This window comes from Callospermophilus lateralis, chromosome 12, assembly GCF_048772815.1.
Source record: "Callospermophilus lateralis isolate mCalLat2 chromosome 12, mCalLat2.hap1, whole genome shotgun sequence".
Classification (NCBI taxonomy): domain Eukaryota; kingdom Metazoa; phylum Chordata; class Mammalia; order Rodentia; family Sciuridae; genus Callospermophilus; species Callospermophilus lateralis.
The window spans coordinates 37,989,647-38,061,735 of record NC_135316.1 but is presented as its reverse complement, the minus strand read 5'-3'; the positions used below and the strand labels follow the sequence as shown (position 1 = coordinate 38,061,735).

At 32.9% G+C, this 72,089-nt stretch overlaps 1 protein-coding gene and 1 pseudogene across 1 annotated transcript; one reads left to right on the top strand and one right to left on the bottom strand.

Moving 5' to 3' along the window:
• The first annotated feature begins 42,521 nt into the window (after window positions 1-42,521).
• Window positions 42,522-42,731, top strand: LOC143411880 (U2 spliceosomal RNA; annotated as a pseudogene).
• Window positions 42,732-47,303: 4,572 nt separating this feature from the next.
• Slitrk1 (SLIT and NTRK like family member 1) lies at window positions 47,304-49,394 on the bottom strand. Its single transcript, XM_076872631.2, has one exon. The coding sequence runs from the start codon at window positions 49,392-49,394 to the stop codon at window positions 47,304-47,306; it is 2,091 nt and encodes a 696-aa protein (XP_076728746.1).
• Between the last annotated feature and the right edge of the window lie 22,695 nt (window positions 49,395-72,089).

The window sequence follows — 72,089 nt, the reverse complement described above, 5'->3', positions numbered from 1 at the left end:
AGACCTAGAATAGATAGTCACATCAGCTTTTTCTTGAAAGAGGAAGTTTGCTTTAAACTGTGAGTGCAAATGTCCATATATTTGAAAGCCAATGGAAAGTACACTCTAATTTATTACAAAAATAAGTATCAGACATGGATTTGAGGTAAATGATCCCTTCTACTATTGCCCATTGGAAAATATTCATTCAACCATTCATCAAACATACATTGGATATCTACTTTTTTTCCATCCCAGTATTAACGCCCAAGATTGAAAAGATAATAGAATAAAGTATGATTAGAATGGTAGATAATCATCCCTTTATAATTAAATTTTAAAAATTAAAATTATTAAAAACATTATGAATGAGATAGGAAAAAAATTATTATTATCTATTTTCTGTGTTCTTAGAATTAGAGAAAACACTGCTCATCTTTCATGTAATGATCAATAGAACTCAACCACATTCATATTATTTCAAGAAGAAATTTAGGGTTATATAACTCATCTTGAAATACAATTCTTGACCATCCAGTTGTAGATTCCAAACTAAGTTACTCCAAAGCTCATGTTGTTTTCATCATACTTGATACCTAAGCAGCCCTGGAGTATTCATGAAGGATTTGGCAGAAAAGACGATGTGTGATCCAGGTGTTGAGGAAAACCAAGTTTTTGCCAGCTGGTTAAGGTGTTGAAAGATATTCCAGGCCAGGCAAACAGCTTATACAACAAAAGCAAGTGCTATATTTGAGCATCCGTGTAATTGTAGCTGTGTCCACAGTGAATTTATGAAGAGAATGGTAGTCTAAGGAGTTGACAGAGGAAGACAGAGGTAGTTGAGGTGGTTTTGTTTTATTGTAAGCATGAAAGTGAAAGGATAAGAATGAAAAAGACTAAGGTTCAGAAAGGCAAGAAGCAGGATTGTCTGTATAATATTATGTGACTCATAAAAAAGGCTAGAATTAGGCAGCAACAGAAACAACGGAGTGGCACAGAGACAATAAAACATGTTTCTTTTAACACCAGTAGTTTGAGAAGCACTCATCAGAATGATTTAGACCCTGATTTGGTATGAGAACTGAAGGGAAGCGAAGATTGAAGACACTGAGACTTCTACCTGTGAGGCTGCATAAATCTTGTCAGTATTATAATGTGAATTTGAGAAAGATGTGAAAGGAGGTTACATTTATTAAATCATTTTGAGCCATGCTTTGTGTAAGATTATCATAAAGCATATGGCAATATAAAAAGAGAAGTGGCAGAATAAGAGACCCTGAAGGATGCTAATGTTTAAGCTATAATCAAAGGAGGAGAAAAAACTGATGCTATTACAGAAAAAAAGAAGAAGAAATTTCCTAAAAGTAAAGCATGAAAATAGTTTTCAAAATTGTCAACAATATCACATACTATTAAGAAATAAGAATCAACATAGGCCACCCAAGTTAGCAAAACATAGCAAAAGTTTAGATAAAAAAGGGAAGATGATAAGTTTAGTGGACATGGTTGGAAAACAGGGTGAAGGCAGAACAAGCCTTTATACTATATGCTGAAAGATGAATCACAGTTGTGAAAATAATCTATCAGAGCGAAAGGGCTGCACATTAAAAGGGTTGAGCAAGCAGGAGAGCAGTAGCCCAAGGAATATAAAGTAGAAAAATTTCACTATTCATGGTGTTTTATGCTGGGAAATATTTAAATACATTTGTAATCTCTGAGAAGGAAACTGAGCAAGAAGGGAAGAAGGAAAGAAAATGGAGGTGGGGAGAGAGATTGATGATATACAAGAAACATTATGTTAAGAATTTATTTCTTGTATAAGACATTGAGGGATGGGATTCAAAATTTAGGTGGAGATGATGATGGAAAAGAAAGGAAAGGCTGGAAATTTCTTTCTCCAAGGAGAGAAAGAACATAAATAATACAGTGATTCTAAAGGGAGACGGGAAAGTGAATTGAAGAAATACTGGCTGATGGAAAGCTGTTCATTTGTAAACATGACGTGAGAATAGAAGTCTGATGAGAAAAAAAAAAACTTAATGAAATAATCATTAAGAAGAATGAGACAGTAAGTGGACCAGGGACAAATAATATGGCATTCCCTTAAAACAATTCAAGTAGATTTAGAGAGAATTTGTCCCTCTGGTGTTCACCTTTAAACACAGACTGAGTGGTTTCTCCATGTTGGCTCAGGGAGAATTATCTCAAATGTGAAATATGACTTGAACATTAACCAAATAAAGACAATGCCAAAGGGAAAAGTCACATCTCTTTTGCTTCCTACTTAATTAGTAATAAAGATGAATCCACAGATATTAGTTGTCCATCTCCATATGGTTTTAATGACATTCTTTAATGCACTCATTAAGAATTTAGTTTGTATCAATTGCATTGTAGATGAAAGAGTGTCCCTTTATATGCATCTTGTACAATTGCTCACTATAGCCTTCAGGACCCTCTGCCTCTCTGACCTCATCTGGTTGAACACGCTACTTTCCTGACCAGCCACACCGGAGTTCTCAATTTTTCACTTTTCTTTCTTAGGAGCTTGCCTAAATTCCTCCTCACATAGTCTGCTAGATGGGCCCCTTCTCTTCACCTTTCAAATTTCTGACTGAAGGACAGGTCCACCGAGAAGCCTTCCCTAAGAATCCTGGCTAAAATTGCTCACCATTCTTGAATACAATCAGACCTCACCTGTACCTCATCCTATCCAGTTTTAGTCAGCTTTTTGTTTTGTTTTTGCTGCTGTGACTAAAGGATCTGGCCAGAACAACTATAGAGGAGGAAAAGGTTATTCGAAGGCTCATGGTTTAGGAAGTCTTAGTCCATAGAAGGCTGGACCCATTCCTCTGGGCATAAGATAAGGCTGAACATCATGGTAGAGTGCATGGCAGAGGGAAGCAGCTCACATCATAGCATTCCCTTAAAACAATGAAAGTATATTTAGAGAGAATTTGGAGAGAATTTAGGAGCCCATCATGATCATGGTGATCAGAAAGCAGAGAGAAAGTCTCCACTCTGAAGATACAAAATATATGCCTCATAGCCATGCCCCCAATGAACCGTTTCCTTCTGTCACACCTACCTGCCTCCAGTTACTACCTACTTAATCCTATCAGGGATTGATTCTCTAATTAGGTCAAGGCTACAAATTATTTCTCCTCTGAACCTTCTTGCAATGTCTTATATGTGAGTTTTAGGGGACACCTTACATCCAAACAATAACATAGGCTTTTACTCAATTTGATTTTCTTTCTATTGTTCTCTGAAATCATGTTATATTATACCAAATTCGTTATTTTCCTTTTTTGAGTGGCTTAAAATATAATTTCATGAAGGCCTAGATTTGAAGAATTGTTTTTCTCTAATTTTTATAGTCTCTAGATACTGTTTGAAAAATATTATGGCTCAATGAACTGTCAATAAATAATTGAATTGATTTGAAAATAGCAATCACCTCAGAATAAGCCTCTGGCATGACTGAGATCACCTCCATCACAAAATTAATCATGGAAGAAGAAGAAGGAAAGGGAAGAGGAGACAGAGGCAGGAGAGGAATAACATTTGTTTACAAATGCTATTTCAGTCATGTAATTTGGAAGATTTCTAAAAATATACTGAGAATAATGACATCCAATATGGTTTTATAAAGGTTTTGAAACTGAGATATGTTCCTCAAAAAAGGATGTATATTTGGAGGAATAGATCAATTTGCATTTTATAAGTTTTAATAATTGTTACTCATCCTGCAGATTATGGAAAATTTTTGAAATAAAAAAATAATTTATACAATGTGAAATTTGATATAAATATTAATTTTGATTTGACTTTTTTGACTACTAATTTTCTAGAAGAACAAATTTAACTAACTATAGGGAATTTTAATTTTACTAAATTTCACCAACAACTCTTTGGACAAAATGCTATAGAAATTCCAAATTATCTTCATCTAAAGAAATCTCATGTCTTCATTATCACAAATTGTTTCTCAAATATTATCATTCTATTAACTCAAAAGTAACTTATTTATGGCAAGAATGAATACATACTTTGGCATAGTATACTAATGTAAAATGTAAAGGCTTCCTAATTTGTCACCATAATGATATTGAATGAATTCACTTTCTTTTACACTTTACTACTCCATAAGACATATATTCTACATAAGAAATAGTAATGCAAAAATTTCCCCTTTAAAAAACTTGAGTCTTCTGTAGCAATGATAGAAGTTAAGCACACACATTTGAGTTCTTCCAATGTACAAGGAGTTTGCAATCTTGCAGTTTTTCCTAGAAATGTGATAAGAAGACTTTAGCCAAAATAAGACTGCATTGACCTTGGCTGTTAAAATTATAGAACAGAGCCCTTGAAAATATTTATATTGTATTTTCTATGAACTGTGTATTTCACTCAATTAACAGTTTTGTACATACTACAAAATATTTTAAAATATTTCCCAATATTTTAAAACCAGTTTAGATAAGTGGGGCAATATACTGACCAATAGGGCAATGTGAAATATCCTGCACTTTCTAATTTTCTTGTTACTTTTGTTTTTAATTCTTGTTACTTTTGTTTTTAATTGTTTTAACTTTTTTTTATAAATCACACTGTTTCTTCTAAAAAAAAGTCTCCCCTTATCTTCAGACAATATGTTCCAAGATTCCCATGGATGCCTAAAACCTCAGATAGCTCCTAACCTTACATATGCTATGATTTTTCTTAATCCAAATATTTATGATAAATTGTAATTTATAAATTAAAGATGGTAAGAGATCAATAATAATTAATAACAAAATAGAATAATTAAAACAGTATACTTATTAAAAGTTATGTGAATATACACTCTCTCTTGCTTTCTTTCCTTCAACATCTTACTGTATTAGGCTCACTCTTTTTTTGTATGAGATGATACTTAAAAGAAGCACTCTGCTAAGTAACTTTGTCATAACCAAATTGCTACAATCACTACTCTTGCACTTCATGACCATAATAATTAATAAAATAAGAGTTACTTGAACATAAGCAGTGTGATACTGTTATTGTCAATCTAATAACCCATATGGTTACTCACTCTTTGGCAGATAGTATATACAGCTTGGATACATTTGATAAGGGAATGATTCCATGCCAGGTAGGACAGAGGGAAATGGCATGAGCTTTCATCATGCTATGCTAAATGATATAAAATTTAAAATTAATTATTTCAAGAATTTTCCATATAATATTTTGTGTAACAGAAAACTAAAAATCAAAATTGTGGATATGAGGGAAACCACAATAAAGCTCTTCTTATGTACATATGCCAACCAGCAAACCAAAAACACACCAAACAATATAAAAAAAAAGATTCTGATATAAATCACAGTTCTAACAGATGTTGTTTAAATAGGACAATGGGCACTACATGTATTCTACAGGCATTCTAATATATGTCAAGGAAATACTCATTGATATTATCTAGTTGAAGTCTATGTGAAAGGAAGCATGCCATCTTATACAAAGAAATTTATATTAAATTAAGGGATTAATTTGAATTTTTAAAATAATATATTTAATACTACAGAAACACAGAGTAGAGGTCGAGTGCAGTGGCACGCACCTGTAATCCCACTGGCTCAGGAGCATGAGGCAGAAGGATAATGAGTTCAAAGTCAGCCTCAACAATGGCAAGGGGCTAAGCAATTCATTGAGACCCTATCTCTAAAGAAAAAATGCAAAATAGGGCTAGGTATGTGGCGCAGTGGTCAAGCGCCCCAGTACCAAAAAAGAAGTAAATAAATAGATAAATAAATAAAAGAAACACAGAGTAGAAAGTTTTAAGAAAAAGAAAAATATATATATATATATATATATATATATATATATATATATATATATAGCTTAAAAGTACAACCACAGAAAACCCACATAGACCAATATAAATTTTTAAATTAAAAAATACACGTAAATATTCCTTTTTAAAATCATACTATGAACATGGCCAATTATTGGCATTTGAATAAAATTGAGAAGGTCAAATAATTTCAAAGATTTCTTAATGCATATAACATAACCTAAAATTTATTTGATTTTTTTTCAACATTTTTAGTTGAGGCATGATTTTAAATAGTGAAGGAAAGTGTTATAGAAGTCTATTGTTCAAATATAGAAAATAATTTGAATTGAGGTTTCAGACAGTCAATTTTCTATTCACCATTTCATTTGTATATTCATTCATACATGTATTAACAGTAATATATGAGTACTTGTTATGTATCAGATGCACTATGTTGAAATGGTAGATAATACATTTAACTCTTGGTCTTATACAAATTAATTCTCCATTTTTCAAATTAAGCTTGTGATGGTGTGCTATAAAACAAAACAAAAATCCCTAAGTTTTTATAATGAGGAAACCCAGAATAACTGAAGTCAATGAAACCAGGGCAAAGGATAGATAGCTGATTAATTTTTAAAGAAAAGGAAATGGGTCAATAACACTCCCGTCACCTGGTTGCTAACAGCCTCTGGGGGACGGGAAGGATCCCAATTTCTAATACAAGAAATCAACCCCAGCCACTCTTTTACTGCATTTTTGGTCACTTTTGGTCACATAGGTAGGATGGGAGAAGGGGGCATGAGAAGAAAGGAAATATGAAATCTATAAAAGGTGCAGGACACCCTCACTCATCAACTTTGGACGTCCCCCCCCCCCCCGCCCCGGCACCGAGTTCTGTTCTAACCTTTAAATGAAACTTTTTGCTACTGCCTTGGTATTTCTTGGGTGTTCTGTCTTCAATACCAGGAGAACAAGGACCCAGATCCTTATTTTCAACACTGGTATCATCTCTAGTCTTATCAACAAGAGCTACCTTGAGGAAAAGATAGTGTTGATTCTATGCATGATGTTTTGAGTTTTCCACAGCTTTCCTAATTTTGGGTATTGTATTTCATTGAAAGATTTTCAAATCATGGGCTTAAATTTTGGCTTCAGGAAATGATAAAGTTCTTGCAATTATGTAAAAAAAAATGTGTGTAGGACTATCTCAGGGCATATCTTTTTTGGATATAAGACCCTCCTTAATAAATTATCCTTCAAATGAAAGGATAATTCAAGAATCATGATTTTAAAGTAAGGTACTGTAGTTGCAGGGAGGCAAAATATTTACAGCATGTTTCATGGTTACTAAAAACTGAAAAGTGGAAAGGATAAAGTGGAAATTTAGAAGAAAAAGAAATGGTTCCAAATTATATATTTCAATAAGAGTACAAGTTCAAATTATGCTGGAAAGTTCTCCAATTTTCTTTACATGTGAACTAAGCAAGGCTGATATAATCAGATAGAATGAAGACTTTCCATACCATAATGCTCAGGATAACCCAGAAGGAAAAGTCTGGGTTTTAATCTGAGCTCTACCATTTATTAATTGAGTAGTATCAGTCTATTTCAAGTTCCTTATATGTAGAATGAAAATAATATAAGCTAATAACATTTTTGAGAAAATTTCATGGTATAATAGGTGTACCAGGAGTTTGATTACACAGGTATTAAATAAACCTAAAGTACTAATAGAAATATTATTGAGAACAAAGGCCTTGACCAATTATAATAAGCTTTGTTTTGCAGACTCAAAATAGGAAATTATAAAGGTCTTTCATTTCTCCAAATAATTTATTCTTTTATCTGTGAAGCTTAAATATAATTGAGTCCCTATTAATTTACTAGATAAACTTTCATCAACTTGAGCATTTCATCCTAATCACATCTTATATAAAAAGTACAAACTATTTTTCTTTTCTAAATTCTTGCAAATTGGTGAGGATCACTGCCAAGTCATATATTTCAAAGTTCTTAAAATGTCTCTATCCTCATACAATTTCACAAACTACATAGGTCTTATTGTCATCTTTTGAAATTACATAAGAATCATATCTTTGTCTCAACTATTCTATATGAGAATCACTCTTGAGGCAACAATACAGAATCACATTAAAATGACTATCAGAATTGCAGACAGGTGCACTGGCAGAAGATGTGCCTCACTTCCAACATTTAAGAAAAAATCCCCTTGCCTGTCTCTTTTTGCTAATGAGCCATATTGATGATGACAGATTTCAAACGAATGGTACTTCTACAAAAATCAATGTATCAGTAAGATGAACATATGCTAGGTTCTGAAAACAATTGTTTAAAAAAAAGTAAAAAAAAAAAATTAAATATACTATCTTAGTCCCCAGCTTATTGTACCATATGTACTAACTAAAAACTTAGGAGAAATACTATAATGTGTACATGGCAAATGAAAAGTACTTTTGTGAACATATTTTGATTAAAGGGGGTAAAAGTCATATAAAGAGAATGACATGAAAAATAATATCAAGAAGATGAGAACTATTCTTTTCATAATTTTTCTTATTTCCTCTAAAATGTTCTGTACTTTGTTCAACAAATTTTGGGTGATTGCAGTCAAGTCCTTCATACACTTATCTCAGGTGATGGATTCTATGGACTAGTAGATTTTATTGTCTAGAAAGTAACTCTGAAACACATTCAGTTTATTCTCTCTTTACTTCCAAGTACTGTGTCTAGTTTGTTAGTGTGCCGTATGAGATTCATGAGAAAGAACGGTATCTTTTGCTTGCATTTAATAGGTGCTCAGTAAACTATTGATCATTTCAGTGTTATTTCTTTCAAATGAAAAATGTTTACTTGATATTATTTAATGAAATTAAAAAAAAATCAAAACCAATGTGCAAACATGGTTAGAGGCTTCTCTGGATTCCAGGCAGAAAGTGATCTTGTAGAACCTGTTGCCATGTCCAATTATACAAAAAGTAACATATAGGCATTCTGTGTCAAATTCCTGATTCTAGTGTAGGGATTTTCAAGCCTCATAAAACTTTGCTGAATCACATAACATTCTGCTTCAATTTCCCCTAAAGCACTTGTTTTGTTTACTTTGCCATCTCTGAATGCTTCAAAGACTTTGATGCTCTTATGTCTCTATCCATTCTGGAGCTAGATCCTGACCAGGGCAGAGCCATTGGAGTGTTGTCTCTATGCAGATGAAACAGCTGCATTCTGGGTTCCACTGGTGATCATTCCACTTTGCGAGTGAGTGTCCAATACTGCTTCTGGGAAATGATGATGTATTCTTTAAGAAACCTGCTTAATTATCTATCTCAAAATATCATGAAACCATGTTTCATTGCCATAAAATGTATTGCATACTAATACTTCCCTGAAGAAAAACATGAATCTGAGTTTGTTTTTCTGTACCTGTACAGAGAATGCAATTATGAGATCAAATTTTTACAAGTTGATTCTTACAATAGATGTTAACTTTCCACTTCCCTTTGACAATCCTGACTTGGCTGCTTACTTTCTTGATATAATAAAACGTTATACCTTTCTTCTTGTTTTTGGTTTTGGGTTTTTTTGTTTGTTTGTTTGTTTTGTTTTGTTTTTTGTCTTTTTTCCATAGAACTAAGATCTGAAAGGCTCTTGGAAATAGAATGGTGATCTTGAAGCTTTTTATTCTTGTGAAAAGGGACTGTTGATGGTGACTAAACTGACCTGTATTTAGGACACACTGTACTGTTTGAGATGTGGTGGTTCTGAATAAGATAACATGCTGGGCAGTTTAGCCTAGTTTGAGATGATACTGAGACCCAATTTTAAGTTAATCCCAACCAAAAAGACTCCTAAGTGCTTATACTGAAATAGTTACATTTACTTAAATTGATTGGATTAAAGTACCTGAATCTCTATGACTGTGGTAGTACCAAAAATTGAGACATTCTTCTGACACAATAAGGACTCAAATTCAATACAATGCAAGGCTATAGAATTACCTCCACCGGTCAATATTAAAGTGCATTTATTCTAGACGCTCAGAAAATTGAATCAAGATTTAGTCATGGGTAGTTTCCTAATATTGACCACTTTTAATGGATCCCTTATCTTCTAAATGTGTTCTCTTTCTTTTTAATCTATTTTGGAATGCATAGCACCTCAGGATTTTTTTTTTTCTTTTGTGGGTGGGGTTGGCAGTGGAGTCTTGAATTCTTTTCTCAGTTTTATCTTTGAATCTTTTCATAGTTGTACCATATGTCAATCATGGAGAGCCAATTTTTTTTCTTAAATTTCTCTTCACTAACAAACTATGTATCTACCAAATAATATGTGATGGATTCAAATCTCTTTTGATTGGTATGGTTAAGATTTACAAAGCTCATTTCTTTTCTTTTTTTTCCACTCAGTCTTTATTGGTGCCTACTCATACCATGTTACATACAAAGTAGTAAGAGCCTGAGTATTAACGAGAGAAATAATTTCAATGTGGACTCACAATATGGTCAGAGCGGCCCTTAAATCTCTGATTTCATATGTTCAATAAAATAACACTTTTTAGTATATTTCTTAATAATCTCTTATTTGTTCTTTTAAGTCTTTTCTGTTTTGTTAAGTTCTTTCAGTTTATGAGTTGTTCATAATATTTAGTAATATTTAATGTTTTAATAATAGTGTTCTATTACTTTCCTTAATAGAAGGTTTTCTGAAATAATAATATGGCATTAATAGTGTAGTGAACATTTTAAAATACTACTCCTTCTCTTATTCCTGGGGATATCAACTTAGTGATTGCCATAGATTCAATCACAATTTATTTTTTTTTAAATCATTGCATCAAATATCTCAAAATGTAAAGGGATTCATAAGTGTTTCCTAAGAGACTTCACTTTTGTTAGGGACTTTTGTTTGGTTTTGTTTTGGGAATTGTGGATTAAGCCTGGGGGTACTTAACTACTGAACAACATCCCCAGCACTTTTTATTTTTTATTTTGAGTCAAGGTCTTGCTAAATTGCTTAGGGCCTTTCTAAATTTCTGAGGCTGGTTTGAACTTGCAGTCCTCCTACTCAGCCTCCCTAGTCACTGAGATTATAGGTGTGCAACACCATGCCTGGCTCACTTTTCAATTTTGATAAAATATAAAAATAAAATATTATTTGTAAAAAACAACTTATAAACTGTAACTGTAATTGGAAAATGTTCTTATTTTCAGTATAGTTCAATTACTTCATTTTCCTAAGGAAAATGAAGAGAATTCCCAGTAATAGCAATATATAATTATACTATGAATCCATAAGATAGTCTCATAACTGTTAAAAATAGTTGCAAATAATTTTATATTATTTTCAAAAGGTAAAACATGAATACAATGTTGACAATATGAATAGGTATGTATATATACAAATATAATTACATATGCTTTATACAGATATGCATCAAAGACTCTCAAAAAGAAGAGTATTTAAAATGTTAAAAATGAATGTATCTAGATGGCTAGATTGTAGAGGTTTCTGTTATCATCTTTATATGATTGTAGTTTTCCAAATTTCCTACAGCAGATATGATCTTTCAGTAAGTAAAAAAAATCAAATCTATTTTTAGACACATTAAAAAAAATCTCTTTTGGTAAAGAATAAAATATTATAGCTAGGCCTTTCTAATATCTGTTCTCATGTGGGAGATACTATTTCTAAAAATACAACTATTTGTGCAAGTAAAGTGACTATACCAGAAATATGAACTCTAGTCACCTTTATTCCAAAGCCATTCCCTGGGACTGAATCAAACGACAAAGATGTTTCCTGAACTCTTATGAAGAGCCAGGTGCCATTTAGCACAACATCAAAGTGCTGAATGAATCTCAGAGGCCCCAGATAAAGGTGGCATGTTACCATCAACTCCATGGGCACCTACTAAGTAGCAACGCTAAGCACACTTAAAGCACATATAGGAAACTCTGCTGGCAGTAGCTGATCAGGCTGCATATGTGACTGAGGAGTAATTTTCTGACTGTAGTGCAATAATAAAGGGAGGCAGACAAAGGAGGTTCCTTCCTTTTTGTACTCAGTTGGTAAAATAAGTCTCAAATCCAACAGTTGAACTACTTAGTCTCTAATATTGTTTTAGTACACTTATTTTTTTTAACAGATATCAATCCTAACTGAGCCCTTTGAGGAATTTTACAAATCATTTAGACACGTGAACCCCCAATTTTAAGTCCAGAGAAATCATTTGTAGATATGGTCATAATCCATAAGATAGTCTCATAACTGCACTCATTTCCCTTAGAAATTCAGATTTGAACTAAGAGTGGTGGCACACACTTAAAATCCCAAGGGCTTTGGAGACTGAGGCAAGCAAGAGTATTGGGAATTCAAAGCCAGCCTTGGAAATTTATTGAGGCCTTCAGCAACTCAGCAAGACCCTGTCTTTAAATAAAAATATTAAAAAGGGCTGGAGATTACAATTCTTATTATACATATATACCACAATTTTCATATCTCTGTTTGTATATAAAGTATCTTGACACCCAATTCGAGTCTTCATACATGTACTTTGAATAATGATGTCCATCACATTCCACCATCCTTACTAATCCCCTGTCCCCTCCCTTTTCTTCCCACCTCTTTTTCTTATCGAGAATTCATCCAATCCTCCCATGCTCCCCTTCTCTACCCTACTGAGTCAGCTTCCTTATATTAGAGAAAACATTCACCATTTGTTTTGGGGGATTGACTAACTTCACTTGGCATTATCTCCTCCAATGCCATCCATTTACCTGCAAATGCCATGAATTTATCCTCTTTTAATGCTGAGTAAAATTCCATTGTGTATATATGCCACATCTTTTTTTTTTTTATTCATTCATCCACTGAAGGGCATCTAGGTTGGCTCCACAGTTTAGAAATTGTAAGTAAGAATTGTAATGCAAAAAAAAAAAAAAAAAAACTTCACATATAAAGGCATGAATTGGTGTGCATATACTCTGTATACAAAGATATGAAAAATTGTACTTTGTATGTGTAATAAGAATTGCAATGCATTCTGCTGTCGTGTATTTAAAAAAATAAAATCAATAAAACTAAAAATTAAAAAAAATGAAAATAAATAAAAAATAAAAAGGGCTGGGGATGTGTATTTATGCTCAGTGGTTAAGGCCACTGGGTTTAATCCCCAGTACACACACACACACAAAAATAAATAAAATAAATAAAAAAGAAATTTAGATTTGATGCTAAGAATAATACAGAAAACAACATTCCCAATGTAAATTGAATTCAGGTGGCCCATGTCACACATTTTTGAGGGATTGAACAATTATTCTAATACCTAAAAAAAAATTTCTTTGAAAATACAATTACAAAAGTTGTCATTTACAAATAAGGGAGAAAATAATCATTAGCAGGTTTGTTTATATTTATATCTTTAAATGATAACTGTTTTCATATCTCCAGGTGACTTCCACATTTTCTTTTGTGTATACATGGCTCCATATTGATAAAACAATTTTTTTTTAAGATGGAGCACAAAACAAATGAATAATCTTCTATTATTTATTTTAGAATTGTTTCATGATAGTACCATATGTAAATCAAGGATAGCAAAAATCCTTTATTTATCTGCACTAATAAATTATGTATCCACCTAGCATATCAGAGAAACAGTGCTACCTGATCAGCTTCAATAGACCATCATCTTTTTTTTAATCTTTCTTGGGATGTGTTGCATAGTTTAAGGAAACAAAAAGCTAAGCAGGCAAGAATCATGTTCTAAAGCAGAGGAAACTTACCCAGTAAGTACAACAGACATAGTGTCAAGGGCCTACACTGTTTTTAATTGGGCCATGAATCAATTTTAATATTTTTTTAAGATTAGAAGGACAAGTTATTCTAATTGAAATTTTAAATAGAAGAAATCTGACAAATATTATCAGGAGAAAAGATAGGGGTTCTTTGCAAAGCATCATAAACCCAGAGACATCTTCAGGAGATGTTCATTGGTTGACTGACATGAAGACAAGCTGTTAAAAGAATTTAAGCCATATGAATTCTGCTTGGGAGGTGAACATGCAAGCTCGGGACAAACAAGAATATAAGGTATGATTTCTCTCCTATGTTAGATAAATTGTTTGTATTCTAAATTTGGATGTGCTTTCTTATACTATAGAATCTGCTTAGGAAATTCCATTAAACACAAATTTGAATTAAATTACCAACATTTTCTGAGTATACATTCTTTGTTGTCCAATTCCTTTGTAAAGCAAATGAGAGAGGCATTTAACATAACTTAACTAGGTTTTTCCCCCTAAGAAGTTTGAATTCAAGTTTGTCTCATTCTGAACATGCCATATTATATTACATTATATGTATCTTTTCACCAAGGAATTCAACTTCCTAGAACCTAAATATATACTCATTGAATATACCTAAAATTCTGAAATTCAAAAAGATGGAGAAATATCTAATTACAATTAATCCTATTAAACCAGAAATGCAATAAAGGGAAAATATGTTAAATTAATAATAGTTAGTGACCAAATGAACCCAAGTTTTATATATTGATTTTATTTATCTTTACTATTCTACATATTTGCATTATTGCCTGAAATGAATTTTGAACTATTATGGAATAAATGTTTATTACCTAGGGATACTAAGTAAATTGGTAGAGATTTGAGGCAAATTAAGTAGCCTATTGCTAAGATGCTTTCCTAGTACCTTTTATATTCTGTGAGGATCAAGAAAGTCTTAAAGGTAGCAATAAAAGTATTAAAAAGAAGTCAACATATTCACTATATTTTATTCTATAATAATGATATGAAAATCAAGTAATTATAATCAAAACTAAATTAAAATGTAAAATGAAAAAATATTAAAGCAATCATGTGTTGCTTAAGGATAGAGATACATTTTGAGAAAAACATCATTACCCAATTTCTTAGCTCCATAATCATCCTAGAGTAAACTTACACAAACTAAGATTTCTACTGTGTAACTAGTGTGATACAGTTTCTCCCACCACTGTCATATATGTTGTCTGTCATTGACTGAAATGTTGTTATGGACCATGTGATTTTGTGTTCAGCTCCATAGCATGATAACCACAATATTTTTAAAACGTAAAAGTTAAATATAAATATAATAAAGTTGTAGACTCTGTTTCTGGAAAAAATAAATAAATAATATGAACTAGTGAGTTTCTTTAAAATTTGTTAATGAGATATCTAAATACCATAATGAATAGAGTTAGTAATTTCCAATGGTGCCATCATGCCTCTGATTTTAAATTCTTTTGATCTTTCATGCAAGTTTCTGAAAATTCATGTTGTTTAATGGTTATTTTTATCACTTGATACATCCATTTAATCTCAAAATTACTTCAATAATCATAAGAAATATTGATGATACCAGTTCCCCTTCCATCCCTTAAAATGAAGAAAGTACATCTCATCTAAGATGAGTGTTTGTCTTTTATAGAAGTATAAGAAGTAAATGGAATAGGTAATTCCATACTGTATGTTGGGGAAAAATGGTAATATCAGTAAATCCCATGTTGGTCTATCTTACTATTTAAATTCTTTTCCTCTGCTTTAAGACATAGACTTACTCTTAAACTCTCTTGATAACCTTACCACCCTGGCAGACATTCAATTCCATCCTTGCCAATCTTAGGTTCTCAAAATCCTCCTCACCATACGTCTCTGTTTGTGCTTCCAAACAGTCATGCTCAGCTGATTGACACCTCTAAAAACATGTGTTAAATAACTTGCTTCAGCTTCAAATAGCCTGTCCTGAACTCTCAATACTCTTTGTCAATCTCTCCCTCCAGCCGCTATCCTTAATCTTACATACTTTCTTCAAGCTTGTAATATTTCCCTGGTCCTTTATTCTCTGCAGACAGTTTTCCATTACCAAGATATTCCAAGATTCCAAGACAAATCTCCCCTTTATGTTTGTGCACTGTCTTACACACAGTCTTTATCACTTTACCCTGGCTTTTCTTTCCTTGCTTGCCTCCTCCCTCCCTCTCTTCCTGCTTTCCGTCTTACCTCTAAAAAATTAAAAATAAAAAGTAAAATCATTCATCTGTTTCCATGCTTTCCTCTATTTTTAAACTTACTCCTGCAAACTCATTAATTGTCCCTGTTGTCATCCTTCTATGTCCTTCAAGAAATTGTATAAATTTCTTTACTGAGGGAAATTCATATACTTTCTTTTACAGTTTTATTTTCTTTTCTTTCAATATACCCTTTAAAGACCAATATGTGGCTTATAACTTTCCTTTTCTGGCTTTAAGGGAAAACAGAAGCCTATGGTTCTGTCAAATTCATTGTATGTACAATTGTATCAAAATAATATTCAGCACGACTCCTTACCATTCACTCATAGACAGTTCATGTTCCTTATCTTGTCAATCTTCACTGACATCTCAGAATCAAAAGTCATCAGTTACTTCTGATTTTTGCTTCCTTGTACCATGAGTATATAATAATTTTTCAAGTCCAGCAGATTCTCTGTCCATAATATATTTTAAATATATTCATGTTTTTTAAAAATTTGACCTCTTACAAATCAGAATTAATCTCTTTGTGAAATAGTGGAATATCCTTTCTTCCATTTCATTTTTTCTGGTCTTTCATACATATACTAAAGTCCAAATCTTCAGTACCTCCTTGCCTTTTAGTTTCCAGCTTCCTATAATATTCCTCCAACCTTGAAATTTCATTCTTATGTAAGACTACTATTATTATTACCATTAAAGATGAGAATGCTGAGAAGTTATGTGTATCAGCATAGGGTAAACTGATTTTAATTGTCTTCCAAACATACATGAAACCAGATCTATCAGATCTTTTTACATTTATAAAGCTGTTTCTCAAAAATAAAAACACAGGGAAACAGCTATAGTTTGGAACTTAAATGTTCCCAGAAGCCTATGTGTTGGAGGCTTGATCCTCAGAGAGGATCTACTGGGAAGTGATGAAACTCTTAAGAGGTGGAGTCTAGTGGGAGGTCTTTAGATCACTGAGAGCCTGCCCCAAAGGGGACTAATGAACCTGGCATTCTCCTTGCTCTTAAGTTCCCTGGTGTATGATCAATCAAGTGGCTTTCCTCCACCATGCACTTCCTACTATCATCATCTTACACTCCCACTGAAGGCCAATAAGTACTGAGTCTGTCTGATAATGGACCGAGGCCTGTAAAATCATAAACTATAATAATTTTTTTTCTTTTGATAAGAATTTCTTATCATGATGAAAAGCTAACAGAAAGAGTTAACTTTACTTTGCAGGTAAATTTCTAAGAACTTGATGTTAAGAAACTTGAATAGATGTATATAGATTTCAAGTCCATTCCTATTTTAATGCCATCTTCAGCATAGCTGTCCCCATACTACCAATGCATACTATTTAAACTTCCAGTATAGTGATCTCTGGTTTGCTAATATAGCTGAATCAGATGAATGTTCCTAGAACAAAATCACTGTGTTTTATTCTATATTACCACCATGCCTGGCAAAAAGCTTGAACTATAGGAAGGCTGTAAAAAGCATTTTTGAATGAATTGAATAGATGCAGGTTAGTTTTTTTCCACTGACAACTTATTCTTAAATTTTTAAAGATTTGAGGACATTATTGGTCAACAAAAATGCATACAGTCAGTCATTTATTTAATACCTACTACATGCCCAGAATTGTTTTAGACACTGGAGATTCACCCACAAAGTGAAAACAATTTTTCTTAAAGCTTACATTATACTTGGTGGAATGATTTTACAAACAAATTAATAAAATGAAAAGCACTCAGATTGTTAAAATATTCTGGCATAAAATTAATTAGGAAAGGGAGCAAGATAAGCTACATGGAAGTTGGAGACTACAATTTTAAATGGAGAAGTTATAGCCAAAATTTCTAAAATAAATTGTCATTTTTACAAAGATCTTCAGCATGTGAAAGAACCTAGTATGTAGATATCTAGTGATAGATAATTCTAAAAGTGGACAAAGAAAAGAGAAGCATATAAGTACTAAGGCAAAATTGGGCACATACCTAACATTTCTGAGGAAGGCCAGTATCACAGTTTCAGAGTAAGATAAGAGTTTAGGGATAGGAAATGAGGTTACACAGGGTTGGGGATGGGTCATTTAATATTGTTAGGGTTTCTACAAGGACCTTGTCTTGGAGTAAGAAGGGAGGTGATTTTAAGTTCTAAAGAGAGATTTAATGTGACCTAAATTGCATTTCAAAAGATCCTTTAAGCTTCTAGGTATGTATATGAGGCTACCTGAATAGGAGTAGTGAAATAGAAAGGGCAGGTAGAATCAGGAAGACCAATTATGAGATTATTATAATAATTCAAATAAAATGAGATATAACAAGTATTTCCCCAGAGTAAAAGCAGAGGAGTAGGAAGAAGATAGATTGCATTGTGTGAGTGTTTGCATGTATAAGTAGAGAATAAAATTGAAGAAAGTATTAAAAAATGCACTCTTAGAATATCAAAAGAATTTGAAATTATATCAAAGCCTAGCTGAAGTAACTGAGACTATTGATATCTATTATATGGAAGGCACTAAAAGTAGCTTTGGGTGGAAACAGCAAGAAACCAGTACCATCTTATGAGATACCTATTAGACATCTATGTGTAAATGTCAGGTCTGCAGATAAATGTATGAGCACAGCATTCAGGTAGGAGGTCTAGGCTGTACATATAAATTCATTATTCTTTCCTATAACTAATATTTAATTTTAAGAGATAAAATGAGAATACAAAGGCAGTAAGCATAGACAGTGAAGAGACAAATGGTAAGAAGTATGCTCTGCAGGGGCTCAAAAGTGAAGAGTTTAGGAAGATGGGGAATAATGAACAAAGGGACTAAGAAGGTATGTAGTCATTGAGGAAGAGGTAAATCAGAGGACACTGGAGTATTGGAAGACAAGTGGAAAGAAAAGCATTAGAAGTAGACAAAAGTTGTTATTTGTTTTAAATATTGAATTCAAGTAAGGACTGATAAGTGGCAAGTAACATTTATAATGTGATGATCATAAGTAAACTTTGAAAGAGCAGATGGAAAAGAGTGATAAACACAAAAACTGGTGAATTGGGTTTAGAGAAAATGAAGGAAATATACTGAAGACAGTAGGTAGCAAAACTCAAAAAGGAATTATGTTTTCAAGGGAAATAGAGATATAGAGTAGTAAACTATTAGGGAGATGGGATCCAGTGAGAAAAAGAAGAAGTCATATTATCTTAAAATAATATTGGAAAATTACAAAAATAATCATCTCCTGATTCTCAGATATTCCATACACAATATATATAATTACTTAAACAATAATACTTAGGTCATTATATACATAAAAATAATAATAGATCATCTTTCAGGTTAATTACATTTTTCTCTTGAGCAAAACAAGTCATTTAAATAAAAATGTAGAGAAGTAGTAAGACTTTGGAAAAAGTGCTATCATGAAGACATTTAGAGAGGGGCTAATGTTATTTTCTCAGATGATCTCTTCATGTGAGGCCCTGAAGGAAAGACACAAGCTAAAAGACTCCATTAGATATTCCCTGGAGAATAATATGGTTATTCCTGAAATGCTGCAAAGGAAATAACTATAGTAAATCTGATTTAGAGAGGACAATTAAGTTAGAATTATTCAGTTCCAAGAAGTGGCTAAGGAAATATAGTCTATAAATGTAAAAGCTTGTTACTAACAAATCACTCTTTTATATCACAAGTGTATGACCTAGAAAGTTATAGCTTCAATAAACTTATGGACCTATGTATTTACTGCTGTTTCTCACTTAACTCTGTGATTGAGATTGAGCACCAGAATAATCTGTCCATAAGATGATGCAAGTCAAATTACTATATAGATTAGTCAATTTATGGGAAGCATAAAATGAGGATGATGCAATTCTATTAACTGAATGAAAATTGAAACCTCGGGAAATATTTTAAGGAATTTTGCCAAATCATATTTATTCTGAATGTTGGAAGAAATATATATGGAACATTCATTAGCCTAAAATAATGTATTATGCATATTCTTTACAAAATTAACTCATTCACAGTTGGATTTCTTTTTGCCCTTCAAATTCTAAATTTGCAGGACTTTAGTTGTGCAGCCAACTCTACACTTATTTAGGATATTGTGGATGTAAAGTCTTGTTTTTTGCCCTACAAATAAAATTTAAAGTTTTCTTTGTGAGAAACATGACTATCATACTGCTAGATACCTTCAGAACAGAGAAAGAAATTAAAGTGGTTATTTTAGGATACAATTCATATATATATATATATATATATATATATATATATATATATATATATATATATCAGAAGAAGAGAGAGAAAAGAGGGATGAAGGGAGGCAAGGAGAGAAAGAGAAAAGGAAGGAAGGAAGAAGGAAGGAAGGGAAAAAAATAAAGAAGCTAATCTAGATGGATTTTCACAGAGAATTCCAGAGATTTGAGATTAAAAAGAAGCCATTAACATCTTAGCAAGATAAAGAACATAGTTCATTTCTTGATTATTTAATCCTACATAGAATTAAGCAAATATAGGAACATTTCACTTCCAAGGTCAATACTAATATGAGTAGTTTTAAAACATATGTTATATTCTTTGGATATAAATCATATCAGTTTCTTCATTGAAAATCTCATATCCTTAGAAACTCCTAATGTAGGACAAATTGAAATCATGTTACGTGTTGGTGATCTCAATTTTTTTTTCACTCGATTAATCAGTGATTCTAAAGTGGAATAAAAATTGAGAATCACTTGATTCAAAACAATATAAATCATAACCTACTTGGACCATGATATAGACAAATAGTAGTTCAAAAAGATATGCTAAATCACATTGGTAAAACACAGGAATGTCACATTGAGGGAGTCTAGTTAATTAATTAATATTCATATGGACATATTAATGTGTTAAGTTTATATTTCTAAAACTGGTTTCAATCACTACTATAGGAATCATTTTACTAAGTAGTTCCAGTAAATCAATACCTCAAAATTAAGGACTTTAGGATTAGGCTGTTTAACAACTTCCTTGATTGGCTCCTTTTTTTCCATTTAATGAATTTTTTAACATTTTTATGAATTTTGACTTTATGATATACTCTACTTATAAAAATAATACATGGATCATATTTTTAAGAATAAAACAAAGCATGCAATATCTTCCAATAGTTTATTTCCTTTTGTCTCTCTTGTTTCAATTCTGGTTATATTACAAAAAGGACTGTGACTGGTAATGTTGTCTATTGTCAGGCAAGCCTAGTTTATAACCCCCTCAATATTCTGTGTTATTTTCTACCAGCATTTTTATAACAATGATCATCCTGTCCTACATCAGCACCTTCACCAAATTATGCTATTCTATTCAAAATAGTCTTCAATCATAACTCACATTGAGATTCCCTAATGCATCCATAACTATCCTCCTCCTCGTAAATGTCGCCTATCATTTATCTCTTATGCCAGAATAACAAACTTCTCTGTAAAGAAAGTTTACATTTTAAATTCTGAAACTTTGTGATACATTGGAGAAAGTTTATAAAGAATAAAAAGGTAAGAGTTCAGTGATAATAATGGTAATATATAAGTCAATAAGAATGTGGGATTTATAGCTACCCTGACTGCAGCTCAAGTCTCTCTGAGAGTTCTTTTCAATACCACCTGAGATTTGACTTACCCAATTCAAATGAAAGTCAGTATTGAATTAGGTAAACCAAATCTTGAGTAGTATTGGATAGAAATATTACATAATATACAATACTACATATAGCATATATTGTATATATAGTATTAATCTATAGTAAATTACAATTCTCTACTTTCTATACATTGAGTTTTTAAAAGTACATTTTTAAATAGATTTTTTTCCATAGTAATTGCACTGAAATAAATGCTGATATCTTATTGCAATATTCCTTACTTGTCCTTGTATTTGAAACATATTTTTTAAAACTTCATTTATCTACATACAGTTTGTTTTATTTCTAAAGTGGGATAATTAAAATTAAATATTTAAGACTATACCATAAAGTAGTAATTGGTTCATAAAACCATAAAATCTGTTCATTTTATATAAATGAGTTCCTTTAAAAAATTACACAGAAAAAAATTGATCTTAGCCAAATTTCATTTTTTAAAAGCTTAAATATATCCTTATATACTATGATAAACACTAATAAAAATAATGTTTGCTTGTTTCTAATCATTTCTGTAACTAGGCTACAGATAGAAAAGATTAATATTTAAAATCTTGAAACAAGTGTACAGAACTATGTAGCATCAACATATAACAAAAATCAAACATTTATAGCAGTGATATTTATGGGAATATACATACACATATACATACACATATATATCTTATTTCTTGAGAACTAAGAAAATCCTGCAAAAAAAATTGAAAATAATATCACAATAGTCTGTGCACAAAACATTATATTGCAAAGTATATCATAAAAAAATCTCTATGTGTTAAGTTTATATTTCTAAAACTGGTTTCAATCACTATAATAGCAATCATTTGTAGGAGTTTTTGGATAATGTATTTTTTTTAGTTTAATATAGCAAGAAATTATTAGACTATGAGGACCATAATTAACTATGAAAACAGAACTACATATTATATGTTTCATTCTTTATTTAGAAACATTTATTATAAACATAAATATTTATAATAACAATTTTGGTTTCAGTACTTTATTAGAAACTTCAAAATTCATTTGGTGTATAATCATTCAACGGTTCATGTATTAATCTATTTTAAAAGTGATTAGCAATGTAATTGGAATTTAAAACATTTATTCATGTTCTTCTGGGATATAGGGGAATAAATTCTTAAAATAGAGAATTAATAAAGTATTTTTTCCAGATAAGGACAGTTATAATGATTTCTGACACTAGTGGGAAATTCTCTAGATGTCAAGATTCTTGTCACTTCCTCAACCTAACATATCCTAGGAAAAATGAAAGTAGGTCAGGTTGTTTTACAATATATAAACATTGTTATATCTTCTCTGTGCTAATTTTACCTAGGCATTCAGTCTTTGTGACTATGACAAACTGTTACTACATATGTCATTTTAGTTTTTAAATTCAACCTAAATTTATTTCTAGTTGACTTTTATGTAAATCAGGTGCTAATTTAACCTTATTAGTGAATAAATTAAACTGAAGTGTATGAATTTTCCTCTTGACAGATTTAGGGAAAATAGAAACGTCTATTGTAATAGTGAAAATAAGTTTTATTATGTTCACATTTATGCTCTGAAACATTTTGCATCACATGATATGTGTCTGATGGAAGCACTGAAAATGTCACAGTCCATGGAGTCAATCATAGGGCCACTCAAAATACATTTAATTCTATTTTGCTATTATAGGAACAATAAGTAACTTAATGAAAACTTGAAAAAGGACAGGTACAAATAAAATCTTCCTAGGACCCTAGAAATTTACTGGAATGCTATTTAATCATGGAAGCCACCCAGGGTAAATTGAATCAATGTTGATTGTATGAAAGAAATTAGGCTTTTCAATGAAAGATCATATAGAAATACAAATAAATAGTGATGGTCAAAGAAGATCTTACTAACATACTTCATCAGAAATAAAGCTCCTAAACAATAGAACTATACCATCCCACCCACAACACAGATTATCAGCTTGGAACAGGTATTCAACTTGGGATTCTAAAGAAAGTATGCAGGGAAATCTACCTGGTTACCTTTAGAGTGAAATGTACCAATCACATACTATCTGGAGAAAGTCGTATAACTAACAATTTTTCCAGTAGTGTACCTATCACTGAAAAAAGAATTATTTGCATTGTTATAAACGTTTACTTCCTGAAAAATATTAAGGGAATTTGGAAAGTGTTACTTTCCAACAAGTAGCTGGAGATGTAAAATACATAGGTCAGGATAATTTTCAAGGAGAGTTGGCAGCTGACTGCTACTTCCTAGAAGTGAGGAATGGCTGCTGTTCTAGATACCTTTTGCTTACAATGCAAAACACAAATCTTCCCCATTCTGTCAGCTTGAAGATAGGAATTATTCTGACAATTTATTGTTCACAGGAAGTAATTCAAATATAACTTACATGCAAATGTATTTCATTCTAGTTATATCTTAAGATTTCATTAAATATGTGATGAGTCAATGAACACTAAAAACCATGCCAATTAATATAACTTTATAAAGAAAATCTGCCACCACCATCCTGAGCCCTTCTCCTATAAGGATAAAATTCCAAATCAGTTGAAGATTAAAAAAAAAAAATGTATAGGTTGAAACTGGGAAACATTTAGAAGTTATGCAATTACACAGAATTATTGTTTCATTTTACATATATGCATAAATAAATCCATAGAATTTTACTTGATGATATATATTATGTACCATAAAGAATCCATAAAATAAGAACACATCTATTTACTGGTTTGTAAGATCATTGGGCATATGATCATGATTTTACCTCCCGTTCCTAGAACAATCTTTGTTGAGCAAATAAATGCATTTTTAAAAACCCTGGCATGAAAATATAAGCATTATTTTAAAAAAAAAAATGTAATTCATATTGTAATGCATATTTTCCCAGCCAATGATGTTTATAAACAGTAGGGATTTAGATTCACTCATAAAATTTCACTAAAACCCTTAGTATAATTTATATATAAATATGCACTATTAATTTGATAGTCACTGATTAATACTTTTAATTCTATGTATCTTTGTATATTCTTGTCATTATGTTCAGCCTTCTGGTAAACATAATAACATCTTTACGTATTTGATCCACTTACAATATGTCCATTAAGCAATTATTACCATGGGGAAATTGAATAAGAACTGTAACATTTGAAAAGAATTTTTCTGCCATGTCAGTAAGATGAGTCTTTTTCTTCCACCTGCCATACAAGAAGAAAACATATCTTCTACCTTTACATCACCAATATTTTTTGCTTGGTCCAGCAGAATGAGAAATGGAGAGTGAGAATAAGGGCTGTAAGCCAAAGGAGTAAAAGACAATGCAAACATGGCTATTTGCCAGTGCAACCCTCTCTTCTCAAGAATTATGACCCCAATTGCAATCACCACCACTTTTATCTATTTTCCAAACTGAGGAGCAAATGTTCCTCCTACACCTTCCATTTTCAACACTTTAAACATATGTCTAAAGGCTCTCTTTCCACTACTAAGAAAGCCAAATACCACCTTGCAGTTGTATTAAACATACATGAAATGCATACCAAGAATTTTTAGGTAAATCAATGAGTTGCTTATGCATAAATAACAATGTGGAAAGAAACAGTGAAAATTCTCCTGTTTCTCTCCAATCCCCTCTTATTCTTTTTTCATCCATATTTCAGGCAAAAATACTCTGGCAGTAATGAGAATTCCAAACTAGAAACTAGAAAAATGTCAAATATTTTGTGGAGTTTATAAACAATTTTTGTTTAAAAATCTAAAAACAAAGTTGGTTTACATCTATCTTTAAGTTATCTTTCAAATCTATAATTATAAGTGAATGCTGCAAAACAATGTAAAGAATGCAAGACAAATGTCCACTCCATGTAATCTGTGGTCTAAAGAAATACAATTGATCCCAGAAAATGCTAAACAACTTCAAGGAGAAAAAAAAAAAAAAAAAAGCTATTCAAGGAAAACTATTGTTGATAGGGGAAAATGAAAACAGGGACATCTTGATGTAATTTTCATAACCTAAAATATGGTCTTAGAAAAAAAATACAAAAAAAAATGTAAAAGGATATAACTGTCATGGCCTTTTATTGTTTAGATATTTATTCACAAAACATTTGGATTTAAAATCATGCTCATGATTTTTACATATAAATGGCAACCAATTTTTTTTTTTTTTTTTTTTTTTTTTTTGGTATTTGGGATTGAACTCAGAGGCACTCAATCACTGAGCCACAACCCTAGTGCTTTTTCATCCCCAGCCCTATTTTGTATTTTATTTAGAGACAGGGTCTCACTGAGTTGCTTAGCGCCTCGCTGAATTGCTGAGGCTGGCTTTCAACTCTAATCCTCCTGCCTCAGCCTCCCAAGCTGCTGGGATCACAGGCATGCACCACTGCACTGGCCCTAGAGTTTTTGTTTTGCTTTTTGTGCTTTGTTTTGTTTTGTTTAAATTAATGATCTAGCCACATGTATGGTCACATGCCTTTCCAGCAGCTAGGCTGGAGAGGTTGAGACAGGAGGACCACAAATTCAAGCCAGCCTCAGCAAACCTGCAAGACCCTAAGTAATTCAGGAAGACCCTGTCTCTAAACTAAATACAAAAAAGGCTGAGGATGTGGCTCAGTAGTTAGGTGTCCCTGGGTTCAATCCCTGGTACCCGGTACAAAAATCATCATCATCATCATCATCATCATCATCATCATCATCATCTAAAATGTATGTGTCAGTTACAATTTTAGTTTTTCATATTTTGTTCAAAGTTTGTTCAAATCCAACTCATGACAGAAATAAACCCTTACCTCTGGCTGGGAAACAGTGTTTTCTTAAACATGTATATTCAATTAAGATCAGATATTTACTCCTTTCATATGCTTTGGGGAGAATCCCTGAACTCTGCTTTTATGAGAGTATTTTCTTATTCACAAGTGTAATAAATTAGGCTCTCTGCATCTTGAAATGGATGCAGGTGTTTTTGAAATGTGCAGGCAATATACCAAATTTCTGGAAATGTATTTTGAGAAACACTGTCAACATACTTAATATCTTTAGTCTTCAAATGACTTCTTTTAAAACCATAAAAGAATTTCATATATCCTCCTTTGTTTGGGGGATTTCCCAAGTGCTGTTGAAGAACAATTTCTAATGTTCCTCTCATATTTTCTTCAAATTTTAATTTATGAGTAACTTCAGAAAAACCAGTATGTTTTCTAAGTGAAACCAGTATCAACATTTACAATTACTCCTTCTGTGTGTCTTAATGATTGTCAATTAGCCTGCAAACTAATCCATGAAATGAGAGTGATTGTATTAGGCAATTTATTCAAGTGATCTGCAATCAGGCAAGGGAGAGTAGATCTCTCTCTTTGTACTCATAATATTCCCTGTGAAATGCCACAACTATCTGGAAAAAAAAAAGTTAATTATTTTAATACTCATTTAAAAAGTCTTTGAAAGGTAAATTAGCTTTGTTATTTTTATTTTACCATTATGGTAAATAAAATTGAGAAATACATGAGTTTTTCAGTCCCAATTGCTGTAAATAAAGGAAAAAAAAAAGTAGAGAAATGATAGATGATCATTCAGAACTTAGCAATCAAATAGCTGACAGAAAAAAAATGATACATTTTAATTCCCAAATTGCCAAAATCTAAACTTCATCTATATATTATGCATAATGTATTTTTATAAAGTAATGGCGTATATCCAGCCAGCAGCTAACAAGCTACCTTCAAAATGCCTGGAAAATATAACTTCTAAGACTTTTACATTTATTTCAGTTCATTCAGCTCCTGCTAGTACCAGGGAGTACTCCAATTCTGAAATGAAATTCATAGCATCCTCCATTAAAACTACTACTTCCTTTTTTTTTTTTTTTTTTTTCAAAAATTTTCAAGCTTATTTCTGCAAAATAGCTTTCTCAAGGTCCTGGAAAGGACTCTTGTCCTAATTGCTCTAACTTGTTCCTGTCTGATAGAACTATGTTTCTTCTTTCCTTTCTAATTTGGACCCAGTTATTTATTCACTGAATAATTCTTCTATTGATAAGCATCTGAAGCACTTGCATCAATAACATTTCACCATGTAGATCAGGCAAAATCATATCTGGGTTATTATCATGCTTGTCTTTTCATTCAAATGCCTAAGCACACCTTAAACACAAACACACACATGCATCCCTCTGCTCACTGGCTCATTGTCTCTTCAGCTCAGCTGGAGTCTCAGATCTTCCTGTGAATTCTTTCCCTCTGCACTTTCCACCTCTAGTCAAAGAAAACAAGTTAATTATATACATTGTGTTAGTGAGAAATAGTCTTCCCTATCCCCAAAACTAAAACTCATACAAATCAACCCACATCCTCTCTTCTTTTAAAGAGTCATCCTCCACCTTTGTTCCTCATACCTTGTTCACTTAGTGATCATGTCCAACTGAGGTAGCTTCAATGTCTTCCTGTTTTAGTGTTCTTTTTCTAATTTGGTGTTCTTATTTACCCAAAATGACAATTTTCCTTTGACCTTGCTTTACTCTCTGTGTCCAAAACTTTCTTATGCAATATTTACCAAAACATTAATTTATAATAATCACCTATATCTATTCCAGATCTTCCAACCACTCACCAGCTTAGTGGCATCTGGATTCTTTCAAAAGGAAACTCTTTTCACTGAGTTGGCACACTTCTATTTAGCAAGTGCAATGTAGGCTAATCTATAGCACATCTGCTCCACTAATATTCAGAATTTCTTCAGTGCTTACTCATTTGCTTCAATGAGTTTGATCTGAACACCTCTTTCATCTGTTCTTGAAGAACCATATTTCATTTGCCAATATTCTGCCCTGCTGTCACTCTTTTTAATTTAACCTGATTCCACATATTCTAGATGACTTATTTTATGATGATAGTTTGATTTTCAGTACACTATAATTTCTAATTTCTATTTATAACCCAAACTCCCCTTTATCTTTAGTCTTGAGATCAAAATGTCTACAATATTCCAAAGCAGAGTTGTTACATCATATGTACAAAAAATAGACTCATCTTTTCTCACAAACAAGCAATGCTTTTTTCCCCAAAAGGATGACATTTCAATCTGTCAAATAAACTGGAAACCTGGGAGTACTTCTTTGTATTCTGTCTTCCTTTACCTCCAATCTAGCCATTAAACACAGAGAATTTGCATCCTAAATAGTTTATGAATACATCACATTTTTACAAATTGAACAGCTTACCCAGCTTTAAAAAAAAAAAAAATCCAATGACTCCTAAAATCAAAGACTTGCTATAAGTGAACTGGTAGCTTAAAGGTATACATGACTCAGGATATTTTGTTTTCCAGTAAAGATCTCTATGATAAAAAATAGATAGATAGATGATAGACACTCAGAGCTGTGTATAATTGAATGTTATATAGAATGTTTCTAGTCCTCCAATAGAAATTCTACATTTTTTCTATAATAATAAAATGTTTAATGAGTGATTGCAACTTAAAATAAAAAACCTATTTCATAGTATTCTTTGCATCTAGGCCTGTTAGGTATAGAGCAGAATCCTACAGTCTTGAATTCACTTACGTAAATAACAGCATTCTCCTTGCTATTGAATTGGCAGTTCTTCTGCTGCCTGGACATATTGATCCATGACAACAAGACTTACAGCCCAGAGATGGTGGAGGAATGAGGTAGACAGAATCTGACTCCCTATGCTTCCTGGGAAGCAGAGCACACATAGCATATATTGTAGCCTAGCACTGTACTCTTCCAGACTAATTTGAGAAACATACACAGAAAAAAATAATTCATTTTTTCCTAAGCATTATGATTTTAGGATGTCCTATTATTTACAGCTGAAGTACATTCCAATAAATACAGAGTTTTGGTTATTTTGAAAGAAGGGACAATCTGGCAATTCTATGCCACACTTCCCCATGGCAACCACTTGCTGGAACAGAGAAAAGCTTTAGTGTTAAAAATACTGTGTTCTTCTCTCTCTCTTTCTCTCTCTGTCTCTCTTTCTCTCCTTGTTTCTTTAATAATTAAGGTTATTTGCACTTGGATATCCAAACCACTGAAGCTCAAAACAAAGTTCCATTTTGTTCACATAACATACAAGTCTCTTGATGATTCGATGCCTACTCATGTTGATATTCCTTTTTTAAAATTCCTCATTCTCTGTCTCAACCAATTGCTTGCCTTTCTTTACATGAATACTAGGCACCCCACCAGCCTTATGGGGGAAACATTCCAAAATCTCCAGTGAAGGACTGAAACTGGAAAACACCAAATCCTACAAAAATAACCTTTTTTTGCTATATGCCATGCAACATTTACACATAATACCAGAGGAAATTTGTCCTTCCATATTTTATGAGCTGGTACTTCCTTCATTCACTAGTCTTGCATTTTAGGGCCATTATTAAGTAAAATAAGGACCACTTTAACACAAACCCTGAGATACTCACACAATAGATCTCATAACTGAGACAGCTATTAAATAACAGGTGAATAGTATATACAGCTTGGATACACCAGGTAAAAGGAGGATTCACCTCCCAAGTGAAATGAAATGGGACAGGGCAAGATTTCATCACATAAGAAAGGAGCAAAATTTAAAATTTTTAAATTGCTTATTTTTGAAGTTTTCTTCTTAACATTTTCAAACTGAGGTTGACCACAGATAACTGACGAAGTAGAAATCAAAACCCTGATTTTTAGAGGGAACTAATGCACGAATCTAATCTCTTTCTAACCTCTCTTCCTTGGGTTTATGCATTGCTGCTGCTTCCCACACTTAGATAATGCTTCCCATTCCAAACAGCACAAGTGCCATTCAGTGGTTTCCAGATAAGTTCTCCCTTTGATGTTCCTTGTCTTTGAGATCTTCCCATCCCTCAAGTTTCATTTACAATTCCATCCTGCAGGCTTATAATTCCCAGAGCATGTCTATTGTCACTGCTAAAAGGTTTATTACTCAGTAATAGTCTAAGTAAGTTTTAGAATACCTAAGAAATGCACAGTGTTTTATACTTTATGTGGGCATTGCCAGAAATTTAGAGTTTCTAAATCATTAAGTTTAAGACTGTGCATAGGTCTATGTACTATAAGCAATCCATCTGATGATTTTCACACAGGTAATCCAACAAGGACATTTTGACAGAAAATGTCTTAGAATGGGAACTCTCTGAGAGTTTGAGTTGTCTTGTTTATCATATTATGCCCAACACCTAGAACATTGCCTTTGGCTCAATAAATGCTTGTTAACAGAAGTGTCTTTCAGCACTTGGGAGCAGCAGGAATCATTGCAGGTCATGAGGTCAATGTAATAAAACACAGCTATGACACATAGAACCATGAGGCATCTTTTCTATACCTTGGCTGTTTGGCAAACTCTCAGTGTGGAGGTAAGTTAGCGTCGTTCAAACTAAACAAATGTGTTTAGTAATTTATCTGATACTTTCTATCATTCAAATTAAACAAATGTGTTTAGTAATTTATCTGAGACTTTCTAATTTTTGTACATAAAACTATCTATAGCAATTGTACAGAAGGGGTCATTCAAAATAATACTTATTTGCTTATAATTGGAAATAAATATTCGTGAATATCTGCTAATGTCAATATAGCACTCTATATGCTGGTCATTCAATATTTCTATTGACCATATACACTATTTTAAAAAAATATTTATGTCTGTGTTTCATTTTGTTTTGAGGTCCCAAACATAAAACAATTATGCTTTTCAGCTTAGGAACAAAACATACTGAAGTGTCATTTTAAAATTGATTTTTTAAGAAGAAAATGGCTATTTCTTCTTTCTGATTTCATATATCATCATTACCTCGGATAGTATTCTAAATGACTTAATTCACTAGCTATACAATTAAAAAAAAACATATCTATCAGGTTACAACCTCAAAATCTGGGAGTTTAATAGAAATTTTTAAAACTTAAATTCACTTAAGAACATAAAACTGTTGAATCTGGAAAGGACTTTAATGAAAATAAAACTTAAAAATAAATTAAAATCTATTAATATATTTTTGTTCAAATAGAAGATATTCACTTTTTCTAGTCTTGATGTACAACTCATTTTTTAAAATCTACCAAACATGAATATTTGTTTCAATGTTATTAGTTTGAGTTAAAAGAAATGATGATGAGAAACATGACATTCTGAAGAATACTGTTCTTCAACCTTAGATCAAATTGGTATCAGGGTCATTGCTGACTGTTTTCCTTTCCAAGTACATTGCTATATTTTCATCAGGCCACTTTGTAAATTTTCTATTATTTTTGTTCATCACCTTTTGTCCATGTCCTTGCCAGGCTTCACAGCACATTCTAAACCACATATGCATTTGGGTTTTCATTTTCCTTCTTAATAGACCTTGAAATTCCCTTGTTAATGCCAACAATTAGTCAAACTGAGGTTTCCATTAACTGTGCAGGTTTCTGACTAATGTCTCAGGTTGATATATTTTAACCCTGCACACATTTTTAAAGTACTACAATAAGTGTTTTTGGACACTTATAATTTCTAATTTCTATTTATAACCCAAACTCCCCTTTACAGAATAATTTCTTCATTCTCCTGACTGGTTTTCAATGTGATCTAGAGCACAGATATATTGAAAACTGTTTACCTGTTCAGACAAGTTTAAAGAGCAGAATATTAGGGGTAGCCTAAAAGAGGGACTGTATTAATTATAAAATTAATTTTAATATAATAGAATATATAAATCCTACTCTGAAACAATATTCTAGTCCTCAAGTTTATTATGAATATTAGGTTAACATGAAAATGCATAAAAACTATTTTGTATGCAAATTTGTAACTCTAATATATAGTACAAAACTAAACTATGTCTAACATAAGGGAAACACAGTACAAGAACACATTTTACTGGCTAAACTAAACCAATAGGACAATAATCTTTGCAAACAATTTGAATTTTCATTAATATAGAAAAATATCTCATGATAAATATTCATGCCATAATGTTAGCCTGCTGAAATAATGTGATTCACAACCATCTATCATCCCATACAATCAAATAGTTCCATTTAAAAATTTTTTCTTGTATCTAAGTAACAGAGATTCATGTTTTCTCTTCATAAACAGTAGAATATGGTCTCAAGATTTTCTTAGTGCATGGGCCAAAATGACGATATTCTCCTTCTGTCATTTTTGCCCTGCCCCCCTGAGCATGCATATGGAAAGGGAGAAAGGATCTCCACAGTCTCTCTCATGCTGCACAGCAAGGGTTGGAATTACATTTAATTTTGTCTCAAAGTGGCAACAGCCATTGCAGGACCAGAGTGAAAAGATTCAAGCTGTGTTTTCAAAGATGAAGGCACTGGACATCCTTTATTTGGTTCTTATCAGCTCTTTTCAGTCCTGTGACACACATTGGAGTGTTTATCCCCCTCTTACTCAGAGCATGAGAGACAGTAAGTGGTGGTATATTTCTCTGTCAAACTTGAGTTATTTTCCCCAAAACATTCATGACTTAGGTGGGAGCACTTTATTACTAAATATACATATTTTTGATGTCTCTAAGCACAGAATAGCAATTTTGGCAGATTTTATTAAACTCTGTTATTGGATATCTGCTTGAATGTTTAAGAAAGTTGTAATCACAGGGGTTTTATATTTGGAAAAAAAAAAAGAAAGATTCTCTGCCCATTCGTAATCTTAGTTATTTATGTAAGTTCATCAAAATGTTTTTTTGAAGAATTCATAAAATAAAGCAAAATTCCATTAAGAATCCATAGGAATTTAAAATTTCAGTATAACATTATTAAAATTTATAATGCAGCTACTTCTGTTCTAAGGCTTAGAGACACAAGCATTTGTTTTACACCCCATTTAGGAAATGAAATTCAAAAATAGAAGCTAATTGGTTTACAAAAGTGGTAAAAATTATAGGATTCCCTAAAGAAAGAAAAGGTCCTAAAACAAAGTTTGTAATATCTTAAGATGATAAAGTCCAGTAAGACTTTATTTTAATTAAAAAAAATTCCTTTGTATCCAAAGGTCTTTGGTTAATGATAGTCTTATGACTGTTTCCTTGATGTGTACATCTGGTTTTAATAGAAATCTATTCATATCCCTACAAAGAAAATGTATTATGATTAGTTTATCAAAAAATAAGGTTATTTGATAGCTAACCACCATTATTTTTATAGTAAGCCTAGAGAAGGAAATATTTATTAACAACTGTCATGTTGGAGGTTTGGAAAATATTTGATTTAGGAAAAGTATAGATGTTGAAATAATGATTTTGGGATTGATACTCTGTAACTAAATTTCAAAACATAAATATTTTTATAAATTTTTACTCAAGGGCTGCTGGGGTTATAGCTCTATGTAGTGTGTTTGCCTAGCATGCACAATGCCTTAGGTTCAATCCTCAGTAGCACACACACACACACACACACACACACACACACCTCATGCACAAACACACAGACACACACACACAAATTCACTCAGTCTACTCATTAATCATCTATTATTCCCCAAATAAATAGGGATGAAATAGATACATAAGTTCAATGACTTGCTTAGGAAATACTTAAAATGTGAATTGAATCTAAAAATTTCACTTATTCTAATGACAGAAATATCTATTTATTACTGTGAACATAGGATTAAATCAATGTATAAAGCATCGTGGAGTAAATACTTCAACACTAGGAACTTGCTTACTGGTTTAACAAAACAGTAGCAAATAAGAATTAATTGACCTTTTGTTTCATTAAGTATGGTCCTCAGTGATAAGTTCAGATGGAAAAATCAATCAGCTAAAATAAAGTCTTACTGGGGTAACTTTGAATTGTACACTATTTTAAAATTTGTACTATTGTGAACAGTCGATATTCCCATGAAACTGGGCTAAATGAATGAACCTTTCTGGTCTGGATTTATAGAAAAGGTTTGTTCAATGTTGTGCTCTACATTTCTTGAAAGAAGAGTTATTTTGAACCACTAGGTTATAAAGGAGTGATGTGATCCTGCTCTTCAACAGATGGCATAATTGAAGAAAGGCCAAGCTCTTCCTGGTAAATGACACACAATTGGAATTAGAAATACCTGAAAGCTATAAAAATTAAAGGAAATAACTTCTATTTATCATTGTTATTATTTCTCCCTGAATTATAGCTTTTATTCAGCTAAAATTGTCACTAGGGTATTATTTTAAAGAATTATGAATTACATTTTCTAAGGTTTTTAGATTTTTTATTATTATTAATTATGTTAGACAACTAGTTTTTCCTCAGCTGCAATTCTAAATAACTGTACTGGAAACACAAACAAAGAGGCATGGAAGACAAGAAAATGATGGGTAGTGAAGTCAATAAAAGTGGAAAATATACATCATCCATAGATACCGGGTATTTCTTGAAATAAGTGAAGTCTTATTGTAAAAACTATTACTAAAACTACTAATAAATTCTTTCTCCTTTCTGATGCCACAGGTTTCTGTTATATCTTGAATGTGCAGAATCATGGACCACAGTTTGGTCAAGAGCAGACCCAAATACATTATATTAAAACTAAGTTGTGGGAGGCAAGCACATTTTAGCACATGTCAATTTTATCACTGGAAGACAAAATGAATTGCTGAGAGCTGGCCTATTAGTACTATTGTAGAAGTAATATTATTATATGTATCCATACATAGGGTGCTATGTCCATCAAAACTGAAGACCTTGCTATACTATTAATTCAATACAAGAGGTGTTTCAATTCTATGCTGAATTTCATTGGGGAAGAATTTGTCTTCTACATAAGCCTGCATTTCCTTTCCAATCTATAGGAAAACTTGGAAGTAGAAAAAAAAAAAGACAAAACTCTCTATTGTTGAGGTGATAAAATAGATTTTAAATTTTTTTTACCACAAACACAAAAGTTGATAAGCACGTGAGGTGATGGCTATGTCAACTAACTTGATGTTGTCTTTCTGCAATGTATATATGCATAACAGACAACACAGTGTGTCACATAAATATACAGTTATTTCTTGACATATAGCTAAATAAACATTTTTAAAAAGATAAATTTTGATTAAGAGAAATTTTATATTTTTTTCTTCTTTTTTTTTTTTAGAAGTTTGCTTCATAGAAGATCTTATTTACATGGAATATGAAGCTGAAGGAAACATGATTCCTGTTAAACATTACCACAAAATGCTAGCATAAAATATGTACTTATACCAGCTATCAAAAATGTTATTAATTATTTAAAAATATTATATACATTGTACAGAAAATTTTGTATTAGGATATTTTATCACAACTTAATACTATATGGTTAGATATTTTCTTCCTTTCCCTCTGTAGACTAGCTAAAATAAGCTACTATGAAAAGACTTAAATGAATCTAAGTTGGTGAAAGCACAGAAAAGTGAAATAAAAAGTTATAGAATGTCAGTTACTGTAAGTAGAATAAGTTGTGTGTGGGGGGAGATATGAATTTAGTTGTATAAAAAGTTTAACAGTCATCTGTTTACGTATAGGTAAGTATGGATTGGGAAAATGTGAAGACAAGATGACACTATATATCTCTAATCCTAAGGAAGACAACAACATGAATGTCATAAAAATGTCACAGAAGATGGAGGAGGATAGACACCAGTAATCTTCTATCAATACCTAATTGTGCTGCTTAAATGCCATTTGTTTTTAAGTCTCTCTGATCTTGCTTTGAATTTTGATTTGGCCACTTAGCACAGCAATCTCTGGCAAGATGCTTCATAATCCTCATATTCTTTATTGAAAAATATTAATCCTACCAGATATAAATGTTTTGAGGATTATATTAAATTATTTATGCAATAGAAAAACATTATTAATAGCTAGTGCTTTCTGAAAGTTCACAATATATCAAAACCTCTCTCAAGCATGAAAGCTATTTTATACATTCATGACATATCTACATTCATATCACATTAACATGTTCATGACATTGCTATGAGGTAGGTACTATCATTGTCAATTATTTTTTATAGGTAAGAAACTCAAAGTGCTATAAAGTTAACAACTCCATCAAGTTCACACAGCTGATAGTTCACAGAGCTAAGATTAGAATTGCTATCATCTGATTCTAGAGACAGGTCTCAATCACTCCAGAATTTCTTGATTAACTATGGTTCATTTAGTATCATTCCTCTTTGATCACTATTTGGCTTCAATCTATATGTACATTTGTAGCTATATTTTGGTAAAACTCAGCATAATTTAAAACTTTTAAGTGATCAATTATGTTTTTATATATATTTGAATACTCTGTCATAATTCATTTGTGCCAATTAACTTTTTAAAAATCTATAAACTTGTAATGACACTTACAAAAACATACTACTTAATTAACTGGGCATGGTAGCACATGCCTGTAATCCCAGCAGATTTGGAGGTTAAGGCAGGAGGATCAAAAGTTCTAAGTCAGCCTCAGCAATTTAGTGAGGCTCTAAGTAACTTAGCAAAATTCTCTCTCTAAATAAAATACAAAAAGGGCTGGGGACATGGCTCAGTTGTTGAGTGCACCTGAGTTCAATCCCAGTACCAAAAAAAAAAAAAAAAGTATTAATTTGAAAATTTCATATTGTCTTCATGATGAAAAATATTTTGAATGCATTATAATTAATATATAACTATAAAGTCAATTTCTGTTTTGGTAGGATATCTGAGAATGATCCAGTGCAGAGCATTGTAGACTACCTCTCACAGGCAAGATCAGTTCTACTGCCTGATTTTATGCTGTTTGTAAGCTATGAATGCATTTTATAGGTAAAATGGCTAAGAAGTTGCAGAAATTAAGAATAATATATTGTACCACTTTAGAATTATATGAAATGCAAATGTGTACCATTAAATCATTTTGAATTTTGTTAAAAATGTTGGGAAATCTGTTGTCTATTTCTCACATATCTACATAATACACAAAAGTACATAATAGCTATGTAATATCCTGGATTTTTCATCTTAGCCCACAAATCCTAAGATGATTCTATTCTGGCCCTTGACAGAGAAAGTTTTGTAACAATTTCACTCTCACCCAACAATTTCATTTTAGATGTGAATCAAGAGTTAAGAGCTTTGCCTAACATCACAAAACAGGTTAGAGGAGAACCTAATGCAGAGGAAGGCCCTCTGACCCCAGGTTCATTTTAGTGGTCCTCACAAGTGATCCAAGGGCTTTGAACTCTGTAGCACCAGGGGGGTGTACTAACAGCACTCCCATGCTGGCTTTGACTTCCTTTTTCAAAGTGAGAAAAGTTTTTAAACAAGACATCCTATTCACACAGAAATCACAGAAGCTACTGAGAGCCTTAAGAAGAGGGCAATTTATCCCTGCATATTGTCTAGAACTAATATTAGAATTACAGTGGTATTAAAATAAGAGAAAAAGTAGTCCCAGTTTATTTAGAAGATTAATTTTCAATTATACTTAGTTTGCTAGAAATCAAAGACAGTGCTAGTTGAATGGTGTGTGTAGAAAAAGATGGTGCTAGAAGCTGGGATTGTAGCTCAGCAGTAGAGCGCTCGCTTAGCACGGGTGGACCCGGGTTCGATTCTCAGCACCACATAAAAAAATAAAATAAAAGGCATTGTGTTGTGTGCATCTACAAAAAAGATTCTCTCTCTTCTCTCTCTCTCTCTCTCTCTCTCTCTCTCTCTCTCTCTCTCTCTCTCTCTCAAAAAAAGTGGTTTTATGAAGAAAATGGGACTTTTGACAATTGTGCTGCCCACTTAGTTTGGGCTAAATACAGAATAGTGTATGGTTTTTCAGAAATAATCAGACCATGCAGTTTCATACAACCTGCCGAAATAGAAGCCAGTCTTTACCACTACCAAATAAATATGATCTGATCTTTGTTCTTATCTTCCGATTGATTACTAAAGTCAAACTTCCTTTTCCAGAAATCTTACCTTTTGTGCAAAAAAGTCAAAGTTTTTTGTTGGTTTTAATGGATAAGATTAGCTGCTTCATTCTCATGTAGAAATACGTTTATTAAAATAGTTTAAGCAATTAAATTTAAGTATTCATTGTATCTTTATGTTTCATGTTATTTTTAACCGTTTCTACACCATTTATCTATTTCAGTTGATTTTCATGAAAGCATATTTTATCATAATTCTATTAGTATTCTGACTGGGGGGAATTTAATTACAATTATTACATATATTATGTTTCATATCTTTTCTATATCACTTGTGTCAAATATCAAGTTTACATTCAGCTTTCAGTAAATCTGCTGTTAAAGTAACATACACCAATTAAGTGTAAGCAAAGTCTTAGCTTTAAATGTATAAAATTCAGATATCAATAGCCATCAATAAGAGTAATGTTGAATTCCATATATTAATTTTATTCCCTTAACTCCCCCTGAGCTTTATATTGCCACATTCAGCAAACTATCCAGAACATATGAATTGGCATACCAATTGTAATATTATAAAGTCAACTCCATTGTCTAAAACATGCTTCCTCCAGCTTTTCCCTCTCAATAATAGGAGCTACCATCTATTTGTCAAATAAATCCAAAACAGTCACAAAACGGTTTTTCCTCTCCTTTGTCCCCTCATTCACAGTACAATCTCCAACTTCCCCAGGTCTGAGTCCATCAGCATCACCATTGTCCAAGAAGCCAATAGGAACCTTCCAATAGGAACCTTCCAATTTTGCCCTTCACTATTCATTCTTACTCAGTAAGCCAAAACTGTTATTTAAACACACTACTTAGACCATGACACTTTCTGGCTTAAAATTCCTGATGTATTTGAATAAAATCTAAATTATTTCTATGGCTTATAAAACATTATCTGACTTCTCTCTGCCTCTCCAATGTTGTGACTATGTTCAGATTCTTGTCATTCTGGTCTTTGTAGTCTTCAAACATCCCACATTCACTTATGAATTACGTTTGACACTTCATGATTTGTTTCCCAGATCTCTCTTATTCCAAGTCTTCAATGTCTCCTTTGTATCATGTTTCATCCAGTTTAAGCATCATGTCCTCAGAAAACTTTCCTGATCACAATTAAAAAGGATCATTAATTCCTTCTCTTTTATCTCCTTATAGCTCTACATTATTCATGTATTTATTTTTTTGTTTTATGTTTTGTAACCCTCTTGCAGAATGTAAGTTCAGTTGAATAGACATCTAGTATGCTAATATAGGCTTTAGAATTTTGATCAAGAAATATTGTTGAGTCAGTGAAAGTAAAACTGACTTTCATCCCTCTTGTTTCCTTTTTAAATTTTTGTTTTCTTGAATTTGGCTAATTAACATGCTCAAGACAATAATTTTAGGCTGCCTCTGTAAAATACCATGATGTAACATATATGTCATACTTGTTAGTTCTGAGAAACTTACATTTTTATAAAGACCGTAATGAAAATATTTAGTACTCATGGTGTAAAAGACATCATAAATAAGGATTGAAATTTCTCTTGAATTATATCCTACTAGCTAAAGATATTGAGACAAACCTGCATTTATAAAAGAAAGTAAGTTGGTGTTCCCTCTATATATTTAGTTATTCATCAAGTGTAAAATTGATTTACAAGGAAGAATTATAATAGACACAATTGTAATTATTCATGTAAAATTGCTCTGTGTTAGAAAAATCTTAAGACATAAATATATTTGGTTGGCTATCATGCTTATGCAGATAATATTTAAAAAACTCTGATATGACTTTCTTATTAATTGTATATTTTAAATTTTGAGTTTGAGCAGTAATGTGACATTCCATGTAATCCAATTCTTAGTGATTATTTCTGTTTCCAGCTGTTAGTTTCTGCCTTCAAATCCCATTCCTCATAATACTACACCACAAGGTGCCTGGAATTACCTACTTGTCATGTATTAATGTCTAACAGTTTCAAATATCATTAGAAACATGAAATCTGGTTGTTGTGGAATTGGCAGTTATGGTCAGGAATAGCAATGTTATCAAAGTTTTGTTGAAAATAAAATAGGTAACATTTTATGATCAAGAAAACCCTTAAGGGTTATCTGTCTCATTAAAGCATGTTTTGAGACATCAGAAAATGTTTAGTCATTCAGGAAACAGAGAGATTAACAGCCCTAAATCCTTTGCTTGAGTAATTTCACTCCCTTTGGAGTAATCTGAATACTGGCTAAACCAATTTACATCTATTATTTAGGAACATTAAGAAGTTTACTAACACTTCTTTCTGACTCAGCCATGACAAAGCCATACTCTAACTTTCAGTATATGAGCTACCATAAAACACACTAATGCCAAATAAGTCTAATGAAGCAATGTTAACCGGATTCACAATTGAGTTCAATTATCTACAAAATTTACCTAACTGATTAGAAATTAGCACATAATTCCTATGTAGCTAATATTACATACCTTTCAGAACAAAAGATTTTAAATGTAATAATTTAATCATGTAGGATCATACTAAGTATGTAAATCACCTATTTTAATACAAATACTGAACAACAAAGTGTGGGTTCCAGTATACTGTGTAGGCCATGTCATGGTGTTATTCCTTCACTATTTTGTAATCTTAATATTTATTGGAAGTAGAAATCAATTCTACATATACACAATATTATTCAAGTCTGATTACTGTCATGATGTACCTGCCTTTCTCATTTAATATGCAACTTGGAAATGTTAACCAGGATATCAGTTTAAAAAGGAAAAGTGCACAATAAATGTCACAGAATCTGGACAGAGCCATTATTGTTTATAGTAATAGTGGCCGTTTTCCACTTATCCCCTTTTTTCTAGGAGGCAGAGACTACTTCTTTGATAATGCTAAAGAGTGGCCATTTATTGTTTGTATTTGAAGCACTTCCATTTTTCACTATATATTGACTTTTTTATCGATATGCTGCAGCTGAGCATGTTTCCTTCCTGTATTCTTCTGCCAAGAAAAGAAATGGAGTTAGAGGCAAAGGGAATAAGACATAGAAGTGAGTAAACACATCGCTCTGCTTACTGCTCTGTGCTTGTTAAATGTTTAGAGTTGAGCATCTGGATGTTACTACTAAGTAATTAAATATTAAATTTTACTAAACAAAAAATAGCAAGGGAATTTTTGGCTTTACAGTAAATTTATAAAAGCATATAAATTAAAGTTTCTGTAATCTGCTCACATAAAAATTACACAAATCAAACATAAGTGCTCAGCACTAATTACTGCTAAACTTCTTACAATATCACAAATATTCTATTTAATTTTCTAAATGAAAATTTTATATTTCAAATAACTGAAATTGAAAATCATTAGTAATTCACTTGTTAAGATAAAAACTAGTTTGTTTCTTTTTGAGATAGTCAGAAAACCCTTAATGAAGTTATAAAATAGCAAGCATTATTTCCATTTTACAGAAAAAGAAATGAAAATAAAACCAGTATGGTAAAGTATCTCTTGCATTTAAAACATTGTTTGAAGATTTTCAAATTTTTGCATTATAACTAATGTGATGACTGCATTTTTCCAAATGACTAAAATCCTTAATTACTTAAACAAAATAAACACAAACTGTTTTAGTGGTATTTTTCAAACAATGCCAATGATATACTATTCTTCAATGATTACAGTGACATCTATATCTTATCATTGTGGTTATAAAATTTGGGGTGTTAGCACCGCCTTATTTTCTTTTCCTAAGAAACTTTCTACAATAAAATTGACCCTTAGATTCTTCATTGGTGGATTCAACTCTTCATGGATTAAAAATGTTTTTAAAAAGTGTATCTAGGGCTGGGGATATAGCTCAGTTGACAGAGTGCTTGCCTTGTATGCACAAGGCCCTGGGTTCAATCCTCAGCACCACTAAAAAAAAAAAAAAAAAAAAAAAAAAAGTGTATCTATATTGAAAATGTACAAGTTTTTTTCTTTGTTATGATTTCTACACAATAGAGTACAACAACTATTCACATAACAGTTACATTTATCATGTATTAAAAGTAATGTAGATCGCTTCTCCACCTTTTGGCTAAGATCAAGTGTAGTATCTGTTCTTATCAGTTTAAAAGTAATGTAGAGATTACCATATGGGACTTAAGCATTTCTTGTTTTTGATATCTGTGGGCATCCTAGAACCAAGATATAACTCTTATATCTGTGTGTGTGTATGTGTGTGTTTGTGTAGTAAGTGCCCAGTTAACATTGGCAGTTGAAAATTTAGATCTAATATATTCAAAATTATTTAAGCTGTTAAATAGTTCTCCAGTAAGCTTTATGCAAAATTCAAGTATGAAATGTAATTATATTTCAAGAGTATAATATAAGATATATTTAGAAAGTAAATGGGAGAAAGGTAGCCAATTGGATAATTAAGGGCCAAGCCAATAAACTGAAATTGCCAGTCAATTGAGGTAAAAGGGTTGCACTGGGTTTTAAAGATTTAAAGAAAACCTAAGATGATTTTTCCACTTTCTAAAATTTCATTTTAAAATTATAATTCTTCAACACAGCATCCATTATTATCTTAACTCTCCAGTGTTGTTTTTTTTCCCCAAAAAATTCAATCACATTTTGATAGGTCACAACAGAGTCAATGTCAGTTTATGTTTCGATTACAATATAATATGCTTTTCATGGAATCAATATTTGAAGGTATTTCTTCAGATTTTAACTCCAAGAAGAAACATCTTATATGTCCTATATGTTAGTTTTGAAAATAACATTTTGCCAACACTATAGATAAAAGAAAGTGCCTGGTGATTATATAAAACCTGTTTAATTTTCCCCCTCTTCCTTTTGTTCAGGGCTAAATTTAGGTAAATAATATAACTTTAAAAACTTGAATATGCTTTTACTCTGATTCTGTTAATAGCATACAGAGACCATCTTTCAAAAATTAAATACCATATCTTATTTTATAGATATTTAAATGAGAGAAAATGAATCAAAACAATATATGCTAAAATTAAATCCTTAACACAGTTTATATCTCTATCTTCTTCAAATAAACACAAATAAAAATATTTATAAATTTTCTAGTAGAAATAGTGAATTAGTAACCAATGTAATTAATATGTCTTTTATGTAATTACGTATTATAAATGCACTCTTCACTGTCCATCCTTGCACATTCATCCATTTCTCTGTACATACAATATAAGATTTATTAGAAACCTGAAAAAGCTAAATTAACAAACTGTCTTTGGATTTACAAATATAATTTTAAGACTTATTAAAATGTCTGAAAATTCTAATTACATCTAATACAAATACTGTTAAGAAAAAAAAACTCTTTATGTAAATTTTAGATCAGCAATTCCAGCTTCCTCTTAGATAAATATATAAAATGGTTAAACAATAAATTTCTATGGCAACAAGTTAGGTTCTAGGATATTCTTAGTTACAGAAACTACTACTTTCTTTAAAGCAATGGAACTAAATAAAATATCTTATTCTTTTCTCTTTTTTCCATTAGACATGACCCAGATCTCTTCATCTCTTTGATGAATTAAAAAAGAATGATTTAACTGGAAACAAGATATCTCAACTAATACAAATGACAAGTAGAATTATATGAACATTTTATGTAAAGATGAGATAAAAAGAAGATGCTAAGTACTCCTAAATGAAAGAGACATGGTAAGAACATATGGGTTATGTGTCCTGCAAACTAAATATGTGTATAAATTTTAATTAAACACAAATCTATTAAGCTCACACCTAATATAAAGTGGCAGTAATAGTATATCAAAATAGTAAACAACCAGGTATGGTGGAGCACGACTCTAATCCCACCTGCTCTGTAGGCTAAGGCAAGAGTGCCAGGTCAGTCTGGGCAACTGAACAAGACTCTGTCTCAAGATAAATATGAAAAAGCTGTGATGCAGTTCAATGGTTGAGCACTTGTCTGTCATACATGAAGCCCTGGGTTTGATTCCACTTTTATGTAACAGAAACAGTAGTATCATACTAAATTATCCTGTGGTTTTGAAGATTAAACTGAATAATTATGTGAAATGACTATACAAAAACTATTATTATTTTAAAAACAATGGTACCCCTTCAACCTAGGCTTCTACTTAGTAATTTCTTTTTAATCAGGATGAGGAAAAGCTGTTGCCCCTGTGCAAACTTTCTGAGAGGTCTAGTTTCTGGAATTATACTAGTCATACATCAGTTTTAAAAATTACTACCCTTCCTCAGTAGACATCTTTTTTAAATGTCACCTTCCAACAAAGTCATTGTTTCTACACCTGCCTTTTTCCCCCCCTTCTTTGGGTCATAATGTTGTAGAATATATGGCTCTCTTCTCCATTTTTTCTATCACAAACACATTCTTTGGTTCTTATCAGAAAACCATTCTTTTTTTTCATAAAAAGAAGCAAAACCTTCAAAATAAATAAATAAAAAGCAACCCATAATATTTGTCAGAGGATAGTAGATCCCAGTATGAAATGCAGTCCACAAACAAAAGAACCAGGAGAAAAAATGATGAATGGCCTTAGGAACTGTCATGGTTTATCATAAAGATTTTATTTTAAAAATGTTAAAATAAATAGTACATAGTCCAGAACAGCATTGTTCTGGGAAATTACTTCCCTTTAGAATATGAGTTCTAGATGGCAAATCTACTTAAGACTGGTTCTGGACTTTCATCTTTCATTAGGTGACTTAGAGTTCTATACTTTTTTTTTTCTTTTTTCTTTCTTTCTTTTTTTTTTTTTTTTAATCTGTGGTCTGAGAGTTTTTTTTTTTTTTTTTTTTTTTTTTAAACATACTTCTCAAGGGTGGATATGTGGTGGAATGAAAATCCCATCAATATGTGTGGTTTTGTAGCCTAGCTGTTCATAAAATACACTTGCTTAGAAATCCCAGAGGAATGTGACTGAGGCCAGAATTGCATTGGTTCATAATAATTCAAATACTTCAATGCTTTTCTTGTTAATTACTGGGCCACAACCAGAAATCCAGATGATGGGAGAGAAACACTTCTTTAGGATAATGATTGATTTCCATAAAGATGAGTGCTTTAACAAATTTCAATATGCAGTTGCTGGGGCGGGGAGGGTGGGTGGACGCTAATTAGTTTTACCGTTTTCAGCAGATGTTGGATTCAAAATGCCAGCAGCATCTCAAATGCCAGTCATTAGGGCTGTCTTTCATGGAGGAGTGCTGACCAATGAAATCTCCACTCCGTTTAATGAGACCGATCTAGGCAGAATCAATTAAATCAAATCTCTCCTAACATCCTTAATATATCTGCAGTGTAGGCAGCACCAACAAAAGCAGCAGCCAGGGATTTCCCGTATTAATAAAGGGATTCACTGCCGCATTAAGAGAAGGGGGCAGGGAGGAAGTGTGTTGGAGGAAGACCTTACTTAGTGGACGGGAGAAAACCCATAAAGTCTGAGCAGGGGCGGGGGTGGGGACTGGGGAAAGAGAAGCTACATAAAGGGTAAAAGGCTAAGGCGATTAGAGAAAAGAGCCTTACTGTAGCTCAAGAAGGGGATCCACCCCCAACCATTTCCCTCTCCCCCTCCCTTCCACCGCAAATCCAATTTACCAGTTGCAAATATAAGCTGGAAAAATGTAAGGACCCAGATTTGAAAACATTTTCACTTTAATACTGAAAAAATATGCCATTATAAAATCCTCGAATAGAATTAGTAAGTTTCACGTGCTTCCTTGGTTCTTCTTTCCTACTTTATAAGTAAGATTTATACCAGCACAGAATTGCTACCATATGATCGCAGCCTAAGCACTAGAGTGACATTAATTGGTCATGCTTAACTGCCTCAAAATCTTTTTTTTTTCTTAAATAATTACACTGGTACTATAATAGAAATCATGGGTACTTATTTTACATTCAGATGGAAGGCATTATTGGATATGTATAGAAAAATATTACCCCTCAAAAAATAAAATAAAACATTACCATGAAAATAAAAGAACCCAAAACAACCCCTAAAAACTTCCCTCAACAAAATACATTGCTAACTCATAAAATGGACTGATGATTAGCCATGCAAATGTCTTAAATAAAACCTTTACATTTTTTTTTTTCACAGTAAACATACTCTTGGAACTGCCTACTGATCACAAATAATGGCGAAATGGCACTTTCTGATTATACTGTATTTTGTTTATAGAAAGTTTGATGATGGGACTTATCAGGTAAGAGGATGGGTGCTGTGATGGAGACGCCATCTCCAGTTGCTGGGAGGAGGGGGGGCGGGCGGGCAGAGTCCCTGGAGCGCGTGGATTCCATGCGAGCCATGCAGCACTTTTCGTTTGTCAGAAGTCAGTTACTTATTTACAATACATTCATGCCTTCGTGCAACTGCCCATCCCTGCGTAGCCAACAGGGAGCCATCATGGGGCTGTCCACAGGGGAAAAATAGATATCTATCTCTCTATATAGATGTGGATATATGTATATATGTATAGAACTGCGGCAGCCATCCCCACAGGTCCTTGCCAGGGGTAAGAGCACTGTCAATTCTTGTGGCAGAGCCCATGCTGGGCTTTCACTCAAAAGGACCTCAGAGCATAGAGCAAGCTAGTTGAGCGCTCTCCCAGCTCTGCACAGTCTGCTCTTTGTTTCCAGAAGGGAGCTGCTATGAGGTCAGACCCCTTCCGTTAAGTGAGTTTATAGTTATTTATTTACTTATGTCCATCAAGGCTTGGGGCAAGCTGGATTTGGGTCAGCGCTCCTCTAACCCCTGGGATGCTGGCGGTAGGGGAGGATGTTTATCGCTTTCCGGCTCCCCTCCCCTGTTAAGGTTGAGGACTTAGTCTGAGAGCGAGTGAGAGCCACAGTCATACACTCTATGGGACCCGTCTGCGTTGTAAGGCCCATTGTGCCAGTAGGAAGAGTCACAGACTGTCTGTAGGGAATTAATTTCGGACGCCGAGGAGTTGGCATCCCTTCTCTTGGACCGCTTTCGGTTCCTCAGGATAAACACGAGCATGCCCACAACGGTGAAGGCGGAAGTGACAAACACCAGCAGCAGTCCCGGGACCAACACCGAGATGGACACCCTGCTGGTGTCTAGGTAGGAGTTGGAGTGCGTCCCGGTCTCCGCCAACCCAGTGCTGTTTTTACTGTGCGAAGCTAACGTGGGCGAGATCCTCGCATACAGCTGGGGGCAGATCTCGTCATTAGAGAGGAGCATGAAATCCTTTCTAAAGAAGTTCACAGGCGTCTCACACTTGAGGTCGCTCATCAGCACTTCGGAACCCAGGCGTTCTGCCCATTGTTTGAAAGGCACAATGGTGCAGGAACACTCCCAGGGGTTTCCATGCAGATCTATCTGAATGATGGAGGTTAACTGGTCCAGTACCCCTGCCACCGGGAGGTACATAAAGTAATTGTTGTGCAGGCTGAGCTTAGAAAGCGAGACCCCAGCGAAAACGTCCACGGGGAGGGACCTCAGCAAGTTGTTGTTGAGAATGAGGATCCTCAGTTTGGGCATGGCATTGAAAGTGCCGGGGAGAATGAGCTGGATCGCGTTGTACTCCACGTTCAGGTACTCTAGATTCTGCAGTCCAGCGAATTTCTCCCGGGACAGCGTGTCCAGATAGTTGCTGTCCATATACAGCCACCTGAGATCCAAAAGGTTCTTGAAAGTGTTGTTCTCCACGGTGGCGATGTTATTGTTACCCAGATCCAACAAAATGAGATTCTTGTAATCCACAAAGTGAGATTTTCGGATGCTGTGGATCTTGTTATCTCGCAGAAAAAGCTCCTGCACGTTGGAAAGCTTGGGCTTCAAATCAGCCAAACTGCTCACGTTCCGGTTGTTGCAGTTCATCTTTAAACCCGACCCTGGGATGTGGTCGCAGCTGCAGCCCCCAGGGCAGGGCAAGCCATTGACTGGGGGTTTGTTTCTGGCGCTACCCGTTGCTATCGCTGTTGTGGGTTTGATTTTGATCTGCCAGTTGCCTGGGATCTTTGTACCTCCATTTGGAGCAGACCCTGGGGTGATATGATCCTCTTGCCCATTTGTCTTGAAAGGAGTTGGCAAGGGGCCAGGAACGAAGGTCTCTTCTTGGGCAGGGGGCGCCGGGAGACTAGAATCCACTCGATTTTTCAAAGGGCACAAGTCCTGTTCGGTGGTTTCATTGAGGTCTTTACCCTGTAGTCTGGTGGGGGCTTCGCAGACCACTCGGCCGATCAGGGCATTTTTGGGAATGTTTTCCAGCCATTCTTTCAGGGACAGCAGATCACACGTACAGTCCCAAGGGTTATCCTCTAGCAGGATCTCAGCAATGCCAGGGATTTGCTCCAAGACCTCCTCATAGGGCAGCGTTTTCAGCCGGTTCCCCCGGAGGTCGAGGTGGGTGATGGGCACATATTGGAACACATTGGCAGGTAAGGTACTGATAAGATTGTCATTTAAAATGAGTACCTCCAGCTTGTTCAAGTCCTGGAAAGCTCCGGGGTCTATATCCCGTAATAAATTAAAATCAGCCTGGAGGTATTCCAAATCGTCCAGCCCCAAAAAAGTCTGCTTTCGAAAAGACTTGATCTTGTTGTTGTTGATGTGTAGCCTTTTCACCAGCTGCAGCCCCAGAAAAGCCCCCGGAACAATTTCATGCAAGCCATTGTTTTCCATATGCAAACTAACTGCATTATAAAAGTTAGCGAACTCATTAGGGAAAAGTCTAGTGAGGGAATTGCCATGCAGAAATAAATGGTAAAACTGGGAAGTCGGGGCGGTGAAACGCTGCAGACTTGTAAAGCCCTTTTTTTCACAGTCTACGTGTAGGTCCCCTTCTATCTCATTGCAGGAACAGATCTTCTCTTTGCAAACGTCCCCTGTAACGTTTCCAGCGGCAAAACAAAGAGACGTCTCCAGCAACAGAATCCAAAGCAGCATTTTTAAAGCGAGCAATTCATCCCCGATCTCATCACAAAGTAACAGCAACCATCCTGCTCGCCACAGACACAATTCAAGTTCATTTAGTGCTCCAATGTCCGAACCCAGGGAAGGAGAAGAAAAGGGTTTGGGGGGGTGGGGGTGGATTCCTTCCTCCCTAACCCCCCCGCACTGCAATAGCCCAGACGCCAGTCAATAATTATATTCACAAACTATTCAGGCACGTAGTGCAAGGCAAGCAAAAAAAGAAAGAAAAAGAAAAAAGGAAAAAAAAAATTCTACTCTACCTCAAACCTTTAAAGATAGCCCCAAAGAAGTTAAGTATATACATATAAATTAAAAATATACCCTTACAGATCTTGTCTAGAGGTCCTCACTAATAAGAAAGGGAACAATGCTAGTAATTAGAAGCAAGTGCATGTTAGAGAAACAAGCAGGTTTGCAGCGTAGTACAGGCGCACTGCCTGTGCATGGCTGTGCGTCGGACTGACCTTGCCTCTCTGATACAAAGCAGGCTTTTCGGCGGCTTCTGTTGTTGAGGCTGCCGATGGAGTTCTTGCTGTGGTTGCGGGTTGCCCAGAAGTCCCCCCGAGGTGCTGTCCAGTCCCCCCGGTGCTGAAATCACGCCCGACCAAAGGACTCACGCTGCCCAGCCAATGGCGCTGGAAAATTTCCGCAATCGCTGCGTTTTGTGGTTGTCCATCCTTTCCCTTTCCTCCCCTTTGAACCTCTTCAGGCTTTTTTTTTTTTTCCTGTGCTTCCACTCTCGCTTACTCGCTCCTCTTTTCTTGTTCTCCTCTTTCTTCTGCTCTTTCGGAATTACGTGGAGGGGGGAGGAGAGAGGGGGAGCTAGTTGTCTGAGGGAGGAAGAGAGCGCGAGAATGGGGCGGGGGGTGGAGGGGGGGAGTTGCTAAGAAGCTCTGCTCGTTCCAGCCTGGTGCACTCTGAAAGATCTGACACCCTCTGCTGATCTGCAGTAGCAAAAATCCATCTGGTGAGGGAATGCTGAAGAAAAAAAAAATCAATCCACGTACAGGGCAAGCGTTAAAAATGTGGGCATTAAAGGCTGTCGATCTACATAGACGCTTGTTTTAAATGGATTATTTAATTCTTTTTGCGTGCTGAAAACTTTACCCTTTCCTTTCCTTAACAACCTCACAGCCCCCGCTAGCTGTATCGTTCGGAAAGCAGTGCTTTTAAAACATTTATTTCCCAATGGCTTGAATAAAATTAGTGTCAGGGTGTCAAGCGAACAGCAATTTGAGGTAATTATACTGCACGCCATTTTCATCGGTGCTTTAAATGCATTTCTGCCTTCTCTGCAGTACAGCGTTTTATGCTATTTGATGTTTTTGAAACCTTTTTTTTTTTTTTTGGCATGTTGAAAGTGGCTATTCGGAACATATATTGCATAATATCACAACTAGGTATGAAATATTTGTTGCAAGCTATATGATTTAAGCATACTCTTTTCCTTTTTAAAGTTTCTATAGAAATTTACTTAATTTGGTCTTTGAGAGTTAGGTTTTTCTGATGATTTCTTGAATGTTATTTAAGTCTGCAGGATGGATATACAATGCATGCGTACGTCTGTCTTTTGATTCCAGACCCGAATCTTTCACTGAGACCTGGAAAAGGAGAGGGGGGGACAGGAAAAAAAAATCTAAATTCGTGAGTGCTCTTGACCCACTGTCAGGCAGGCGGGTGTACAGCAACACACACACACACACACACACACACACACACACACTCACACACAGACATCCACCCACCCCCCCACACACATACACCTCCCCGCCCCCCCTTCTTCTTCTTCTTCTTCTTCTTCTTCTTCTTCTTCTTCTTCTTCTTCTTCTTCTCCTCCTCCTCCTCCTCCTCCTCCTCCTCCTTCTTCTTCTCCTTCTTCTCTCTCTCTCTCTCTCTCTCTCTCTCTCTCTCTCTCTCACACACACACACACACACACACACACACATACACACACACACACACACACACACACACACACCACTTACAAAGTTTGCACTTCAGATCTGAATGAATTTAAAATGCATACAAGTAAATAACCAGTTGCTTTGAGAGGAAGGAATAGAAATCCGGGGTCTCTTGAGCTCTCTGGAAAGGTTATCTGCTGGTAGCCTGCAGCACCTCTCCTCACAGATGCTTGCTGGGTCATTGGTGCTGGGGAACAGAATGCTCTGGTTTTTTTCCCAGCAAGAGAATCACCAGGTTCCTCAAACTTGAAGCTTATTAATAATATACGAAGTTCCACAAGCTTTCCAAAGGGGCAAAAGTGAGATAATACTGTTTCTCTATCTATCTTTTCTTGAAATGGACACCTTTTCCATCAATATCCAAAAATTTTATGTATCATTTGAGCATTTGGAATTTATATGATTAAAAAATATTGCTTGGTGCTTTCTTCAGTGAAAGCAGAGATGTAAGTTTACACCATTTTTCCTTTTAATTATGTGTTGGGCAAGTTGGAAAGTTGTTACAAGCAGGCAAAAATTTTGTGTTAAAAACCAAATATTTGAGGGTATGTGCATTTTGAGAAGGCTAAAGAGTGAAACTTTGGAGAAAGAACTTAAATTGGGGACATTCCCAAGGTTAAGGAGAGTGTTACATGTGTTAAAGTGATTTTTCTTTTCTAAATTTAGAGAGTGCTTTTGTGTGTGTGTGTGGGGGGGTACCTGGGGGATTGAACCCAGAGGTGCTTAACCACTGAGCCACATCCACAGTCATTTATTTTATATAGAGAAGGGTTTTGTTGAGTTACTTAGGGCCTTGCTAAATTACTGAGGCTGGCTTTGAACTCAGAATCCTCCTGAGTCCCTGGGGTTACAGGCATGCATCACCATGCCCTGCCTGGAAACTAATTCTCTCCTCCTCCTCCTCTTCCTCCTCCTCCTCCCCCTCTTCCTTTTTCTTCTCCTCCTCATCCTCCTCCTCCTCCTCCTCCTCTTTCTTCTCCTCCTCTTGCTCCTCTTCCTTCTCCTCCTTCTCTATATAAGTTTATTTATTTATTTATTTTAATGTGGTGCTGAAGTTGGAACCCAGTTGCCTCACACATGTGAGGTGCTCTACCATTGAGCTAAAGCCTCAGCCATGGAAACTAATTCTTAAAAGGAGAAAGTTTATACATATGCTTTCATCAAAACAAATATGTTGTAATCCTTTTCTGGTAAAATTCAGTGGAGGAGGGGTGGGATTAGCTCTCAATTTAGTATATGGATGAGGGAGGGGGTGGAGAGCTTTCTACAGACACACCATTATACTACTGAAACAATCCTGTTTTTACCTAATACCATTACCACATAAAGAGAGAAAGAAAATAGCTTAATCAATTTGAAACCACTTCTCAAAACAAATTCTATGCATTTGAAAACTGCAGAGTAGTAGAGTTAAATTGAAGGAAAAGATACTTGGGTTACTTTGTGAATAGTAGGACTTAGCTATGAAACATATTGGCCCTAGACTCTACCCTGAGAAGGGAAAGCAGCCTAGTGCAGTGTCAGTGAAGGATAGAAATAGGCATGGCTCTGAAGAGGAGAGAGAAAGAATGCTGGATGCTTAAAAAGAAAAAAAAAATATTTATGGTGATCATCTATAATCACACTTTTAACCATAATTGGTTACCTTTTTTTTTTTTTTTTTACCTGACCGAATAATACCTGTATGTGAAGGAAGCCGAAGAACATATTTAAGTTCCCTTCAGTAATCACATTTAGGTAACCTGAAATTGATATTCAGATTGCATCCTCCTCTATCTCTATCAATTAAATTCTTTTTCCCCACCTCTGAAAGCACAAATCAAGTTACCACTTATAGATGTTATAAAATGCTTCCAGTTTTATTCTCTTCAAATAGTTTATTGTATTTGTGCCATAAAAAAAAAGTGTGGTAGTGTGCTCAATATATATTCAACATAACTGAGTATATTTTTGTTCTTCAGCTCATTTCATATGATAGTTTTTAAGTACTGATTTGATGTTTAATTATAAAAGTAATTATGAACAATGAACCCTGAAAAGAAAATGTGAAGGTTTTCCCACCTCTATGAAGATAATCACTACAATGCTGAAAGAAAAGAATATAGACACAAATATATGGTTCTACTCAAAACATACCTTTTGTAATGAGCTACCAAAATACTTAAAATAATTATGTTTATAATAAATGCATTTTAGAGAAAAAAAACAAGTTTGAAAAGCACCCAAACAATTCCCAAGGATTATATCAAGATTATATTATATACTTGATATAATATAAGTTCATTTCCTTATGGGAATTAAACACATATGAATGGGAATTTTTATGTGAGCTAAACATTTTCAATGCCTTCGGGGAACATTTCTTTGGCACTGATTCCTTTCCAAAGGGTTCTACTCCATGTATTTGAATTCAAGTGAACTTTTTCAATTGCTTTGCCTCTCATAACAGATGATCTTAGCAACCATAGATAAAGGACTCTCCAGTTGATGATGAAAATGGATAATATTTGCTCAGGGCTATAGTTTCATTTCCAGGCTATGACCAGAAGAATTTCAGTTGTATCATTAAATGTTCTTACATTCTTATTCTCTCTCAAGTTCCTCTTTCAACAAAAGTTACAGGTAATCACAAAATTAGGGTATCATTAGTCAATCATCCATTTTTCCAAATAAAATGATCAGATACTTCCCTATGTTCACTACACATTTAAAATCCAAGAGTAGAATTTATAGCAAATATGAATTTACAGTAGTTTAGCACCTCTAGGTTTCATCCCTGGTACTATATATTATATACTATTATAGTATATGTGTTACATATACGTGTGTGTGTGTGTATGTATATATATTTTTTCTTTTATTCCTGAGATAGGGTCCACTAACTTTCCCAGACTGGCTACCTTGAAGTTATGATCCTCTTCCCTAGCTCCTTGAGTTGCTGAGATTACAAACCCAGAATTAATTGAATGTATTTTTATTCTTCAGCTCATTTAATACAATAATTTTAAAAATACTGATTTGATATTGAATTATATAATTGATTATATTTTTGTTGATGAAAGATAAAATTATATAAGACAAGTTCACAGATATCTTTTCCTGATCGACAATGATTTTTATCCCAGGTATTACTATTTATAACTTATTGGTGCAGAGTGAATTTGATATTATCATCCTATTTTATAGGTGCACAAACAGAGACTGCAGAAAATGAATAACTCCCCAAGGTTAAATAACATCACTTGACTTTGCCTACAGTTAAAAAGCTGCAGACTTATGAGCTTACCTTTTACTAATACTCATAACTCTCTATTTGTTGTTAATGTATAGTACTACATATTACCTTAGTTGAGCTGTCTCGGGATGAGTTCCTTATTAATAAACTAAGACATTGTAGTGATTTTTAAATCCCTTCTAGCTCTTTTTTCCTGAATCTAAAACTCTTTAAAATATTTTCAGAAAAAGTCCAGCATCTATCCTTCCTTAGAATTTTCACAGTCAGGTTCAGAATGTTTGTTACTATATTAGCATATCCACTAGATTTTAAACTAAAAAATGAATATAATAACCACTTTCAGTAGTTCTTCTATTACTTTCTTATTTTTCACAAGATAAAGAAGTCATTGGAATTCTTCCTTATTTTAATAAAAATTGTAAACTAAGAGACATAAATCTATTGCACCTGTAAACAATGATTAGTCTATAAGATTCTTCCCCACTTTTCAGTATTGTCTTTTTGTACATTAGAAATATTATTCTGGAATAGGGTGATAATATAAGATTATATTACATGACTTCTGAAGGCAAAGTCAGTAAATCTTTTTATAATGTTATTATAGTAGATTACTTTTCAAAAAAATGGGTAACTTTTTTATCAACAAAGAAATAATAATCTCAGTGAAACTTATCAAAACAATTTCATATTTTTACCTTGTGATTTAAGGCATAATTGTCACCTGTTCTTATCATCTGCAATTTTATATGGTTCTGGGCCATAGGTGTGACTATCTGCAAGTGGAACTGAATATGTTATAAAGGCTTATTTGTCTAATAAAAGTCATATGAATCAATATTTTGCAGTTATTGAAAAGATTGCTGATCAAAAATATGTCTTTGTGTATTTGAAGTTTCTAATTCATTCCTATTTGTTTAACAAAAATAAGACAACCAAAGTTTTGCCTGGCAGAGGTTCTAGTCTTGGATATATGCTAAACTATCTTGAAGTATACAGAAGGATATATGTTAATTGTTGCACTTGTATACTTACTAAGTACTTATTCCACTCTTTCATTATATCACACAGGTCTTGGAGATAATCACTTAAATAAAAATAAACTAAAAAGTTATGTTTTTGTTTTATACAATGTGTTATGATTTGGATTTGAGGTGTCTCCCAAAAGTTCACATGTGAGACAATGCATAAAGGTTCAGTGAAGACATGATTGGGTTATGAGTTCCTTAACCCAATCAGTAAATTAATCACCTGATGGGATTAATTGAGTATTAACTGAAGGCCTGACTGGAGAAGGTGGGGCATTTGGATCCTGGCTTTGGAGTATATATCTGTATCTGGCAAGTGGAGATGTCTCTCTCTGCTCTCTGACCATTATGTAAACTGCATTCCTCTGCCACACTTTTTCACCATGATGTTCTTCCTCACCTTGAAACCCAAGGAATGGAAGCTGTTGTTTATGGACTGAGACCTCTGAAACTGCAAGCTCTCAACTAAACTTTTTCTCCCCTAAAATTATTCTGGTCAGATCTTTTAGTCATAGGATCTAAAAGCTGACTAAAACAGTAACCTAGTGTGTGTGTGTGTGTGTGTGTGTGTGTGTGTGTGTGTGTGTGTGTATGAATGATGGGGGAATGGGTACCAAGGATGTAATCCAGGGGTAGTTGACTACTGAGCCACATCCCCAGCTCTATTTTGTATTCTGTTTAGAAATGGGGTCTCACTGAATTGCTTAGCACCTCGTTTTTGTTGAGAATAGCTTTGAATTTATGATCATCCTACCTCAGCCTACTGAACCACTGGGATTACAGGAGTGTACCATAGTACCCAGCCTTTTCTTAATATTTTGAAAAGTTAATACAGTACTATGTGCCTGGTCAATAACCAATAATGTATTTTATCATACAATAATGTATGGTAATGCTAACGCTAGGGATATGTTGCTGGTTTTGCAAGAGAAAGAGGAATATAAAATTAGTTTTTGTGCATATGGAGGATTAAGGATCATGAGAGTATAAATATCTACCAGGATTAACTTTAGGTTATTGATCGGGCTTTAGAAATGTATAAAATATGTGCAAAGGTAGACAAATGGGTACTAAGATATTAGCTAGGAGAAATAAGTTCTGTGATTCTACCAAACAGAGGGTGGCTTACAGGTGGTAATAATGTACAATATATTTGAAAGAAGTTACAAGAAATGTTACAAGTTTGAGAAGATAAATTGGCTTATCCTTACACAAGATATTCATGTATCAAAACATCATAGGGTACCTAATAAATATGGATAATTGTTAAGTGTCAATTTCAAAATTTGTTGACTAATAATGTATTTGTAATGTAATGTGACATTTTTGTTATTAGTCTTTCAGAGCTGTCATAAAATTTTGAATAAGTTAAATTGTCTTTTTCCTCATTTTTTTTCATAAAAGTTCTCTTTATCTCTCTACCTATCTCATTAGTTAGGATATATTCTGTCCTATTCATTACTACATTTACTTTGAGATGTATTTCAAACCATAATTTGATTTTCTTTCTTTGAGAGTACTTTTCTGAGCTAGAGATGCTCAATGCTGCATTTAGAATATATTTAAATTCTTTTTCAACTATTTCCAGGAAATGAAAAAAGAAAAAAAATATTTTTTATTCATGGATTATGCACATATTGATGCACATGCCTACATCACCCATTCATACACCTCAATCATCAAATAAAGCTTACAATATGCAAGACTCCAAAATGCAGAATTACAAGATATTTACAGTGTCTTTATATTCATTTTTAGTTTTGATACTTGAATATTCATTTTAATCCAGAATAATAAATCTCTAAAGATAGAATCATATACTCTACTCTAGGGCAGGTAGAGAGAGATGCATTTAACAGAGGTGGATGCCTTTTTTGTAATGGCTGTTAAAACATAACATTCAGGTGGTTAGTAACTAATTGGTTGGCGAGAAGGGGCCTCTTTCTTCCTTTTTTGGATCTCTGAACAAGAACATTATACTAATAACTGATTTTGATATCAGTATTATATAAATGAAAATCCTGTGGGCATTTTAAACAATCAAGAAAAAAGATTAAATAGTATTCATTAAAATAGGAAACATGTATTTTCTCTTCAGTTGGAATTTGCAGTTCTTGTATTTATTAAGTTGTAAAAAAGCATATTGCGCATGATCAGCTGCCTGGCGCAATGGAAATATCATAGTCTTTGATATTCAATCCAGGAAATGATGTGTTGATATATACTTTTCTTAAGTGTGGAATTTACCCACAACCTCACACTTGGTAATTGATTTTGGAGATAAACTGTACATATCATTATAAATTATATATAAATTTGATATTGATTTTCTCAGATCTCACAGTGTCCAGGGCAGGTCATGATTTGTCTGGCTAATTAGATGCATGTGTCTGGATTTTGAAATTGTAACTAATGACTTCAGGGAAGAATAGAAAAATATCCGGGTGGTGGTAGCAATGGCAGCCACACATGTGTCTAATACAGTAGTGGCAAGGTACATGTGGTTAGCATCTGATTCTGTAAGAGAAGTTATTACAACCTGTTTTGTCACTGGTCAAAGCATTAGCCATACCATCCTCAGTATTCAGTGTCTATGGGATGATTTCTATCAATTCTTATTATAGGACCAGTTTTGATACTGTCCATATACCAACCAAATCTAGTTTCTGAGACTTTCCTGAAATTCTGTTGTTTCTTTACACAAAATGTTTTTTATACTTGAATACATCACAAAATCTTACCTACTAGAATGGGAATAGAGTGATTGCACATTTTTGTTTTGCCAGGAAAATTTTAGTTTATGCTGGCTTTGAGTAGTAAAAGTTAATAATTTCAGATTTAAAAGTGTTCAAATTCAATAATATAAATTAGCTATATCATTAATTTAATAACGAAGACATCTATCCCTTTGGTAATATTAAAGGAAGTTGATATAAATAATGTGCTAGACAGTGTGTTCTATGTATATTTAAAAATAGGGGGGAAAGTCCTAAATTTTGATAACAGATTCTGATAACACCCTTTCTATAACATATCTGGACATTATTTATTCATGCTTTTCACTGTATAATTATCATACCTTTTGCCTCAAAGTAGGTACAGCTTGGTGGCATCCATGTCCATGATGAAAATTAATTAATAGTTATCACATTTTAAAACTCTTTGTAACTACTGTTAAAATAACTGTTCATAAACTTCAATACATAGAGAATTAGAAAAATAAGTAATAAATCCATATTTACAGAGGTACTCTGGAACCCAAGTTATCAAAATAGAATAGGGAAAATCACATATAAGTATCTGTAACTGAATATGTATATGTACGTGTGTGTGTGTGTACAAATATTCAGTTATTCCATTAAGAATGAGTTTTATGGCGAGTTGTGCAATACTTAAGGGACTGTGAAGGCCTGATATAGTACAAACATCACAATACTCAAAGATTTTTTGTTATATAATATTCAACACCTATTGTTAAATTATGCACATAGAATCTAAGAATTAATTTTATATCCTACAAAAAATATAAAATAACTCAAATAAACTTTATACTGGGAACTTCTTAAAATTAAGTTTTAATTAGATAAAATTTTATATTTTGGAATTAATATAGTCAGAGCAATTAGTAATTCGCCATTTTTTTTCTATCATTCCCCTAAACTCTACCACTTTTTTTCTTTAATTTTTGTTTGTTTGTTTTTCTTTTTTTATTTCATAGTGCTGTGATCAAACTCAGGCATTGGCACTTTTTTGGCAAGCTTTTTACCACTGAGCTATACCCGCAGCCCCCATTACCAATTATTTTTCTAGTGTTATCTTATCAAATGTATTTAGACAAAAAAGTAGGTAACTAGGAATAATTCTGAAACAATGATGATTCAGGATTTTGGAATATTACCGTGGATACTTGGCAGAACACAAATTCAAATTTTGCAATAATAGTTATCTTTAATCATTCAACTTTAATTTTAGACTTTTCAGTCACATGTGTAATCAAAGTATCTCCAGGAGCATATTCTGAGGTACACTGATGTTTGCACCTTAAGCCACATGGTTTGTATGATTCCCTTCAGGAAATTTCACTATTTATCATTTACTTGTGGTCTTGAAGCTAGGCTATTTCTTTATAGATAATCATCTACATTACAGTCATTTCTTTCTTTGAAAATATACCATGGAACAAGTGTTCATCTTAAAAAAGTAAAACATATACTGAGTTCTCCACTAGTTCAAGCTGATGTTCATTTCTGAAACACAGTGAGGTAGGTGTGCTCTTCCTGGAATATTGTTGCTTTGCCAAAGCCTTTCTCCTTCCAACAGTTACAGTGAAACTACAAATGTAACTTCATTTCTATTAGCTGATTGACTTAAGGAAAATTTACAAGTACACATACACACAAAACACATACATGTATGTGTACATATTTGTGTGTTTTCTGAAATGTGGTTTCTGTCCTGTTTTCCATTTGTATGATTTTTGAAATTAACTCAATCTTCTTCTGCCTCATTTGGAAAAATAACTTATTTTTAAGAAAATATTCCATATACATAATAATAGATGGATTATATTCTTTGTTTATGTCTCTACAATAATCTCTGCCTGTCTTATTTATGTATGTATTTTTTTAAACATCTATTTTTTAGTTGTAGTTGGACGCAATACCTTTATTTTATTCATATATTTTTATGTGGTGCTGAGGATCGAACCCAGGGTCTTGCACATGCAAGGCGAGTGCTCTACTGCAGATCCACAACCCCAGCTCTGTATTTTTATTTTTATTTTTTCCAATGTGGCATGCCTTGGCAGTCTTATTTTTTAAAAATCCACTTGACTGACATAGAAAATATAACAACATGGAATATTTCACATAAAATTAAAAGGTTTGAGTAACAAAAAACAATTTACTATATAGTTCTGTTTTAAAACTAGTATGTAAAATATATAACAGATGTTTCAAACTCATGTGGTAACTCAATGTTATCTTAAATGAAATTTTTGGCATAATAGGTTTTTTTAAAGGAGGAATATTAGGAAGATCATATTGTATAGCCACTTTCTAAAATGCCTTTGTGCATAAACCAATGACTGTATATAATCATTCATTTTTTTGCATCATTATAATTGATCTCAGATAATTTGAATCTTGTTGAACTTATTTCTGTGTGATATCAGCCCCTTTGAGATACATGCCTTATTCCTACAGGCTGTACCAACACCATTAGTCACATCTCTAACTAATGGTATTTCTGAGTAAGACTTGCTGAAATAGTCACTACCATCACATAAAATATGTGTATAGCATTAGGAGATAGCACATGACATTTTGCCTCTGAGGTGGTCTTCAGAAATCAAAATCAAATGTCATAACACAATGGGATATCTCAAAGAGAAATCAAGTAGATGCAATATCTTGTTTCTATAAATTATAGTTTAGCTCACAGGACTTAAACATCTGCAAATGTGTCAATCAAAAGACACTGAAATTGCTCCACCAACCTAGGTCAATTAAGGTATCATTTCTTTTTTCCTTTCAATTTTAGGCTTATGGTAACTAATGTCAGCTCACATATGTCTGGTACAGGGATAGCTGCATTGTGATCTCTGTACCCTTTGTTCCTAAAGCTAGAGTTATCAAGCAGATTCATGATAGTCTTACAAGACTGAACATTTTTGGTTAAATAATAGGAGAAACTTGTAAATGAGTCTAGTAGCTCAAAATAGCAGACTTTTGTCCACAAACATGTTCTTTTATGACAGGTTGTTAATGAAATGATTTTGAAGAAACAAATCAATAATTTTGATTTTAAATTATTTTGATTTTAATTATTTTGATGTATCCATCAGTTGAAGAAAATTTTATGTGTATATCTGCCTAATATATAATAAAAAGGAGACTGTCAGAAATTTGAATTGGTAGTGACAAATATGCATTTGTAAGGGCATCATTTTTTTGAGAAATAACTTAAAATGTTTTCCTAAAATGAACATGGTATGTTAAGTGGTTAGTTTCACCTAATAATTTAAGGAGGAGTGAATAGTTATGTTTAAATAGCACTGTACATGATTTATCTTGAAAGTATGTTGTACATTCAGTTATCAAATAGTTGAAGTTGATGTGAATTTCTGAGTTGCAGTAAAATCTCTCTTGTTAAGAGATTAAGAATCTGGTAAAAATGCTTCCAATGCAAGGTGTTTAATTGAGTTGATTTTAAGGAATTGTTTCCATGCAAAGTGGTACATACCTGTCATCCTGTCATCTCGGCAACTTGGGAGCCTGAGGCAGGAGGATTGCAACTTAAAAGCCAGCCTCCTCCGCAACTTACAAGGCCCTAAGCAACTTAGTGAGACCCTGCCTTAAAAACAAACAAACAAACAAAAACATTAAAGGGGCTGGGGGTGTGCCTAAGTAACTAAGCACACCTGATTGAATCCCGGCACCAAAAAAAAAAAAAAAGATAATATATTAAGGAATTGCTTTCATTTATGCCTACTAATGTTAAGAATAATAGTAAAATATATAGATCATTTATGCCTATTCCAAAATTTGCGCTATTATAAGTACTCTTAATTATGAATAATATAAAAATACATTGTTATAGTTTGGATTTGAAGTTACCCCAAAAATCTCATATGTGAGAAAATGCAAGATGGTTCAGAGAAGAAATTATTGGGTTACAAGAGTCTTAAACCAATTAGTGAATTAACCACCTGATTTGATTGAATGGTAACTGAAGGCAGGTGGTTGTGGTTGGAGGAGGTGTGGCATTGGGGGGTGTGGCTTTGGAGTGTATATTTTGTTATCTGGCCAGTGGAGTATCTCTCTCTCAGCTCCCTGATCATCATGTGAGCTGCTTCCCTCTACCTCACTCTTCTGTCATGATGTTCTGTCTCATCTTCAGCCTTGAGGAATGGAGCCTGCTCTCTGTGGATTGAGATCTCTGAAACTGTGAGGCCTCAAATAAACTTTTCCTCCTCTCTACAGTTGTTTTGGTTGTGTCATTTTAGTCATAGCAGTGAAAAAACAGACTAAAATATATATAGATCACTTTTTGTCCATTCATAATTTGTGATACTATGTGTACTCTTAAATTCATTGTTCGATAGCATTTAATCTAAAAAACTTAGTATTTGATGTCAATATTTGATGTCAAATAAATAGAAGTACATAAAATGAAATCTTAAATAAAACTGTCTTGAAATCTGAATTTTTAGAAAAAAAACTAATGTAAGTAATTTTCTAATGTCAAAAATTCAAGAGTATGCTACTTACATCAGAAAATTTGATAAATTTAATATAAATTTGATAAATTTAATATTAAATGTTTTACATATTTACAATATTTAAATTACAAGAAAAGTATGAAATGTTAATGTAATTCTAATTCATTTTCATACAAATTATATGACTGTGTAAGAATAAATGGATCTTAATCATAATTACCTTAATAAGCCTTAACATGTTGCATTCATTATACCCCATATTTGATTTAGATTACATACATGATACTTATAATAGATACTTATTAATTTTCTTGCAGAAGAATGTTTAATAAGCATATGTGATTTTTACTTTTTAACTTACCTTAAATTTAAAAAATCAGAGATATTTACATATAGTAATATGCTTAAAGATTGGCATATTACTTATTGCATTATCTTCTTTCTGTTGTCAATGCATTTTAAATTTTTATTTTTGTTCTAAAATTAACATTAAGAATTTTAATGAATGATGTTGTTTCACTATATTTATTTTTTATATAGACCTTAGCAACAGCCCATCCTGAAGACTCATAATTAATTTATTATTGATGTATTAGGAAAACAATTTAGATTAGAATCAAAACCAAACGACTTTTTCATTATTTCTCTACTATTCTATATTTCCACAGCCATGAATCATTTCATAGCTTCTGTGGAGAAGACTAGTACTTTTTAGAATCTGTTTTAACTAATTTGGGTCTTTCATGAACAATTCTTTAAATACTTTAAAAAATAGATCTAGTATTATGGATGTTAGAAAGTTTTCAAATTATATATGCTTCCTTTGATATAGTTGAGTTCTACGGAGTCCCAAAATTCTAACTGAATCCTCTTGCTCTTGGTAGAGATGTTGCCCATCTGGTGAGAAAGGCTCATCATACTGAGATATCCCCTTTAAGCCAGACCTGTGGCTGTTTATCTCATTCTCAAGGTAATGCTTCTCTTCTGTGACAGACCATGAAATTATTCAAATAAGCCAATCACATCCTTAGGCGGATTCAAGGGTTTCCCTGCCCTCTTGTACTGCTATAGATTCTGCTTCCCACAGCCCGGCTTGTTCACTCTGTTTCTGACTGCCAAATCTGTTCATAGTATACCCTGTTCTTTCTGCTAAGATATAATAAGTACGTGATTCATAAACTATCCTTGTTTTCACCTCTTCAGTGTCAGTTGTCCTGTTTCATTATCCCTATAAACCAAGACCAGGACTCCCTCCTTCACCACTGGAAAAGTATGCAAAACAAAGAAAGCAAAAATAGCCTTATTTTTAAATCAGTTTTTAACTAGGAACAAATAAACAACAGACCACAAATACCAATAGGATATCTGGTTAGTAGTAGTAACTTCTATTTATATAATACAATAAAAATAAATAATTCTTTCACTATGTACTATCACCTTTATTTAGTAAATGGACGTTAAGTTGTTTTAATCTACATTTTAGGATATTTAAACACTTAAAGTCTCCATAGTTGTGGGGACAAGTGCATGGAGTACTACATACATGGAATATATTAAGGGCGTCTGAGTGGCAGGCCATCCCCCTCATGTTAGGCATGTGAGCCACAGACGGCTTAACCCCTAGGCACAGACCTGGGTGTGAGACCCTGTGTTGCAGTCCTGGAGCTTGTTCTGTGGCCCACTCCTCCATTGGTCCCTGCAAAGACAGCAGAAATTGCATTGGTGGCTGCCTGTAATCTACTTAGCTGCTGCCCGAGTATATATACATGGTAACTGTGCAATAAACTCACACCTGCTTGGTCTCTGGAGGTCTTGATTAGTGACTCTGCAGCCATGCTCTCCTCTACCCTGTTCTATGGACCTCCTGGCTGGACGAGAGAGATCCCAAGCACATAATATCAATACATTTGAGCCTTTTAGAATCCTTTTTTGTTCCTGCCACTGCCTTTTGAAGTTGGAATTAGTCCACAATTGACATTATAGATTCTCAGATTTTGATCATAATGGAAGTATTTGGCTTCATAAATATCCAAATCCCAATCCAAATCTAATGACACATTACAGAATTAAAGCTCCAAAATTTAGTTATTCTCCTAGGAAACACATCTCTTCAGCTTTGAGTTTTCACACATCAACTGGATCTTCCCAGTGGATCCATTATTGAATAAAATAATTGTTGCAGTTCAGTGCCCAGGAAGAGTAAACATACTTCTAATGCACTTTTGATATTTCCCATGTGTGTATATCAAATATGATAATGTGGACGAGCTTGCTATATTCTAAAATGGGAGCTACATTGGCTGGATTTTCAATCCCTTGAAAAAAGGATTGTGTCATGTTTATCTTTGTATTTCCAGGATCTGGCAGAGGGCCGGGCACAGTGCAGCTGCATAGAATTAAGCAATTAATTAATAGCATGTTTGGTTCCAAAAAGGATTTGAGGTAGTTTATAGGAAGTATATACAATAAAATAACAAAATATCAGTAAAGTCTACACATTTCATAGAGAATACAAATTGGAAAATGCCATCAGGACCCAACTTGTAGACCATAAATTCCTCAGACCCATTTTATTTTGGTTAGATTTTTAACCTTGAGTATTATGATGCAAAATTGGAAACAATACTTTGTCTAGTTTATGGGGCATGCTTTTGTGTAAGATGTATTTCATATTTGCAAAATTACAGGATACCAAAATCATAGAATTACAGTGATGTTTTCTCTTTCTACACTCTGTCAGAGAGGATAGCACAATCAGAAAATATTGTGCTTATATTGTGTTGTTAATCACCACGATTCATATCTTGTTCTTTTAAACAAATTCATCACACCTTTCAAAATAGTGTATATTCATATATAAATAAGTATAGACATCAAAATATTTTAAAATGTCCTTTCGTGGGTGGTTCAATGCTGGATATAAATATCATGTTAGGACATACTTCATAGAATTAGGAGAAAGATATGTTTTTTTAGGAAAGTCAAATATTTATAAAATCATTGAATTAAAATATATATTTTCAATATAAGTTGTAAAAGACACTTAAGATGTGTTAATAATGTATATGACATAATAGTTCATTAAATAAAATGTAAGAATGATTTTTTAAGGCTCTTTCTTAATATCTTTGTTGAAGTAGCACTACTAGGCTCCAAGAAATTGTTAGATATTAAGACAGAATAATCCAAATAAAAAACTCTGTAATTATCTGGTCTAACTCATGTTTACTTTGCTGATTATTTTGAAATGTAAGTGGACTCCATATACTGTATAAACTCCCTCCATGGTACATTATAATGAAACTATCAATCTGTTTTTATAAAACATTAAGTTAAAAAATAACTGTAAATATGAATGATTTCACATGTAGATCTAGAAACACAAATGTCAGTGTCTTCAACAACAATACCTTATTCTTAATATTTCTCTTCTTATTTATGTGAAACAACCTTTATGTGGACCTCCACCAATTCTTTTTAAAAAATATTTCCAAGTTATTCATTGTATTTGGAGGTGGTCATTTGGGATGTTGGCCAAAGGATACATAATTTCACTTAGATAAAATAATCTCAAGAGATATGTTGCAAAGCATGGTAACTATAGTTATTAACAATATACTATTGTGTATAGCGTGTGTTAATTAGTTTAAATTACTAATTACACAATACTGTACATATTTCAAGACAGCCTGTTGTACATGCTAGAGATATATAATTTCAGTTGTCAATTAAAATAAACGAATAACACAAAAACAAAATTAAAAGTAAAATAAGGAAAATATGAATAAAAGACAGACGGGATTGATTTCTGTACCAGTCAACTATTGAACTGCAAAATTTAAAAACTATCAAAATTCAAGTTCACACTAAAGAGTTAGTATATAAATATTGATGTATAGACTATGTCAAATATAATAGAAATAGATGAGCATTTAGATCCCCAAGTATAATAATTTAAAATATACTTCTAATCACTATAATTTGCAACTCAAAAACAATGTACACCTGATTTTAATCAATAGCTTTGTGATGATGATACCCATTACCTATGTATGTCATGAAGATTAAGAAAGGTGGTGTTCACAGAGGGACTTTGCAAATCACTGCATCTTTGTTATCTAAATGCATAATTATTTCACTTACTTTTGACAGTTTGTAAAGTATTCAAGGAATAACCATCTGAAGTTGGCTGAACAATACCCAATTGCATATGTAGAACTTTCATCATATTTTTCAAACCTTTTTTTATATATCAAAAAAGCTTATAGTTGAGATTATGATGAAATCATGATAAAGGGCAAGTGCAAAAGATGGGACCCATAGAAAAGCTTCCAAAAGTTATGCATACTCTTTAATAATCCCCAGTATAAACTTACTAAAGTTCACATGGCAAAATTCCATACCAGAATCATCATGGCTAACTGACATTATAGACATTATTTCCTATTATAATCTGTAAATTGAATTTATGTACATAAGTGTCTATATCTACATCTTCCTGGTGCTCAAAATAACCATGCAGTTAGTATGTAGATATGGATGGCAATAAAAATATTTTTTCACTATGTCTTTGAAGTAATATTTTTAAATTAGTATGAAATATATTATCTTAGGTGTGCTACCTCACTAAAGACAAGCTTATTGAATAAATAAGGACACTTGTTATCATCATGATGCCAGCACTGCAGGAAACATAAGACTAAGAGAAGGACATTATGGAAAAGAAATAGGAAAATCATAGAGGAATGTATTGTCAAACTCTATCTAAGCATTTAAGAAGAAGAGTGGAGACCTAGAAAGTGTTTCAACTTCAGTCCTTTCATTTTGATTCAAAACTCAAAATATTAAAATATAATTGTGATTATATTTTATATAATGTAGATTATCAATCTACATTTCACTTCCTATATATCTTCCCCAGACATTGCCAACAGGTAAAAAGTTAATTAAACAAAGTAGACATCTAAGACAAATTTTCAAACAAATAAATGGATGACGATTATAATTTAAAATTAATTTCTCTTTCACTTTATTATCTTTGCTACTCATGTGGCTACATTACAAACTTCTGGATATAAGACATCTTTAATCTCACATTTTAATTTTAATTTTTTAAATTTTTAGTTGTAGATGGACACAATACCTTCATTTTATTTATATATGCTGCTGAGGATTGAGCCCAGTGCCTCACACATACTAAGCAAGAGCTCTACCACTGAGCTACTATCTCAGCCCTTTTCTTTATAACACATTGATGCTTGACTTCTATGTCTGGACTACATATATTTAGAAATAATACTATATCTTATATTCTTTCATAGTGGTTTCACAGTAATTTTTCATTCCCTATTCCCCAAATAAAAATAACAGTACCATCTAATTTGCAATCTTACCTAAGTAAGTGGTGATGTCATTGCTCCTTTTCCTTTAGCAGCTTGGAGTACAGAATTAATTTGTAATTTCTAAATTTCAGCATCTAGAAGTATATGTTTAAAATCAAAATTAACATATCATTTATTCATGTATGGCCATTCCTTTTAAAAATATGTAAGGCAGAAGGAGAGAAACGTGTTCTGACCTAATTGGTGTGCAATGGGATATTTTCTGATGTTTGTTGAAGATATAATTACATTTACTTGTTCATTGGAGTAATATTTAGAAAGGCCAAATCATGGAAACAACCTAAGTGTCTTACTTTCAACAAAATGATGTTACCTTTGTTGCAATTGGAAACACAAAACATCTTACTGAAAAGAATGAACATTTTAAGGTTCCATTTCAGTTTTCTAAAGCTGGATTTGTATTTGTTTGTAGTAGAAACTCCAAAATAAGAGATTTGTACCTAAGTTTCTTTAATCCTTCTTCCCTACTCTGCCCTTCCTCTATTACTAATTCTTTCCTTCCATCTTGCTTTAGAGTTAAAACTAAAAAAAAAAAAAAAAAAACAGAACAAAACAAAACAAAAAAACCCAATCATGTACTTGGTGACTTCCTAAAATTCTTTCAAGTCAATAAAATAATGTCTTCAATATTTCTAAGTAATCTTTGTGGTATTTTTCTTTAAGAGTTCGTAAAACATTATTTATTATTTCTTAAAACAATGAAGTATTTCCTCAATAAATGTAGTAAGTTCAGCTACTTATTGTTTATGGTCCATCAAATATGTAAGAATTATGTTTAGCTTAGGCAAATTGAAATTACAAAAATATTTAAACCATTTTATAGACCTTGAATTAGTTATCAGAACATGCTATTGCATTTACCTAATGTATACACCTCAAAGTATATTTTAAAGTGTCTGGGACTCAAAGAAACTGCTAATATAAAATAAGTTGAAAGTGCATTGTATGTGAACAATTGCAACATTTTAATATATACTAAGAATAGACATTTATCTTAGAACTCAATGACAGATATATTTATATCTTTAGAATTTATATTATAGCAGGTAATTCCTAAGGTCTCTGTCAGTTCTGTGATTGATGTATATGTGATGATGAAGAATGAATTCAAGAATATAAGTACTGAGATGTAAAAAATGATGACTCATTGATTGCTCCGATGAAAAAAATACATGCCCATTTATTGATTGAGTTGCTTGTTTGTTTGTTTGGTGTTGTTTTTAGAGTTCTTTTGTATAATCTGGAGATTAATGCTCTATCTGTGGTATAGGTGGTAAAGATTTTCTCCCATTCTGTAGCCTCTCTGTTTGCATTCTTGGTTGTTGCCTTTGCAGTGAAGAAGCTTTTTTAGTTTCATACCATCCTGTTTATTGATTCCTTTTTTCACTTTTTAAAATTCTAATTATTTATATGACAACAGAATGCATTACAATTTATATTACACATATAAAGCACAATTTTTCTTGTCTCTGGTTGTATACAAAGTATATTCACACCATTTGTGTCTTCATATATGTACTTAGGGTAATGATGTCCATGTCATTCCACCATTTTTCCCCCTGTGCTTTCCTCCCTTTCCCTCCCTCACTTTTGCCCTATCTAGAGTTCATCTAAGCCTCCCATGCTCCCCCTCCAAACCCCACTGTGAATCAGTCTCCTTATATCAGAGAAAACATTCAGCATTTGGTTTTTTGGTATTCTCTAACTTCACTTAGCATGATATTATCCAACTCCACCCATTTACCTGCAAATGTCATGATTTTATTCTCTTCTATTGCTGAGTAATATTCCATTGTGTATACATACCACATTTTCTCTATCCATTCATCTACTGAAGGGCATCTAGGTTGGTTCCACAGTTTAGGTATTGTGAATTGTGCTGCTATGAATATTGATGTGGCTATGCTACTATAGTATGCTGTTTTTAAGGACTTTAGGAGTCTTCTTGAGGAAGTCAGTTCCTAAGCCAACATGATGACATGATGTTAGGCTTGTATTCAGCCATAAAGAAGAATAAAATTATAGCATTTGCTGGTAAATGGATGGAACTGGAGAATATCATGCTAAGTGAAATGAGTCAATCCCCCCAAATCAAAGGCCAAATGTTTTTCCTGAATGGGGATACTGACAACAAGGTGGGGAGGGAAAAAAATAGAAATCCACTGGATTTGACAAAGGAAAATGGAGGTAAGGGAGCAGGGGAGGGGAATGTGAATGACAGTAAGTTTAATCAGACATAAGTTTCCAGCCTTGTATTTGAGTACATGACCAGGGTAACCCCACATCATGCACAACCACAAGAATAAGATCCTAATTAGAATAAATTATACTTCATATATGTATAATATGCCAAAATATATTCTACTCTCATGTATAACTAAAATATAAAATAAAATTTTAAAAAATCATAAAATATTCAGAAAATAATAGTTGTTTATTTCTGGGGATACTTTCTTTGGAATTTATGATCCACATGTTTTGTAAGATACTAAAGTGCATTGAAACTTGATCTGTCTTTTAAAACAAGGATATAAGAAGGTTCCTCAAAAAAGTAAACTTAGAACTGCCATATGATCCAGCAATCATACTGCCGAATATATGTCCAAAGAGAATGAAATTTGTTTGTTGAAGATATATCTACATTTCCTTATTCATTGGAGTAATATTTAGAAAGGCCAAAACATGGGAATAACCTAAGTGTATGTCTAGATAAACTGATAAAGAAAATATGGTATATACATTTCATATATATATATATATATATATATATATATATATATATATATATATGAAATGGAATACTATTTGACTTTAAAAAAGAAATTCATTCATTTGTGATAACGTGTATAAAACAGGACATTAAGTTAAGTGAAATAAGTCAGGGACAGAAAGACAATTACTTTAAGATCTCACTCGTGGAATGTAAAAAAAAAAAAAAGAAAGAATAAAAGCTGATTTCATAGAAATTTAGAGTAGAATAATTGTTACTAAAGGCTAGGTGGGGGTCAGGTGGGGTTAGAGGTGGATAAGTAATTGGGGAATGTTTACTAAAGAATAAAAAGTCTCAGTTGAACACCATGGAATACATTTTTGAGATCTGTTGCACATTATGGAAGCTATAGTTAATAAAAATGCATTGTATATTTCAAAACTGTTAAGAAAGTAAATTTTACAAATTATCAGTACAAATAAATTATAAGCATGTGAGATGATAGATATGTTAGTTTGATGTAATCATTTTACAATGTATACATATATCAAAACAACACATTGTATGACACTAGTATATATAATTACTATTGGCCAATTAAACCAATTTTAAAAATTTAAAATTAAAGCAATTCAAGCTGAATCTTTTGCTGCCCTCACCAGGACACTATAACATATGCAACTCAATTTCATTGAGAAGAATTTTTAGAAAAAAGAGTTTATATTCTTTTATGCATCTGAATGTAGTTTCTCTGGAATCCTTAATAAATATCTAATATTTGCCAGTTCATTTACTGATTCAGTTATTTAACTTTAAAAGTAAATCACCAGATATGTCAAATAAAACCAACCAAAAACAAGCAGAAATTACAAAAACAAAGGATGCTGATAAGAGAAATTTTGTTTTGTATAATTTGTGACTTTATGGTTTAAAGAATAAGCTTGTTTTTATAGTCTAATACAATAATGTATTTTGGACAATTAAGTTAGATAACAAGAGAGGACATACATGCATTTTAGCAACAATGTGATAATAGATCAGCATTTTACATAAACTAATCCTTATTTAAATACAAAAGGAAATATCCTCTTGTTAGACAGAAAAGTGCT

What these genes read in the sequence shown, in the direction of transcription:
- Slitrk1 (XM_076872631.2), bottom strand. Translation starts at nt 49,394, where the DNA reads ATGCTGCTTTGGATTCTGTTGCTGGAGACGTCTCTTTGTTTTGCCGCT.